This window comes from Neofelis nebulosa, chromosome 14 (assembly GCF_028018385.1).
Source record: "Neofelis nebulosa isolate mNeoNeb1 chromosome 14, mNeoNeb1.pri, whole genome shotgun sequence".
Lineage (NCBI taxonomy): Eukaryota > Metazoa > Chordata > Mammalia > Carnivora > Felidae > Neofelis > Neofelis nebulosa.
The window spans coordinates 63,185,596-63,257,684 of NC_080795.1; the positions used below are offsets into that span (position 1 = coordinate 63,185,596).

A 72,089-nucleotide genomic window follows, 5' to 3' on the forward strand; every position below is an offset into this window, starting at 1 on the left:
GTATACCTTAATATTCCTGAGGATTGCGCTGAGATTCAGCTGAGTTATCTAGAAACAATTTGAGCATTTTGAGGCTTTTTAAAAAGCTTTGTAAGGCAGGACCAGAGCAGCCATTCACCTAAGGCTGACTTTGTCCCAGTACCAAGACAATACTTTTCTGAGTACTCTATCCAGTGCTCCATTAATTAATCAATTTTTTGCTCTAGTTCCTGGAAACAAAAATTGTTCCTGGCCATGTATGAACTCCTGGAATTATTCCTCTGCTCCCTTGGCATGCTTCTTCCTTGGCCTCAGATAAGTTACTTACCTTCATGTGTTGATCAGCATTTATCTGAAGATTTAAGGAGAACGCTTTGCTGACCTCCCAAGCTTTCTCTGAATGCAGCTCTTTCCTCTAGTATTCTGTGAACTCTAACTCCTTTGGATCCCTCAAACCCAGCTTCACCATCTCAACTCATGAAGACAGCTAGCCTCCACAAGGGTCTTTCTCCCCCATATTCTGGAAACTTGTCCTCAGTGAGAAAGTAATAGGGTTCACATGACTTTTTTCTTATTCCTAAGCGATCACTACCCTGCACTGTCTGATGTGCAATGTCCGAAAACCAGTGTTTCACATATTTTTTCTGGAATTTGTTTCAGCCACAAAGATGAATCCAGTCTTGGATATCATATTTTGGGCAGAAGTCACGTGTTGCTGTTTTTGGTAATAAAGGAACTTTGTAAGTGCTCATAGAGGGGAAAAGATTGTAAAGTAGAATTTGAAATTGAAGAGAGAAGGAAAAATTAATGAATGAATTTCCTAAAGGAAGTACAAAGCAGATATAATGAAAAGCTGGGATGGGACTTAAGTTTGGATAAGGAAAAAAAACCCCACTTCTTCTGAGACAGGAAGAAAGTAGGAGAGTAATAGTGATAAGGCATAGAAATTTAGACGCAGGCTTCATGTGGTCAACTGATACTATGTGCGCTCCTATTATGTAATGTGAACAAATCTCAGCTCTTTTCTGCAGGGTGGGTCAGGGGATGGAGGAGGAGAGCAAAGCATGATACCCAGTACATGTCTCCCCCAAATCACCCTCATTCCAAATCCTCCCTCCTGAGCTTTCCATATTCTTGATAAAAGTGAGTGTTTTGTAGATTACCTGATGGGCTCTTAACCAACTTCCTTTAAAACTTCTGGTGGTCTGATTCACAGCTCACATTGGTATCTGGTATTTATCATCTTTTGGTGCCTCCACTGATCTTTTCAACTTAAAATCCTGTGATATAACATTACCTAAGGGGTATGAGACAAGTGAAAAAACAATTTCGATTTAGCAAAGCAAGTGTTCTGTTCTGTAAGCGTTCTGCATATCAGGTTATGGAAATACAGTGGATGGGCCGGGGCCCTACATAATATTCAAAGGCCAGATAGATAAGGGGAGTAGGAGTGGTAAGAAGGAAGGATGCTCCATTAGAGGAAGGAGAATGTGTGAAGGTCTGGAGGCAGGAGAATTTTTGGAACTGCAGGTGGATTAATAGGACAGGTGAGGTCAGAGAGCTCATCAGAAGCTACACCCCCACAAATACCCTGAATGCTTTCTGGGGTGTTTGGAATTGATCCTGAGAACAGTAGGGAATCCTAGAGGAGTTTTAAGTAGAGGAGTGGCTGCAATCAATTTTGTGGTCAGAAATCATTCTGATATCAGTGTAGAGAATATAAGGGAAGGCACAAGACTGTTAGAGTGGTTACTGTGACAAGGGATACTATCATATCCTGAGATAGAAGGAGAATAGTAGGGATGGACAGAAGTGATACATCCTCGAGAATAAGATGGTGGAACTGCCAGATCTTATAAGTGATTAAATATGTGGCATAAGAGGAGCTACCAGGGGAAACACCCAGATGTTTGTCTTGGGTAACCGGATTGACGGCCCTGTTTTCAATGAAACAAGTATTACTGGTTAGATGTCCTAAAACTCCTTGTAAAGTAAGAGATAGTAGGGACGGTTGGAATGGTTTAGATTTGCTTTCGTTCACTGGACATATTTGTCTACTGTGCCAGGCTTAAAGATGGGGAAAGTGAAAGAAGCTATGGGATAATAAACAAGACAAGTAGTGGGGAGGGGTGGTGGCAGAAAGTGACAACCTCAGGAATCCTTAAGTCCCAGTCAAGGTTAGATAACATGAATTAGTGGAAGCAAGAGTCTTGGTTATGATCTTCTTTCAGTAACCCTGGACACTATGAAAGTAGCATCAGAGAAAGCAGATATTGATGGCGGGTGGAAGCCAAGCTGCAGAATATGGGGGCAGTGTGGGTAAATTTACAGTAAAGTACAAGATGGAAGGCACTATCTGGGACTAACATGAGCATCTCTAAAATGCCTTCCCATGAGCATAGAAAGGACAGGGAAGCCAGAATGGGGCCAATGGGAGAATAAAGGCAAAGTGAAAGTCTGGAGGCCAATGCACTGAGAATGAAGGAGAGTGTGATGAATAGGAGACAGCCATCAGAGAGAATGTGAGCGTTGAAAGGAATGGCAGTAGTGAAATTCCAAAAGGTGTGTGCAGATGTGATTTCACTTCACAGAAGGCAGCAAGTGGTTGTGAGGCAAGATTGTTAGAAGTGTCATGAATATGAATGATGACATTCCAAAATAGGGGTTCCACAGGAAGTCTATGAACAAGGTAAAAGTCAGGCTGGAAGTCAGTTATGGAAACAGGACAGGGAAAGAGCAGAAAGTAAAACTGTGAAGAGCGCAGAGTCAATTGTGTGGAGGAAGAGACGCCGTGGTGAGGTGGAGGTGGGGGTGAATGCTTTCCTTCCTGAGTCCAGAGGTATTACTTTCATTAGAAGGAAACTGGTATTATCACGAGAAAAGAGGTATGGGTGGCGACCATGAGCAGGGAAAACCATTCTAGGAAGGGATTAATTTTCAAGCAAATAGTATGTTACAATAATAGAAGAAACCTCGAGGATAATTCTTTTCATTCCACCGGTCATTGTGGAAGCAGGTAGGAGAGGGAAAACAGGGATGGTCAGGGGTACATGGGATAGCAAGGAACGTGCTGGAAGGGACACAGTGAAAAGTTTTCCCCTCAGTGGCAATTTTTTAAAAAAATTTTTTAACGTTTTTATTCATTTTTGAGACAGAGAGAGACAGAGCATGAATGGGGGAGGGTCAGAGAGAGGGAGACACAGAATCTGAAACAGGCTCCGGGCTCTGAGCTGTCAGCACAGGGGCCCGATGCGGGGCTCGAACTCACAGACCGCCAGATCGTGACCTGAGCCGAAGTCGGCGCTCAACCGACTGAGCCACCCAGGCGCCCCCCCCCCCCCCCCACTCAGTGGCAACTTTTAAAATAAGTGAAATTGAGGCTCTCTGAGTCATTTGTATTTCTGGAAACTCCAAAGTCATTTTAAGTTTATTTGCTAAAATTTGGGGGGCCCATCATAGTTGCTGAGCATCTCCCTAATGAAATTCTTTGAAGAGGTCTTCCCTTTGAATTTTCCTTTCATTTTTTTTAATGTTTATTTATTTTAGAGAGAGAGAGAGGAGATTGTAAGTGGGGCAGAGAAAGATGGGGACAGGATCCAAAGCAGGCTCTGCACTGAGAGCAGAGAGCCTGATGCCAGGCTGGAGATCATGACCTGAACCGAAGTCTGACGCTTAACCAACTGAGCCACCCAAGTGCTCCCTTTTGAATGTTCTTCAAGTGCTTATGGAGAAACGTTAGGCAGAAAATACAATGTGATATGATACACAGGAAGATTATTCCCTACTGTCAGGGTCTGAACACAGAGAGAGTTCACTAATGAAACAAGTCAGAGGAGAAAACTTTCTATTTCCTATGAAATAACTAGCTCACATTAAATATCAGAAAGTAATGACGAAGAGGTGGAGAAGATGGGAGGAATATACAGAAGGTTTCACCCACACCCTGTTTTGTGGTGTTTGCCCTCATCCTGCCACCACACCTATGAGTTTCGCTTATTAAAATAATAAAGAGGTAGAATGACTAAAAGCTGCTGACAATGCATAGAGCTATACACAGTCCCATAAAGGCTAGTACCAACAGACAAGATCAGTATTCAATTTGGGGAATGCCTGATGATGTTAGCTAATATTTTTTCCAGCTTGGTCTATCTGTGCATACTGGTGTGTGTACTTTTGTTTATCTTCAGCGGATCATTGAGAAGATTAATCTCCTATCCTTCATTTCACTTACGAAATGTTGACATTAAAATCAAAGATAAAACGGGGATGAATTGGGGTAGGGAATCTAAACTATACATAGCAACCTTTTAAAAAAATCCACATAAGTGTTTAAAAGGCAACAGCAATTCAAAGTTTGGAACAGGTAAAATCAATTAAAGTTTTATGCGGAAAATACAGCCTGGGCAACATCATATGTACACAAGAGCACGATATGAACATGTGTAAAAATTCAAAAAAATAGCAGTCGTCATAAAGCTACCATTAAAAGAGCACTTCCCATGGTCTAAGCTCTTTCCATGTTAATGTAATTTCGGTAATGACAGGAGGTAGCTATCCTTAACCCCATTTCACAGATGAACACACCACAGGCCCGCCAAGAAGCCTTTGCAGCATCCACCACCAACAGGTGTTGGAGCTGAGCCATCTGACTGCCCTAGCGGTGTTTTAAAAATCCCACTAGAGTCTCACTTAAGGCAGATCTACTCCACTTTTTAGGTGTGCCTAGTGACCTTCATTTTACCTGCCGAGTCACAATTTCAAGACTTGTCTTACAGTTACATTGAAGAAAGTAGGGTAGAGAAGTCGTGAGAGTAGAAGGAGGGGTGGGGCAGGTGGAAGAGAACAGGTGGAAACGAAGGGAGCTAGAAGAAACAAATAAAGAGCAGGGCGCTGGCCCGCGGAGGGGCGAGGAGGGCGCGGGAAGGACCGCGCCGGGTGGCCGCCGCACCTGTGCACGTGACCGGCGCGGGCGCCAAGGCGGCCTTGGCGCGCTCACCTGGACCCACGTGACGGGGCGGGGCCCCGCGCGGCCCTAGACAGCGCGGCCACGCCCCCTCCCGCGCGGCGCGCCGGGACCCCGCGGACCCGAGCGGCGGCGGCGGCGGCGGCGGCGGCGGCGGCGGCGGCGGCGGCGGCGGCGGGAGCCCGGGCGGCGGAGGCGGGCGGAGGGAGGCGGCGGCGGCGCGCAGAGACGCAGAGCGGCAGCGGCAGCATGTCGGCCGGCGGAGCGCCAGTCCCGCCGCCCCCAAACCCCGCCGTGTCCTTCCCGGCGCCCCGGATCACCCTGCCCGCCGGCCCGGACATCCTGCGGACCTACTCGGGTGCCTTCGTCTGCCTGGAGATTGTAAGTGGGGCAACCTCAGCGCGTCGCCCGGGAGCGAGGACCGGCAGCGGCATCCTTGCTTCCCGGGGCTGGCTCCCTCTGCCCGCGCCCCAGCTCCCTTACATTCGACGTGGCCTTTACCTGCGCCCCTCCCGGGGTCCTGCCCTCTCCATGCCCAGAGCAGCCCGAACCTGGGCCCTCTCGCCTGGCACCTGTTACGCTGGCACCTGCTCTCCCGCTGGCGACAGAAATGGCCCCGAGGGAGCGAGCAGACGTCCCAGCGCCGGGGCCAAGGATTGGGGTCTTTGAGAGGGGAAGGGTGCTTGGGCTTGGGGCGCCGCGGAAGACCCCCGGTGGCTTGGCCAGGGGCCGCGCTTGGCTAGGGCAAGAGTAGGCTCTCTGGGCCTCGCCTGTTGCTAACCTGCCATTTTGTTGGGTGGTGCAAAGGTGTAGCCGATGACTGAGTGACCTGAAGGCTGCCACGACGTGAAAAGCCGGAGGCGGGAGGTGCCAGGAAGAGAAGGCGGGCTTAAGACCTGAGCCTACCCACCCCCTTCCCTTTCCATTGTTAGTGCCCTTTGGATTGGGGAGAGGAGCAGAGCTCTGGAGGCAGGGCAGGGAAAAAGGTCAAGTGAACCGTGCCCTTGGCAGTTTCTAATAAAGTGGGCCTGAGAGTGGCGGGGGCGTTGGTGGGGGAGGTACAGAGGTGGCTGTCAAGTTCCTCGCTGCCTGCCTTTGTGCCTACTGGCTTCCTAGCCGACCTGTGCAAGTCGACACTTCTCAGCCCACTTTGTTGGGCCTAGGTGAAGGTGAGGTCACCTGCCCTGCCGTGCACCTTATTGGGCTAGAGATTTTTTTAAACCTTTTTAAAGCTATTTTGTGGAGTTGGAAGATTTTGGAGCTCTTTGTGGACCAGGGGGAATGTGCAAACATAAATTGGGCAACTCCAGGTTGCATCATGCCCTGAGAACGGCAGATCCAGAATGCAGTGCTAGCCAGTCCCTGCCCTTCCTGTAGGCTGATGTTGTTTGTTCCCTATGGAGTTTTCATCTCTCTTTTCTCACCTCCTCTGAGTTTGCATAACCTGGATTTGGTCTCTTCGGTTTCGCTTTTGTGCTTGTGGGGCCGGAACGCCTTGTGAGCATTGGTTTTCTGCCCTATTGTGTGAAGGTGGCTAAGGCGTGCTAAGTTAAGTTTAGCTCAGATTTGAATCTGCAAAAGGAGACAAGTGAGTTACAGGCTACGACATCAGTAATCGGATCGTGACTGCGAGGCTGGAAGAGGCTGGTTTTGAGTCTGAGCCCAGTTCAGAAGCATCTGAATGCTTGGGATGAGGCGCGGGCATCCATGTGAGGAGAGTAGAGAGGGGATGGCACTGGGCCCGGGCACCGTTGTGTGTGTGTGTGTGTGTGTGTGTGTAGGAGGGGGAGACACTCTTAGAACGGTAGAAAGCTTGTATAAGTTCTGGGCTGCTTTAGTCCCATGTTCCTCAAACTCTACTCATTTGCATATCGCTTTTAGGAGTTTTTGCCGTATCTGCATTCCACCTGTTCTAGGATTTACAGAATGTTCACTTCGATTCACTTTCTAAACTTCAGTACCTACTTTAGCCTCATCCTAAGCAACAATATACATGAATTCTCGAATTTGATATACTGGGTATATTTTTTTAATATTTACTCAAATATATACTTTTGCGTTTACATACATGTATGCATACATGTAAAGATATGTAAGGATACATGTATGTATATAGGGACCTGTATACATATATACGCAAAGAAGGCTCAAACACGTGCCATCACATCAAATACTGTGCCAAGGGCCATCTATGGTCTTGTCATACTTTTGGAAACACTGCCTAATTCTGTGGGAAAAAAGTGGAAGTGATTTATTTTCTCTCCCCTGCCCCCATATCTCTTTATCTAGCCCAGGAGTTAGTTCTCAACTCTGCTGTACTTAATTACTTGGGCAGCTTTTAAAAATACAGTGGCTGGCCCAGACTAATTAAATAAGAATCTCTGGGGAAGCACCCTGAGTCGGCTAGGTTCTTCTAAAAGCTCCCCAGAGGGTCTAGTGAACACATGGCTGGGAACCCCCGAGGGTGGCCTTTACCAGGGCTCTGTGGACAAGACAGCCCTCATGCAAAGCCAGAGCTTCTACCCCTCCCCATTCTAATAGGGACCCAGGCCCAAAGAAGTATCCAGACTGTTCCCCTTATCTCTTCAAGTTTTCTTGTTGCTTTAAAGTGTTCAGTCTCCCACGGCTCCTCCTCAGAAATTCCTCTGCCTGTGAATGAAACGTGACAGTTTGCTAGGAGCAGTTCTCAACTCCAGGTGATCTCCTTTCTGGGGGCCTCTTCCAGTGTTTCTGGATATCCCCAAACTCCTTCTCAATTTTGGCCTTCTGTTCAAATGCATTTGTCTTGGTGAGTTCTCTTTTTGCGTCTTGTTGCCATCTAAAGCTTGATGTGGGAAAACAGCAATTGACAAGTGGGCTGGGCTATCAGCAGCTGACTAAGCTAATGAAACCGTGATCTTGGAGTTCACTTCTCACACTAACTGGAAACTTTGCTCAGAAAATTCAGTGTCACAGATGGTGCCTATACTTACTGTGGTGAGTACTCAGTAATGTATAGAATTGTCAAGTCACTGTGTTATACACTGAAACTAATAGAACGTTGTAGGTCAACTATACTTCAATAATAAATTTTCTCAAATTTTACATTAAGAATTCATTTTCAGTCCCTCTTATTATATCCATGCATAATCTCTCAAGTGCAAGCCGTTTATTGAGAGATAATTCAAAAGATGCAAACAGTGCCTGCCTAATGGCACCAGGTAAGGCAATTTATAGCACTGGCTTCATAGGTGGAGAATATTGCAACCACATAGACATGGCATGGTTTTTTGAGACAAATGTGGTCCACTCCCAGAGATTTAGGTTGTCAGCTCCTATGTTTTTGCCCTGAGCTATACTTACCAATGCATGCTTGCCTTGAAGAGTGTAATACTAAGTTATTTTTGCAATGCTAAGTCTTTTAGTTTAGGATGGAAAACATCACCTTCAAAGTTACATTTTCAAATTCTCTGCGTTTCCTGGTTTAGTGTTTTCTAAGTCTTTTGCCAGGTACTGATTGAATACCTACTGAGTGCAAGACACTCGTCTGGGGGGAAAAAAAGGTGGTAGACCCTTCCTCACCTGAAAAAAACATCTAACCTAGTTGAGATGATCTGCATACAAATAACTGCCATTCAGGGACGATGTAAATATGGAGAGTGGGCTACAGCTAAAGTGTTTTCCAGGCAGGTCTGTTTATAAGAAAATGAACATCAGAGCATCTGTCCTATGGGGCCGAACAAGATACTTGAGGTCCCTGTCCTCAGTGAGCTTACCTTGTATAATCCGCAAGATAGATCAGATGTTACAGTTAAACATGGAAAAGAAGAAAGGTCAATATGTTGAATTCAGTGTGTTGCATGGTTTCGGTGTTTGGGAAACTATCCACATTCCCCAAGATATTCACTAGCGTTTTTCTTTATGGGAGATATTCTAGGACTCCTATTCACATGCTCTGACCTGCAGTGGTGTGGATGTCCCAATAACTTTCACTCATCCAACAAATAATTAAGAATCTGCTATGCATCAGGCCTTATTTTATGCCCTGGGAATAGGATAATTAACATAGCTCCTGCCCTTAAATTCGTGTATAGTGAAGTATACAGTCAAGAAAGAATTCCAGTGTCTGAAGTGATAAAATTGGTCATGAAAAGTACTATTGAAAAATGGGTAAAGCACATCCGGCCACTGGGGAGTCCGAGCCAGGCAGCTCGCATGAGATGGTGACACAGGAGTTTAGTCTTAAGTGATGAGTAGACATTCAGTAGACAAGAAAAGTGGGAAAGAGAATTCCAGGTAGAAACAAGGGCATGTGTAAACCCTAGAGACAAGACAGACCATGGTACGAAGTTTCCAGCAACTGTTTGTTTTTGTTTTTGTTTTTTATTTTTTCTAATTTTTTTTTTTAATGTTTATTTTTGAGAGAGAGACAGTAAGGGAGCATCAGAGAGAAAGAGAAGGAGACACAGAATCTGAGGCAGCCTCCAGGCTCTGAGCTGTCAGCACAGAGCCCAATGTGGGGTTCGAACCCATGAATCACGAGATCATGACCTGAGCCAAAGTCAGAGTCGGATGCCCAACCGACTGAGCCACCCAGGTGCCTCTGGTTTTTTATTTTTTTCACATGACTCATGGGAAGGTGGCAGAAGAAGGAGAAAGAGCAGAAAAGGCCCGAGTTGTGATCTGCTGAGAACTGACTGGACCAGGCATCACATGGGGAGCTGCTGAAGTCCAGGGCAAATGTGATCGTACTTGTGTTTTAGAAATCTTTGAGTACGAGCACCTGCGTGGCTTGGTCCGGTCAAACGTCCGACTTCAGCTCAGATCATGATCTCGTGGTCCATGAGTTTGAGCCCTGCATGGGGCTCTCTGTCATCAGCACAAAGCCAGCTTCAGATCCTCTGTTCCCCTTTCTCTCTGCCCCTCCCCCACTCATTCCCCACCCCGTCTCAAAAATAAACAAACATTCAAAAAAAATCTTTAAGTGGTGAAGTTTGCTGATAAAACAGAGGCTGAAGGCAGATCAGTTAAGGGACTTATGTCAGTGGTTTGAATGAGGGATAATGACAATGACAAATGACAGAAGTACAGAAGAAGAGAGATCTGACCTTTAGAAGGTCAACCAAGTATGTAAAGTTTGACATGTTCTGAAGTGAAACTACGGTAAACTTAAATATAAGATGTAACTCAGAGGAATTACGGCAGGAGCACAAAAGCTAGAGGATGGTGGGGAGGGAGGGGCTCTGGAGCGGGCGTGCACAGAGAAACCTGTGGAAGAGATTTCAGATTATTGTCAACCCGAAGTTTTGACATTATACTAACATATAAACAGTCAGATGTGTGGGGTTTTCTTTTCTTGCCCAGAAAATAGATTTGAGTTGCACAGGGACATTGTGTGTTTGCAGCGGTGAAGAGGGGCTCTCTGTGGGTATGTTTCCTTCTCTGTGGGGGTTTGAATTCTCTAAGTAGGATTTTCCTTTTTCCTCTGGGTTAGAAATCTCCAGCCGTGTGAAAAGAGTCCTTAAAACTGCATAAGAGAAAAGGAACTGATGCCCTTGCCAAAGATTATTTTCGGCACTTGCTTCGCCCTGACTAGCAGCCCCTTACAAAATAGGAAGAACTACAGCTCAGAAAAAGTTACATCAGTTTCCTGAAACTCTTCACCTGGAGCTCCAGAGGAAAAGGTCAAGGACAGGAGATTGGTTTTGCAGAGCCCTACAGAAATGTTGGACGTGGTGGTAGGAGCCGTGGCCGTGGCATGTCTGCGTGGATGTGTCCGCATAGAAAAGACTGCGTAATGACAAGGACAGGGACCGGGCTGTCATACACAGTATTGTGCATGCGCAGCACCTGACCCATGCTATCTGATCTGGAGGACGGTCTGGACGGTGTGTGAAGATATTCTAGAGAAACTGGCTGGAGTGGACAAGGGCAGCTTTGAGGTAGATGTCCTGAGCAGCTCTTAAAACATCATGGTTCTTCTCCAGCAATCTGCAGTCTGACCTGAATTTCCTGTGTCCTCTCTAACATGAAAGGGGCCATGTCCTTTCATATGTGACGTTCTTAACTTTTGTATAATGGCTTTCAGAAGGAGGGAGGTAAAAAGCAAGAAAAGAGGCATGACTGATCTGTGTGGTTCTTGCTGACATCAAGGCGTTGACCTGCATGAACGTTTTTAACCTAGGTGATAACTAGTTACCTGCAAACAGGAAAAGAGGATTAAAAAAAAAAAAAAAAAAAGAAATCAAGGGCAGTTATAAGTAAGAATAAAAAGAGGCCAGAATTTATTTCTCCCCTATAAAGATGCGCTTTCCATTTTAGGACCTTAAGTAGCCTCAGCTACTTAAGAAATTGAAATGGAAATTTGGGGCAGATGGGGAGGAAAGGCCTGTAGTAACAAATGCTTCCCAGCATCCTCAAACATACTTTTGAAATTTTCAAATGTGAATCTAAAAAGTAAAACTTCCTTTGCATTAGTGTGTTTTGTACCTAGGCCCCTTCCGTATATGCTATTTCCCATTGCTTCCCAGAACTTGTCTTGTTCTCCTTTCTCTGATTTAAAACAAAAACGCCTTGCCAGCTTGTAGCTCTAAATCAGAACTGCACCAGGGCTAGTCCGGGGCCAGGACCAGTTTGGATGGATGTCCGCATGGTGAGAGAACAGATGGGGATTGATGGAGGGCTCAGGAGGGGGTCGGGTAAGGCACAAGATAAACACCACCCTGGTCAAGAGTTCCAGTCGCAATTGCAGGAGAATAGGTGAATTGAACACATTTGAGGCTCGAAGAAGAGTAAAAATGGAGTGTCATGAGCTAGACTGGCAAAAGCTGCCACCTTCCCCATAACTTTCCATCCCCGCCTCCTGAGATCTTGCTAGTACAAGATCTGGGTGGGTGTTGCCAATAATAACTTAAAAATTGAGAAGTACATGTTCCTGCTTCACTAGATTTCATGCCGATTTTTGAACACCCACCATGTACCAGCGAATGAGCTAGGCTCCAGACAGCAGTGTGTTCTTAGCATCTCAAGCTGCACTTCTGGATCATTTTCTTCTAGAACCATTCATTACACATACCGGTCGGTTTCCGTTTCTTTCAGGGAGAATGCAGTTGAACGTCTCCTGTAGAAAGCACTGTCCTGGGTTCTGAGCGTACAGAGATATTTAAGGCAATGCTGCCGACTCTGACCTCACAATCCGGTGGGCAAACAGCCATATGAACCCATGATTTCAAACCAGTAGATGTCAGTGCTACAGAGGATACACCTATCAGTAACCATGGAAGGACCAGGTGGTGGCATCCAGCCAGGGAAGTGTATGTGGAAGACGGGCTGCCAGAGTTTAGTTATCCAGAGAAAACTTTGATGGCAGCATGCTAGGCAGAAGCATGAACCAGTGTGATGGACTCGCGTGCAGGGGGTAAGAGACCAGAGCCCGGAGTGCCAGGCGAGGGTGGCTGGGGAAGCAGCAGTGCCGGGAAGAAGGTGAGCTTGGAGTTGACTACAGTCCCACGGTGAACGAATTTATATACTTATGGGCTGCCTCGCAAGCACATCTATCTGCTGACCAAAGTATGTTCCCAGTTAAAAAAAAAATCTTGGAATACAGGTTATGTATAAAGAGCTAACTGTAGGTCATCTATTCATTAGACTATAAATAGTCCCAATATACTAAACACTCTTTAACCATGTTTAAACCAAGTTTATTTACTTATTTTGAGAGAGACAGTGAGGGAGCATGAGTGGGGTAGGGCCAAGAGAGAGGGAGAGAGAGAGAAATTCAAGCTCATGGCGTGGAGCTTGACGCAGGGCTTGAATCCACGACACTGTGAGATCATGACCTGAGCTGAAGTCAAGAGTCGGACCCTTAACTGACTGAGCCAGCCAAGTGCCGCGATATTCTGAACTTTTGGAGGGCACAAACTCCTTTGTGATCCTGATGAAAGTTGTGTCCTCAGAAAACTGCACATGCACTTTACCCAGCTGGATATGACTTTAGGGAGTCAGCGCTCCCACATCCACCAAGCGACTCCACAGCAAAAGGATAGAAACCCTTTGGGGGAGACACAATAGCATAGTATCGAGAGCATAGGCTCTGGAAGCCAGGTTTCAGTTCGAGTCTCATTCTAACATTTATTAACTGTGTAACTTAGGGCAAGTTATTAATGGCTATCTGCTTCAACTTATCTGTGAAATGGGAGTAATAATAGTAATTATCTCTCAGTGTTTGTGAGGATTAAATTGGTACAAATAAAACCCTTAGAGCAGTTCTTGGAACATATGCATTCAATAAATGCTGGCTAGTATTTCTTTTATCCTCATTAGCTTCAACCTCTTAGTCAAACTGACTCTATAAACCAGACTAAGAGACCATTTTTTTTCCTCTAGGCCTGCTGGTGGGTTCATTCTCACTGCTACAGTGATGAAATTCTCAATATATAAATTTTTTTAATGTTTATTTTTGAGAGACAGAGCACGAGTGGGGAAGGAGCAGAGAGAGAGAGGGAGACACAGAATCCGAAGGAGGCTCCAGGCTCTGAGCTGTCAGCATAGAGCCCGATGCAGGGATTGAACTCACAAACCACGAGATCATGACCTGAGCCGAAGTCGGCGCTTAACCGACTGAGCCACCCAGGCACCCCTGAAATGCTCAATATATAAATTGCAGGAAAATTGGAAACTTTCTGTTATATACAGAAAGTTCTAAACAATTAAATATTTCTCCTTAGGGGTAGTCTAACCAGTCCTTCCTACCTTCAGATTCACTTACCTTTCCCTGTTCTCATTCCAAACATTGACTAAAAATAGGTCAGAGTAGGGACTGGCCTGTTTACTTACTGCAATAATAAGAGTGCAGTGCACTAAGGTGAAGGTGTCAGATTGGTTTGAAAACTGTCAGCTAAGATGTTGGAGGGCATGTTTAAAAGCATGCTATTAGGAAATAAGTGACATTTGAAAAGACATAGGCTATTTGCAAAATGAATCCTTTCGAGACACGAAACCATCCAAATAGGAGACAAGTCGCGAAGTGTGTCATCGCACAGCCAGGATGTGGCCAGAGTTGTTTCTGGCACAACACCCTGTTTTCCTGCAGGGTTATGGGTTTTCACCCGTCCACGGTTTCTAGTGAAAACACGTTTTAAGTCCAACTCGGAGGGCTCAGTTCAGTGTGATGGGCGGATGAAAACGTCCTCGACTTTCTTATGGGAAGGCTTCAATCGACTCACACCCTCGTGGGCTGCAGGAGCCAAGCTGAAGTGGTCAACACATGGGAAGCCACAAAGGAGATCTGTGGTTTCAGGGATGTGTAGCAGTTTAACAACTGCAACTCGACACAGACATGAACACTCCAGGTGGCTGCCAGGGACCCCTGAATTTGAGCGCAGAAGGGAAGGGGAAACTGAGACACAGGGGAAGGCTGACACCTACTTCTAGGAAATGTTTGCCTTTGCAACATACCTGGAAGTCTGGTTGTCTTTTTGTTAGAGCTTGAGGTACAGAGTCATGCGCCCCAGCTTTGTTCCTGAAAGAAATGTCAAAATGTGGTGCATTGGGGAGTTTTGTGTGCAATTATCAGACTTTTCAGGACACTAGAGTGATGGAAGGCAGTGGTAGACAAGAGGTCGGAATGTGGATTCAGATCCAAGAAGAGAAAACGTGGGCGGACACAGCACCCCATCCTTCTTCACAGTGTGTGTACTGTGCAGTTGCTACGATACTTTATCAACTGTTCTCCCTCAGATTTTAACCATTTTTGACTCTGCTTTTCACCTCTACAATCAAGGCTCCCTCCAGAGTCACCTCTACTAAACAGGGATGCTAATATTTACAGTATGGCTGGTAAATGCTCTCAGCTTAGTAACACCCGGGATTAGAAGAGGTGAGTGTAGTGAGCATTGGTAATATTATTAAAAGATCAGTCGTTACAGTTGCAGCCAGGTTGGGAAGCTCAGGAGAAGGGGAAGCTTTTGGCAGAAGGAAGTCATGAAGTGAGGAAGAAAAAACTGTGTCAGAGCCCTAGTGACCTATATGCCAACGTGAGTCTGTGCAGTGAGGAAGGTGGAGCTCTGTAGTGAGCTTAATTACGTTCTCTGACCTGTCCCTCCAGTATCTCCCAAAGCTACCGTGGTGAGCAGGACTTAAATCCGGATTTCACAGACTTTTCAAACCCGGGATGTGGAGTATGTTTACGTGGGGGAGGGGCATTCGCACACCTTCCTCCCTCTCCTGCCCCCTTCCCACACAACACACACTGCGAATGAGGAGGTGAATCTGTTCTCTTTCCATGTAAGTGCTTGGTTTCCTTCCCAAGCCTTTGAGGTGTTGGAAGGGCTCTGATTTTGAGTAAGAACGGTTTATCTGTACTGTTTCACATCAGCATCTGCTGTCAGAGCCCTGGTCTGCTCTGTAAACCTGCTTCAAAACCCGCCTCCCTGCCTCTCTTTCTCCATGCCTCCCATTAGATTTCTTCTCTCCTCTCCCAGCCTCTCAGAGCACACTGCATGGAGCTCTTTCTATAGCACTCGCCACAATCTGCTCCGGAATCAGCTTTGATGGTGTCTGTTTCTCCCTAATCTAGAGCTCCAGGATACAGAACCTCGCCTTTTTGTCTTTTTTCCCCGAGTATTCTTCTGCAGTACCTGGCAGTAGATTTGAGGTCAACTAGTTTGAGATCCAGTCTGGGTTTATTAAGTGTTATGCCTAATTCTGGGGGATCATGTGGCCCTTCTTCAGAGTGTCAAATTTATCATAACCCCTGTAGCATATATTTATGCTTTAATATCTGAGTCTGCCTGCCCCTAATAAACAGGTTCTTTATTACCCTGGTTGAATGAATAGATATTTATTAGTGATGTATATTTCTTAAATAGTATTTAAAGTAACATAAGTTATTTGTGGTGGGAGAGTAAGAAAAGGTTACCAGAAAGAGGATGCTGAGAATAAAGGAAACAATTTGAAGATCTTATCACCTTCGGGTATTTAGTAGACAGTATGAAAGAGTAGAGAATCTTTTTACGAGGAACATTATTTCTTTCGTAACTAATCAGTTTGTGGTTAAATTTTTTAATGTACATTAATATTCATGACTTAGATTTATTTCATAAAACTTTGTGGGTTGATTGTTAATTTGTTTATTGTTTTTTTTTTTTAATTTGAAATCAGGACTTCAGGTATACCAGAAACCACAACTGTAAATGTAATGATTGGTGCTTTAGTTATCATACTCAAGTGATAATTCATTATGCTTTCAAAAATATTTTTCAAAGTGGTAGTGAATTGTATGACTTGGCCTTTGTGGAGAAACTTGAATTAAACTTGTGGTTTTGACTTTTAGCGACTTGTGCAATTTGGATATTACCTACACACTTAAGTGAGATACATGGGATTACTGTTTGTTAATATGTGGAGCTCTATCTATTCTTGGAAACTTGGAGCTTTTTTACTAAACAAATATGGGAGAGCCTTCTGCCTGCCAGACAGACATGTTTCTATGATATCACTTCCATGTATATGGGGGGGGGGCGGGGGAGGGAGGGGGTGCTGATTCCTACTTGCCTATAGGTTTCTTCAGAACAGGTTTCTTCAGCCTCAGCTTTTGGGTCACCAAGTCCAGCACACTGCCTGACTGACAGTTAGGAAGGGATCATTATGTTGATGGATGAATGGCTTAGGATGCAGAGGCCTATAAGGCGGCTGGCTGCCAAGAAGGTCTCATCGTGCAGTTGGCGTGGAAGCCAGGACATTTACAATTACAATTACATCAGTATAACATATCCATACAGGGAGCTTGCCCAGGGGACAGGGTACCTGAGCATGGGGTGGGACTCAGGAAAGACTTTGAGGTGTTGTCCTCTTCAAGATGAGCTGTGAGTGGAAGTTTCTCAAATACTCATGGGGAGGGAATGACATTCTCAGCCAGCATATGTGAGGCCACTCAAATGTGAAAGTGCTTTGTCTTTGGACTATGGATTTTTTTTCTTTAATATAAAATGTGAGGGGCTTAGTGGCAGGAGACAAAGATGGGAAAGACAGGTTAGAGCATAAAGGGCCTGGAATGCCATGCAAAGGACGGGTAGCCTCTATTAGCACTAGCATAGAGGAGAATTGCTGTGGTTAGGTTCGTGAAACTGGCCGTCTTCACCCCAACACCATTCCTCCTCCTATGATGTCTCACTCACCCCTAGTTGCCCAAACCAGAAGTCTGGGTTTCTTCGTTATCTGTTCTTTTGCTGACATGTTCCCTACCTGCCACCATGCCTACTTCTAGGCATGAAACTAGAAACTGGAAACATTCTAGTATCTGTCTAATCCACTCACTTTCCTCTGTCCTCCGTGCCCGAGTCTGGACTGTGCTCTGTGGCTGTCACAGTCTCCTCTGTGGTCCCCCAGCCCTGCATCCATTCCTCTCCAGCCCTGTCCAGCTCTCTGGCCAGAGAGAAGCATCTAAATACACGTTAGATGGTGCTCACTCCTGCTCAGGCATTCTGTGGCCTCCCATTGCCTTTGGGAGAACGCAGGACCCTTCAGCTCAGCATCCAGCCCTCGCCTGTGGCCACCCTCTATGTGGTCCCTGCTGCCCCTGTAGTGCTGGGCTCTGCCCCTCAGCCCCCCCCCCCCCCCCCCCCCCGAGTCAGGGCTCATCTCCTGCAGGAAACAGCCTTCTCCTCCCACCTCTACACTCCCTAGCTTTGTCTTTTGGGTTGCTGCTACTGGGGCGTATTTCCTGTCTTTTCAGCTCTGGATTTTTAGAGCCCTCACTCGGTGAACCTGCAGTGCCCAGTATTTGCCCAATTGTGACAGGTGTGAAGCAGCATTTTACACACTTACTTGTCTCTTTCCTGTAAGAGGCCAGGAATTCTGCGATGGCGGAGACCAGGTGTAGCTTGTTGACCATCTTATTCCCAGCATCTGGAACAGTCCCTGACAGGCAGCAGCTACTTACTGAATATTAGGTCTGTGCCCAGCACATAGAAGAGTATCAAAAATCAGGTAGACCTTGTTCATTACCACGTACAGCCGCTGCGGCTTTTACTCGACAGATGGGCAATAATCTCACATGTTCAAATAGGCCATGATAAGGACGGACACGTGGCCATTAGCGCTGACAGGTTAGGAAGTCATGGCTGATCTGTGCTAGTAAACTCTCTGAGAAGTGGTCAGAGCGGAAGCCAGAGGTGTGAAGGATCACAGCTAGGCTAGGAGGTGAGGACCAGGCACAGATGAGTTTGCAAAAATGGTTGACTGAAGAGGAAATAGTTAGAAAGGCCACGGGGTCAAAGGAAGATATTTTTAGGTGATGCAAGAGTTCTGTGTCTGTTCATGGACTGAGGATGAGCATCCACCACGGAGGCAGGTGCAGAAACAGGCGTGGCTCCAGGTCAGACCTGTGCATGGAAGCTCTGGCCTTGCCCTTGAGGAAAGCAGGTGTCTGTGTAGGGGGCTTGCAGCATGTGTACAGGGGTCTGGGGGGAAGCAAAGGTAGAGGTAGAGGTGTAAGCATGGACGTTCAGTTCTGTTGCCCACTCCTGTGACCTCTTTCTTTCTTCCTTCAGCTGTTCGGGGGACTCGTCTGGATTCTGGTTGCCTCCTCCAACGTTCCTCTACCTCTGCTACAAGGATGGGTCATGTTCGTGTCCGTGACGGCTTTTATCTTTTCCCTCCTCTTCCTGGGCGTGTTCCTCTCTGGCATGGTGACTCAGATTGATGCCAACTGGAACTTCCTGGTAAGGGATTTTTAAGTCTATTTCAGGAAAATGAGAGAGACGTATAAATATCTTATTCTGTCGTGAAATGCCTGATCTCCTCTTCGATCCCCAGTGAGAGAGAGAGGTCTGACCACCGGGTCTGCTGTGCTAGTGCCTTGCTGGACAGCAGGGTCCCTCTTTGTGAAATTTCTGTCAATAGAGCCGAGAAATCTGTTACTCCTTTATGAGTTGGGTGACCTTTACTCAAAGACTCTTTTATTTCGTACAGTAAATGAATTGCATTACAGTTATTGAACTATCAAAGAGATGCTTTTGGGGGATGGATGCTATGACATACATCTTGAAATTTTCCATTGATTTCTGCTTCAGATATTAAATATATATATCCTTTTCAGAAAACAAGGAGCGGTATATTCTCTTCTCTAAATACTTACAAAAGGGGATAGTTTGTATTTATTTTTAATTCCTGTCTAAAATTATTAAGAATTGGTCAATTTTAAGAGATGAATTTACAATCAACATAACTTTAAAAATTATGACACCATTAGATTGGATCCACTTACTTTCCCTTTTCCCATATAACATAGGGGTCCTTTTTCATGCTTATGCTTATTCATTCTCTGGGACTATTTCATAATGGCCAGTGGAGGTTGAATTCCAATCAGTCAGTAGTTAGAAATTTAAATCAAGCCTTAAATCAGGCTTATATTGTTCCTTTCAAGTATGGTAACATTGTATTCACCAGCTTTAGGACAGAGGCTAGGCATATTAAAAAATGTTCTTTGTTACAGAGTCTTAGAAGAACCATCATCCCAAATGTTACTAACAGTGAAGTCTAGTGAATGTGGCTGCCCATTAACCCAGCCCAGGGGCAAATGGTTAGTGTAAAAAGTTAAGGAGGAAGTGTGGTACAGTGGTTATAATCCTGCACAGGCTTTGAACTTAAGTCTGGTTTGCTTAATAACTATGTAGCCTTGGGCAAAATATCGAACCTCTTTGGCTTTCAATTTCTTCCTCTGTAAAATGGTAATAATGATACCTACCTCCCTTAGATGCCATTAAGGAATAATGGCATGAATGCATTCTAAAGCGCTCATCAGCTTTGTGATTTATAGTAAGTGATCAGCAATTGTCATAATTCCATAAATACACAAGGCTTGCAGTTTGAAACTTTAAAAGCCCTTCTGTTGAGGGATGCCTTGGTGGTTTAGTCGGTTAAGCATCCGAATTCGGCTCAGGTCATGATCTCATGGTTTGTGTGTTCGAGCCCCACGTCAGGCTCTGTGCTGACACCTCAGAGCCTGGAGCCTACTTCACGTTCTGTGTCTCCCTCTATCTCTGCCCCTTCCACTCATGCTGTGTCTCTCAAAAATAAATAAATGGTAAAAAGAAGAAGAAGAAGAAGAAGAAGAAGAAGAAGAAGAAGAAGAAGAAGAAGAAGAAGAAGAAATAAAAATAAATAAAAGCCCTTCTGTTGAATTACTAAATTGTACACCTGAAACTAATGTTATACCGTATGTTAACTAACTGGAATTTAAATAAAGACTTAAGAAAAAAAACATATTCTCATTCTCTCTCTGTCTCTCTCTGTCTCTCTCTGTCTCTGTCTCTCTCTCTCTCTCACCCACACACACACACACACACACACACACACAGGAAGTCCTGTTTCTGAGGTTGCTGCTGCAGTGTGTTCCTACATTTTTGCCTTGATTTCTCATTAATGATGAGAAAATATTTCTAATAAATGGTCAAGTGATGAAGATCAGAAATCTCAGTCTAAGTTATAGATAGACACTTAATCTCCTCTCCCTAATTGCCTGGCTTTCCTGTAATAATGTATGAATGAACCATCGATACCTAACGTTGGTACAGCAGCAGCCTCTTCTAGTATTAGGTTCAAAGATGGTGTTTGGCCACCATGTACCAGTATAGCCTTCAGTCCTAGCTAATACACAGTCACTGCCCCCACCCTGCTACCTCTTCCCCAGTGCTGTGCTCCCCATCATCCTGGCCCTTCCTCTGGGACTTTCCTGGACTGCCGAATAGCTCAGCAACTAAAAGGTTAATGCCTGGAAAGGTAGTGAGTCTCCAGGAGCCTGCACTGCCCAGCGTTCCTTCTAACTGGTTGATGCACATGCTGTACCAATGTTTAAATGTTTTGCCAACATCACTCCTGGTTTTATTAGACATACAATCTTTTTTTCATTTATTTAATTTATTTTCAAATTTTATTCAGATTCTAGTTAACATATAGTACAATATTGGTTTCAGGAGTAGAATTCAATGATTCATCACTTGCATACAACACCCCGGCTTACCATAACTAGTGCCCTCCTAATACCCATCACCCATCTAGTCCAAAAAAACAAATAATCCAGATATGAAAAGGACAGAAGACATGAATAGAAAGTTTTCCAAAGAAGACCTCAGGATGGCTGACAGACACATGAAAAGATGCTCAACATCACTCATCATCAGGGAGATACAAACCAAAACCACGATGAGGTACCACCTCCCACCTGTCAGAATGGCTAACATTCACAATACAGAAAACAACAGGTGTTGGCAAGGATGTGGAGAAAGGGGAGCTCTCTTGCACTGTTGTTGGGAATGCAAACTGATACAGCCACTCTGGGGAATAGTATGGAAGTTCCTCAAAAAGTTAAAAATAGACTACCCTATGATCCAGAATTGCACTACTAGGTATTTAACCCAAAGGATACAAAAATGCAGATTCAAAGGGGTATGCACTCTGATGTTTAGAGCAGCATTGTCAACAATAGCCAAACTATATAAACAGCCCAAATGTCCATCAGCTGATGAAAGGGTAAAGAAAAGGTGGTATATATACACAATGGAATATCACTCAGCCTTCAGAAAGAATGAAATCTTGCCATTTGCAACAGCATGGATGGAGCTAGTGTGTATTATGGTAAGTGAGAGAAGTCAGAGAATGACAAATCCCGTATGATTTCACTCATATGTGGAATTTAAGAAACAAAATAGATGAACATATGGGATGGGGGTGGGGAGGGGAGAAAGAGGGAAACAAACCATGAAAGACTTGTAAACATCTGTTTTCCTTTTGTTTATATTGAGTCTAATTTTTGATATTGAGTACGTTGTTAATATTCTTATAAATGTATTAGGTTTCCTAAACTTGTGTTCCTCCCCCCAGTCTGTAATGTTATATCTGTTGTTCGGGCAATAAAATGTAAGAGTGGGTTTTGGTTTTTTGGTTTTTTGTTTTTCCTAATTAAACCACTTTATGGAAGAGGCCGTTGAAATTGGAAGACCTCCCAGTCTGTTGCATGGTCCCCTGCAGAGTGTATCCTGTGGTTTTCTTAGCTGCGGCCGTCCACCCTGAGGGAGCGAACGGTGGTGGCCACACACAGCACACGGTGCAGCGGGGTCACTGCGCAGCCTGGTGACGGCAGCCACGTTTTACAAGACCTGGCTCACGCCTTCAAGGAGCAGACTTAAACACTTGCCATGTTTCCAGAGGGCTCCTTTTGTTTCTCCTCTTGTGTGATTTTCTACATAATCAGTCATTTTTTGACCGCATGGCTGCTTTTGGTGGGTTTCGTAACCTATGTTGTGTACTCCTAGCCAGAAAGAGTTTTGAGCCAAACGTACTGTGGGAGTTGCCACCAGATGGTAACAACTTTCAATTGCTGTGTTCTGGAACTGTTAGACATTAACTGCTCAAAAGATAATCATTTTCCCTAGTGGTGACAGTTTAATGCTACCTGCATACAATGCACAAAGGAAGCAGAAATACATTTTGATGAAGAATTTATTTTCTAAAAGTATTTGTTGTGGGATATTGACTAAAATATTCATAGCTTCTAACTGTTGTTGATCATGAGATTGAGTTAACATCCGTGGTGGTAGATGTCCTCAGTATTTTTCCCCAAGCTTTCTAGCTTTGGTATAAATGATGAAATAAAAATATAATATGTAATATATGTAATAAGCTATATTAAATGCGAAAAACTTGCCCTATTCTGAGAAAAGAAGCAGGTTTTCATTTTGAAATGGTTTTCCTGTACTCTGTGTGTGTGCGTGTGCGTGTGTGTGTGTGTAGAGGAAATAACACCATTCTGCCTAACTTTAAACAAGGGATACCATACTTATTTTCCACTTTTGGAGAGGAGGGGTGTGAAGGAAAGATATATTTTAGGAAAATAAAAGCTACAAAAAGAAGTCCTGTACAATTAAACAAATTCATTTTATTCCCCCAACACAGTTGACCCACATTTGCCCATTATGGACATCACTTAATACTGTGAATGTCTTGATCTGTATTTTCTGTCCTGACACTTCATTTACTTATTTGATCTTTAGGTCGATTCCTATGGGACACCATTTTCTCATTTTTTCAGATGAGAAGGCTGAGGCTCTGTGTGGCCATCACCCCTTTTCATGCTGCCGTTGCAGAAACCAGGATTCCCCTATTTATGATGTAGCTTTTCTTTTAACTAGTAAAAATTTCACCTTGAAGTGTGGAGCAAAACATGGCCTTAAGATAAGAATATGGGGGGGGGGGGGGTCATTTGTTGCTGAAAAAAATCAAGCTATGCTTGAGGCCATTTACCTGAGCAAAAGGTGAAGACAAGTGGGCGGCACTCTGGGGTGTATGAATATTGGAAAGTTTGGCAGAAGAGCAAGGGTATGCAAAGGAGACTCAAAAAGGACGGGGCCATCTGCTGATGGGGATGTGCCAAGGACTCAGGACAGGTGGTTCCCAAAGGGTGGTCCCTGACCAGCCGCAGCAGCGTCAACCTGGGAACTTGGTAGAATGTAAACTCTCCCATCCTACCCAGACCTACTGAGTCAGGAACTCAGAAGGTGGGGCCCCATAGTTTGTGTTTTAACAAGCTTTTCAGATGATTTTGAGGCATGCTTACCTTTGAGAACCACTGGTTTTGCATAAACAATCTGCGTTGTCCAGAACGAGCAAAACGTGTGGAAGACCTTCTTGCACACATTCCACACAGAACAGCAGTTGGAATAAGATGACAAGGATGGCCAAATATAAACATGGGCGTGGCTCTCCAGTGGCGGGGGATCTTTACTGAGCACCTAATATGTATCTGGCCCTATCCTAGACCCTAGCAATAGAGTGGTGAACAAGACAGGCCTGCAGTGGCTCTCAGAGTTTGTTGTAGCAGGCAGTGGCATTAAAGAAATGATTACACGATTGATGCATTAATCAAAATGATGTTATTGGCCAAGCAGGGAATGCTCAGGGTACTAGAAGAACATATCTGTCATCTCAGGTCCACTGGGAAGCGGACTGTAAGATGGATTTAAAAGTGCAAGATTTTTTTTTTTTTTTTTTTTTAGAAGGAGGGGAAGAGATAACACCTGTCAAAGGTAATGGACAAGGAAGTAGGATAAAGCAGGAAAGTCTTAGAGTGGGATGTAGATTGGCAGTCTTGTTCAAATTAATGAGAAGCTGAAGAGCACAGTCCTTCCTTCAAAAGTCTTGTATTGGGCAAAAGTGGCCAGGCATCCAGCATCCCCACTGGAGCATCATTAGCTGGGGGCTGCCGGGAGGAATGTGGCATTGGCTGAAACACAGCAGTAGGTCCCCAACCCACTGAAGCTGAAGCTGTCAGCTAATGCCAGGTTCTTTCTTAATGGGGAATGCGTGCAGTGCGTGATTACAGAGGCTACTGTCCACTTCTTGCACCGGTGGATCCACTTCTCTGTGTCCGAGGAACTGCTCCTCCAAGGTTCTCTTCCTGAGTGAGCACTTAGGCCAGATGGACAAAGCACAGCCCCTCTAACTGGTATTGGTCTCAGGGCCACAACCGGTGCTCATCATCTCCCTCCTCCACGAGCCGTCTTACTGCCCTTGCTCGACACTCAGGTCTGCTGGTCTCGGTGGTTTACCTGGCGGTGTCATCCAAACCCTCCTTCCTGAGGGTGGCTGAGCCCCTGGTAACCATATCCTTGTTTTGCTGCAGCTGTCCATTTTTAGTCCCAACCGGGCATGAGAGTTCCAAGAGCAAGATCACCTGAGTTCCACATGCACTGCCCTCCTATGTATCTGCAGCCTTCCCTTCCCTTGATGATACGGGCAAGCTACCCTTGTCAGGATGGTGATTCCTTCTCTTGCCTTTTGTTCCCCAAATTCACAGGCAGGCAGCATAGCTTATAGTTCAGTGGGACCCTTGCTGTATCCTCCAGCAGGAGTATACCCTTTGGGGGACCAGGGCCTCTGGACATGCAGAGCTCAGAGTCGCAGGGGCAGCAATCACAAAGTCATCAGGTTATTGGGAGTAATAGTAAGTGGAGAAATTCCTGCTTCTACCCCTCGTTTCCCGTTCTTTCAGTGGGGATATAACACCATGTAGAAAACTCATGTGCCCTATACCTACCGCATCCCAAAAGATGGCCACACATTCTCCAAACTGTGCCTTTAGCCAGTCATTCCGTCATGCTCTCAGGCCAGCAGCTTCTAAATGGTGCACTATGACACAACTCATGGTCATTGGCCCATTCCCACTCTTCCTCTGCTGAGAAGTTGGTCCTTTGGTCACATGCTCTGTTGAGTAGATGCCTGTGAATCAGGCATTCTGTAAGTCCCTGTATGGTGGTGGTGGCTGAGGCTTTCAGGAAAGGAATAGCTCATACAAACTGAAAATGAGTGTTTGATTTATGAGAATAAACCATATGCCTTCCAGGAAGCTAGGAGCCCAGTTTCATCAATTTGCTACCAGGTAAGGATTGTGCTATATCAAAGTCTCAGTTAGTCTCTGCTGTTGGCAGGTTCAACATTCAGAAGAGGCAGTAACTAAATCAGCTTTGGCGATTGGAAGTCAATGCTACTGGGCGTTACATAGCCTCCTTCTCCCAACTATGGTTATTCTGCTCTTGGGCCCATAATGCCAGTAATCAGGTGGCTGGTGACAAAGCCTGGCTTGCATCAACTGGCTGGGCCATTTTTTCTGTGTGTCATTCCATGCCTGGATGCTGCTGGTGGGCATCACCATGTGACAGACAGATCACACTTCACACCAAATCCCATATGTCCATCTCCCTGCTCCGTACTTCCTTGTCTCAGAACTTTCAGTCTTTTATTCTCCCAGGGCCCTGACCATTACCACTGACCATGAGTCTCTGTATATCCTCACTCTGGGCCACTTTGTTTTCCAAACAAAGTACATGGCATAATGCACCATTCACAGTTCAACCCATTAGGAAAATATTCCCTAACCACTGTCTTTCAAAGCCAACCCTGACTGTGGCTACAGTGCACATATGATACAGCCACTGTCCCTTGTCACCTTGCAGCCACGAATCATGCCACCATAAAGAAGCGCAGGTGTTTTCTTTCTCCTTCAGCTAGACATAAGGGAACCCCTCCTTCGTGTGGCCACAAGTGAGTGAGGAAGGGGGACAGTTCCATTGTGGTAGGTGATTGGGGGTTCAGGCTAGCACCTGATGTGCCCTCTAGCCCGGCTCAGATTGATCTCTGATGTGCCACCCCATCTTAAGGATTGCTGTTGACCTGTTTGACTTACTGGGTGGTAGTTTTGACAGAATTCCGTTCATGGTGGGACATTCTGAATACTTAGTCCTTGGTGTCTCAAGTCAAAATGCTCCTTCTCCACGTGGGCCCCGTAGAACATCAGGAGCAACTTGCTTTACAAGGACATGTAACCCCTTACTGCAGGTTACCTGCCTGACTCTAGAACTCCAAGCGCCTGCGTGGTGATTTTCTCTCCAGTGTTGCCATGAATTCAATTCTTTTCCTCCAACACCTTAGGGTACATGTGGCCCTAGAATAATATGGGTAGCTGGACAACATGGCCTAAGCCAAACAGAGTTAGGAGTGCACGAAGTTTACTGGATGGTTAACACCATGAAAGATGAAGAGGGAAGGAAAAGGGTTGGACAGGGAAGCCTTTACCACAGGTCAATTCTGATACTCCTGAAAAGGAGGGAGAAGGTAAAATTAGACAAGAATAGAAAGTTGGTGGGAGGTGGGGAAGGGTGCAAGTGGTAATTGGTTGTGGGAAGAGTCTCTCCAGCCACACAATACTGTGTGTAAGGAGCATCAGCCTTGAGGCATAGAGTGCTTCCTAGCACCAAAGGCCACCACCTTGAGGCCGAAGTGGCCGATATTCAGAGATGTGAGGGTGGCAGGAGATGAGGTTGGTGAAGATGATAAAGGCCTCATCGGACCAAGAGTGGCAGGCCATGTCACCAAACTCCTCGCCTCTTCAAGGTGACATGAGTTGCTCCTGAGGATCCACCGCAGTAAATTAGTTGAGTGCCTAATGATCTCAAACATATCCTCTCAATCTTTGTTACTAATTGAGATCCAGCTCTATTATTTTTAATCCCTAAAAGTAGTCACACGTGGACTTTGACTTTCATCAATTAACATTGTTGAATAACTACATATATCTGAGCATTTCTCCTCTGGACTAAACACATGGTCAGTATGTAACACTGTTCTTAAAACTTTTGAAGGCACTGGTGAGTTAGCTTATGAATTAGGTGTTCAGTAGAAAGCATTTTTAGCGTGTACCTTTAATTCTCACTCCTGATGAGTTAACTTTTCCTTATTATTCTAGGCAGGGTAAGAACAATTCCTGTGGATAATTTTGTTTGCTGAATGGGCATTTACCAAGGCAGAGCTGTGTTCTTTCTCTGTAACGTTGCTGTATCAGTAATAGACCATGTGATAGAGGAAAGAAAGTGGACTTTGGAACCAGACAGACTTATGTGGCTTTGAGTTCTCCTTTCAGAAGTTCATCTTTGTATGATTTTAGGACAGTTATTTAATTAGGGGTGCCTGGATGGCTCAAATGGTTGAACATCAGACTTGGGCTTGGGTCATGATCTCACAGTTCGAGGGTTTGAGTGCCGTGTCAGTCTCTGTGCTGACAACTCAGAGCCCGGAGCCTGTTTCGGATTCTGTGTCTCCCTCTCTCTCTGCCCCGCCCCTGCTTATGCGCTGTCTGTCTGTCTCTCTGTCTCTGTCTCTCTCTCTCTCAAAAATAAATAAACATTAAAAAAAATTGTTTTTAAAGAACATTTAGTTAATTAAAAAAACAAAAAATTACTTGTTTGTAAAATGGGAATAATAAATGGTAGTTGTAAGGATGGATGATAATGAGTGTAAAGTACCTGGTACCTGGGAGCTGCTGACAGACACACACAGCAATGTGTTGATGGATGTCATCCGTTCACGTAAGACGATGTGAGTTCCAGTAGAGTGGCGCCTCACAGTGCCAGCAATGTACGAAATCACCTGATGACAATTAACTTTTGTGTGAGAAGTTCCTGTACTTTTTGTAGAAGCCTATGATATAATATTTGCTTTGTTAGAATATCAGGACATACGTTATTGACTTCTGTGATGTCATAGGTCGTCTGCATTTTTCAGTGTATGAGGTGACAGTCTCGTGGATGAAAATCATAATTGCTCAGAAATAAAAGACTTAATTATAAATGTGTGTATATTATTACATAACTGTATAATGTACTACGGTAATATAATTATTATCTAGTAACTATAAGAACAAGGTGTAATTTTTTTAAGTTTATTATTTATTTTGAGAGAGAGTGTGTGTGCGTGAGTGGGGGAGGGACAGAGAGAGAGGGAGAGAGAATTCCAAGCAGGCTCTGCACTGTCAGCACAGAGCCCGGTCGGGGGCTCAGACTCACACACCGTGAGATCATGACCTGAGCCAAAACCAAGAGTCGGATGCTTAACGGACTGAGCCACCCAGATGCTTCAAACAAGGTGTAATTTAAATGTTGTTTTACTTGAATTTTAAGAACAGCATACGTTATTCCTTTTTTATGTTAATATTGATCTCTGTGGCACCTTACTCTATGCTGAAATTACATATTTTACTGTAAAATTAAGTGTAGCAGAAGGTTTGCCACTACCGATTACGGTGAGTCGGTTGATTTTCCTTTGGATTTTGATAGCTTGACGTTGCTCAAGCAGCCAAAGCAAATGGTGAGTATGGTGAAGGATTGACTACATGTTCTAACCTTCCGGAACCTAAACCTCATCAACTGAAATAAAGAACAGGGGGGAAAAAGTACTACTTTAAATTGTAGCTGTCTTTTTTTTTTCCTCTTTCAGGATTTTGCGTATCATTTTACCGTGTTCGTCTTCTACTTTGGAGCCTTTTTACTGGAGGCAGCAGCCACATCCCTGCATGACCTGCATTGCAATGTGACCACGGCTGTGCAGCCACTCTTGAGTGATAACCAGTATAACATAAATGTAGCAGCCACAGTGAGTGTCGAGGAGTCCCGGTTACCAGCACCCACCCCTGCCCTGCGTTCGCTGTCATGGTCTCCCAGAAGCTCCTCAGGCAGCAGTAGTTTTCTCTAATAATAGCCGTTGGCATTAAACATATACTAGCTAAGTATCTATGTAATAACCTGCTGGGCAAAGTACTGCCGTTACCCCTCGTGTTGTAGACAATGACGTTGAAGCACAGAGGCTGACGTCTGTGTAAGATGACAGCCAGTCCGTGGTTGTGGCTGGCATGGTACAACCAAGTCTACTTTGTGAAAAGAGTTCCTTGTGCTTTTTACTTCCTGTAACTCCAGACGTGGTAATTCATCTTAATTATAATTGTAATTCCTTTCAATTCAGTGAATATTTATGGAGAGCCTAGCACGAGGTAGGTAATTTGCTGGGTTTTGGGGACAGGGATGAACAAGGTCCAGTTCCTGCCACTGGGGAAAGTCCCCGTGAGTGAGGGGGTGAATACGCCAGCCAGTACAATAGATGACAGATGAAATACATGCCGTGGAGAAATATTTTGATTTTTTTTATCTTCCTTAATTCATAATACTTAAGTGAGTTTGTTGTTTTGTGTTGATATGGGGAATTTGAAGACATATTATTTCTGTTTTTATAATCTTGAAAATGCCAGAAATCCAACTTACTCCCTAAAATGTGCCGATATTTAATATGACTATATAGCAAGTTAGTGACCCTCAAGTTTTACTGTTCTATGCAGACAGCACATGCAGACATCCCAGGACTCCCCATGTGGCCATTAAAATCTCTCTGGAGCAGCGCTGTCCAGCAGCACTTACTAAAATGGTAGAAATGTTCTGTGTGTGCACTATTTGATATAGTGGCCACTAATTAATCCAATTAATCCATTCATTTTAATTAATTTACACTTCAATTTGAACAGCCACATGTGGCTGTGGCCATCCTATTGGACAGCACAGGTCTAGAGTCTGGGTTTCAAAGGGGAGAGCTGTGATGATTCTAAGACCTCCTATCATCCCCCGGGTTCTCAAGCCTCTGTGACAATTTGTCAGAATTCATTGAGCAATCTCCAATGATTAGACTGATGATAGATTGCAACAGAAAGGAGCATGGCTCCAGCTTTGACAGGCTTATAGTTTAGATCAGTGTTTTTATACTTTCTTTTATAGGAAGTGAAACTGTCTCACGTAATGAAACCTTACTGAAAACCCAATGAATATAGAAGGCAAGAGCACAGATGCTCTAGTTGGATTGGGAGAAGACGTTCTTCCTTCTCTTGCCACCTCTGTCGGCTTCATCATCTCTGAGGCACTTTCGTGAGATCCTTATTACCAAAGACCACAGCTAGAAAGCCACTGGACTTTTAACAATTTTATGAAGTGAAGAAAAGTTCAGGGCCTTGGAGTTGACTTTTTTCCTACCAGGTGTCCTTCCTATTAGTCCTCAATTCTCACAGAATTTTCCTTTTCTACTTCCGTCCCCTCCTTTTTAGTGCTGCAGGCTGTCTTGGCACTACCTGCCAGATCCTTGTACTAGCACCAAATTGGTCTATTTATAGTTGCCTTAAGATCCTACTTTCATAAGAGTAGCAGGTGCTCAAGGACGTGATCCATGTCATTAATTTCTCACTAACGTTCCTTTGTCCCAGGAGCCCGGTTTTCAGTGTTGCCATGTTGTGATTCCATTGTGGCTGACGCTCTTCTGTGACTTTGTCCCTGTTATCCTTCCCTCTCTCTGTGCCTAAGTGAAACTGCCTTAGTAAACCTCTACATGCTTTCCTTCTGCATTACATAGCAGCTCATCCATATGTTCTCATAGAAGTAAACCTTTAGTTTCTGAGTTTTAATCATACCTAAATGTATGATTTGTTCTTTTGTAACACTATATTGAGTCCCTCACTTTATTTTTTATTTCAATATACCTGAGAGAGGAAAATTCATTTTTGTTAACAATAGATATCAACAGTGGTCATTCTCATTCAGTAGACCATGTCTAGATTAGAGATGCATCAGAGAGAGACAACCAGCAGAAGGCGGCTGGGGAGTTCTGCTGGGGAGAATAGCAGAATGGCAGTTAGAGAATGGTCACGTTCTGTAGGTGAATCCGATATCCCCTCTCAGAGCTGGAGTTTTCTGGTAAAGGATTGCTGCACTAAGTCATAATGTTTTATCACATTTAATTGCTTTGTCTTATACTTTTCTATGGATCGTGAATTCAAAAAGGATGAGGAGAATAGCTACTGTTTGTTTATATGCACCAAATGCACTGATGTACACGTAGCTGTTGCTAAAGAAATCCTTGTCAAATAGTAAGGACAGTAATTCAGAGTTCAGTGCGGATTTCAGAAGTATCTCCCATGCCCAATGAATCTGTTGATTCGTTTCTATGGGTTTTCTTTGTTTACTTCTAAAATCCCTTTCCACTGTCACCGGTAGGATTTTATACATCCTCCAGTTCTCATACTTGCACTTTTCTTGGCCATGAGATCACTGTATGAATAGACACCTCGCAGCGAATTTTTGAATACGGTGTTGAGAGTTTCATAAATACTTAACAAGTGAGTCCAGCATGTGAACAAACGTTAAAGCTAGGCCTGTCCATAAACCAAAACATTATTAGGGGCTAGAATGTTGAAAGGAAGGGTTAATGGTGTGAGGGGATTAGATGGTAGTACAATCATCAAAAAGATGAATGAATACAAACCATTTTCGTCAGTGTTGAAGTATCTTTAGGTACTTCAGTCTTCAGATAGTTGTTCCTTGGGATGAGTGGGTTTTTCTAAAATTAAAGTCAGTGTTATAAATCTGATGTGAGCTTTTGTTTCCTTTTTCTTAGATTTTTGCCTTTGTGACGACAGCCTGTTATGGTTGCAGTTTGGGTCTGGCGTTGCGAAGATGGCGACCGTGACACTCCTGAGAAACTAACAGTCTATGTGTTGGTTTCATTTGTCTACTTTACGTGTCTGATCAATTTGGATACCATTTTGTCCAAATGTAATAACATTCCAAAAGCAACTTGTTTATATAGAGAGAGCACCTAAGGACAAGTTTTGGTTCATTGCATGGATGGAATTTTAATTTTATTATGATGATAAACAGAGAAGTGGCCTTTAATTTTACAGCTGCCTCTTTCCTTTTTTAAGAAAATTTTCCCTTATATCCATAAAATATACTGATATTGTTCATGAAAAAGAGGTATATCTTTTGTTTGGTTATTGAGTCACCTAAACCTTAATTTTACTAGGTAACTAAAATTTCATAAAAAGAAAAAAGACACATTTTAAATAGTCTTCCCACTGAATTCTGTCTTTTTAGCGTAAAACAGAGATTGGCACCATTTTTCTGTAAAAGTCCAGATGGTAAATATTTTAGGCTTTGTGGGCCATACAGTCTGTGTTGCAGCGACTCAGCCTTGCTATTACTTCGTGAAAGCAGCCATAGACCACACATCAGTGAATGAGCACGCCTGGGTTCCAACAAAACTTTATTCGCAAAGACCGGCAGCAAGCTGGATTTGGCCTGTGGGCTTTGAGTTACGCTTTGCCGACCTCTGGTGTAAAACCTTAGTTCTATGTTATGTATTTTATTGAACTGATCCTGAAAGCTATAAAACTAGATAAGCCACATAATATTTAGCCTCATTATGCAATAATCATATCACCTTTGTGTTGATGGTCAAGTGCTTACCCTTGAGGTGGTGGATGGTTGCTCAAGCTAATTCAAGCAGAGTCTTGGATACAAGAAAAAGTAATTTATGAACTAAATCCTAGTGGCCTAATCTGACCAAGGGTCTCTTTAACAACTGAGCAAACCTGTCATCCGGCATCCTTCCAATGAGATCCCCAGAGACCCTTCACCACTCCTGGAACTGGTCTCTTCTACTTCTGTCTTACTTTGGATTTATTTATGCTTCAGAATACAGCTGTTTGTCCCTGTGCATGAACATGGGAATATTCATGTGTGGATATATGAGGCTCTACCAAATAGAACTCCCTGAAGAGTTAACTTTTTACTTCTCATTCTTTTACATTACTTTGGGTTAAATTTCAGTAGAATACTAAATATAACTTAAAGTTGTAACTTCTTATGTGTTTTAATAGTAGCCCCGACATTTATGTTGGTTTGCATTGGTGACAGATGTACAGAATCCATTTTAAAACAATAGCCATCATAAAAACTTGTCTCTGACTGAATTGCACAGAAAAGATTTGAATGCATCTGTTAGAGGTATCCTGGTTGTGGCCAGTGCCAAAATGGCTTGAATGGGAAAACAGGCAAGAGTTAGATTCCCACTCCCATGACACATCCAAGTGGGGTACTTTTGTCCTGCCCCAGGAGGGCTGCCTCCAGGAAAAGAAGCCTTTTGATAGTGCTAAATCTTCAGCCCTTTGCTTTTGTGGCTGAATCATTCCCTAAGAGTGCCATGTATAAGTTATGCTGGTAGATTTCATGGACGTAGAACAGTCTTGAATGAGTAACATGGTCAATGCTCAGTGATCAGATGCTGTTTATATAATCATCTCCAAAAAGAAGAATCTTCTTAGAGTTTGGTTTGTGATATAAAGACACGTTTCAATATGTGGCAAGAAGAAATCAGTCTTATGACCTGACTTCCATGTTTTTTCTAGCACCATACCACACACTTAAACCTGTATTATGAATTGTATATTACAAAGTCATAAATGTGCCATAAGGATATATAGTCCATGAAAGTTGGAATCGTTTAAAGTTAGTCTGCTAGATTTAGTTGTGAGATTTTATTTTTGTTTCCAAAGTATAACAGGTTCATGCTTGGTGGCATTAAATTAAATGATTTCATGAAATGGCTTTGGTGGCATTTTTGTAAATGGATTGCTTCTAGATCATTAAGAACCAAGCCTAAAACTCATCTGACTGTGAATAGTTATATTTGTAGATTAATCGTGTTCTGGGTTTGTGAATTGAGTGACAAAGCACTTGAACAAAAATTATGGTATTTGAGAATTCTTTATATATGCTGTAGAAATGAGAAAGTATTGGTTGGTTTTAAAATCTGGTAACTCCACGATGAAAAGAAATTTATTTTATAAGTGTTATGACTCTAATAAAGTATTCATTTGCTAATCTTTTTTGGTCATCTATTTTTTATACAATTCACTTTGAAACTCAGTTAAAGGTTTGATATAAACTTGACAGATTTGGAATTTCTAGACTCATACCATATAAAAATTCTGCTTTAAACCTTTCTATGTAAAAAATGGTCTCTCAGGGGGCGCCTGGGTGGCGCAGTCGGTTAAGCGTCCGACTTCAGCCAGGTCACGATCTCGCGGTCCGTGAGTTCGAGCCCCGCGTCAGGCTCTGGGCTGATGGCTCGGAGCCTGGAGCCTGTTTCCGATTCTGTGTCTCCCTCTCTCTCTGCCCCTCCCCCGTTCATGCTCTGTCTCTCTCTGTCCCAAAAATAAATAAAAAAAAAAAAAAACAAAACAAAAAAAAAAAAAAAAAAAAAAAAAATGGTCTCTCAGGAAATGTCAGTGAGCCTTTTTTCTTTGATGAAGGTCAAAGAGGTAAGTCTTTGGAAGTCATATTTTAAAGGAAGTTAAAATTATGCTCTATTTTATTTTAAAAGCATTTATATAGTGCTTAATATATGCCAGGCAGCGCTCTAAGCATTTTTTCAAATATCGCTCATCATCTTCATCATGACCACTCTGTGAAGTAGATAACATCTCCTCTTAAAGATGAGGGAACTGGGGCACCTGGGTGCCTCAGCTGGTTAAGTGTCCGACTCCTAATTCTGGCTCAGGCCGTGATCTCACGGTTTGTGAGGTCTAGCCCCACATCGGGCTCTGCGCTGACAACGTGGAGCCTGCTTGGGATTCTCTGTCTCCATCTCTCCGCCCCTCCTCTGCTCGTGCTCTCTTTCTCTCAAAATAAATACATTAACCTAAAAAAATTAAAAAAAGAAAAAAGATGAGGGAACTAAAACAGACCTAAGGAGCACCCAGGGTCATGTGCCTACCAAGAGGGAAAGCTGGCCTTTGGACCCTAGTAGTCTGGCTCCAAAGTTCAGGCACTCAATGGCTGTGCATCCCTCAGTTCAAGATTTTACGTATGAATATATATATATATATATATATATATATATATGATGTATAAAATATATAATACGTATCATATATATATATGACCCTTTTTTCCCCTAAAGAAGTTTTTAGCAGAATGTTTAATTGTGTTAGATGCCATCTTTTAGAACTTTTTTTGTCATAACCAAGGACTCATGAGTTTAGCTGTAAGAATTTAGGCCAAACCTGCCATATAAGGGAAAAGTTAGGCAGCTTTGGTCTGCAAAGGTCCCCAGAGTGCTTGACTGCCTGTTTCTATAGTCCGTTAATTCTGGCATGGACTGCGGGGCTTCGGTCTCCTCCGCTGCCTTACATCAACGTTGTCAGCTCCTCATTGACTCTTAAATCAAGAGTCAGCTCTTTCCTGAATTGGCCTGGCTTCCTGATCGGCCCTGGAGCTGACATCAGGAGGGTCTCTAGTCTGAGACCCCCCCATTTGATCTTCATACGTAAACTCTGAATTTGCACCTCTGCATTTGCCAGAATCTGGAATCCTGAGCCATCATCACGAAGGTTCTGTCTAACATCATGATGCTTCAGGTTTGTCATTGAGTGAGCCAGTGTCAGGTGGCAATGGAATAGATTCATGGGGGATGGGTCCAGAGTTAAGGGGAGGTGATCATCTTTAGAACATGTATGCATTTTGTTTAATGCTCTGAAAGTTTGGCTTTTTGAGAGTACTAACTGTGCCCTGGGCAGTAGGTCAAGACTAGTTGCTTTCTCTGGAGCATTCTTCTCTCAATTACTTGCACGACTTGTTCCCTCACCCTCTTTGGGTTTTTGCTCAATCATCACCCTGAGTCTCATACCGGCACACTCCTCCTCCGTACCTGCTTTTCTCCTAGGCACTTACGACATACCTTTAAATATGGCATCAATAGAAATAGCATATATTTTACGTACTTACTGTATTTGTCCTCTTCTCCACTAGGATGTAAGGCTTATGGAGAGGAGCCATCTGTTCACAGCTCTCTCTCCAGTGCCTAGAAAAGAGCATAGCAAAAAGCATGTACTCAGTAACTATATATTGAATTGGCAAATGGATGAATGTTGTAGCATTACTTACTTTTGTGTTCTAATCAATATACTCTATAAAAATTGATCTTGTTAGCACTTGCAAATTTCTGGTGTAAAATGACTAGGCATTTTTCACCTAGCTCTGGATGTATTTAGGGCAAATTCTACCTTACAGGTTCCCTAGTAATTAAATATATGTGTATTGTAAAACTGCCTTATAATCAGTCTTCTATAGCAGAGGAGCTGTGCATATAAAAATGAGGCATCCCATGTAAACTCATTAGGTCATTATTCCAGCCTTTTTCATGACAAAAGATGTCACTGTAGACTCAACTGACCTAGTCCTCAAGGCATCATCAGAACTAAGAATTAATGGTCAAAGGCTGTCATTTTTCTATAATTACGATGGGAGTGGAGGGCTGTGGCTAGTGGTGTTTGCTAAAAATTACAATAGTCACTGTTCTAAGACTAACAAGAGGTGGGGATATCTGTATATATCATGTGGCATTTTGATTTTTTATGTCTCCCAACTCCAAGTTTTATCCTCAGATATGCGTGAGAGGTATTCCAGATGAAGGATATTGTTGAATTTTCTATCTACAGTTTCCTGTATCATTCTAAGTACGTCTTCTGAGGCAATGTATAGTTTTGCCAAAGCATCCGTGTACTGGGCCACATTGCCTTTTCATGAAATTGCGCATGTTATTGCTTATTAAATATGCCATCTTGCTGAATACCCTAAAACTTTTGTGTGGAAAATTTTTGGAATGTGAATAAACTCATTTGTTTATATACATAAGTATATAGAATATTTAACAGTGGTTAACTAAAGATTTGTTACTTTCGAACAATTTAACAGTTGTCTCAATTTTTGACCATGCATACCCTATTTATGTATATGAAATATGTGAATTAGTGTCAACTTATTTTAACTATTAGTAAAGCATTTTAATTTTAAATCATAAAATACAGTTAAAGTATTTTCTTGTATCATGCTGTGTAATAAATTTATTCTGAATATTTCTTAAGGCACATATACTCATTTTGGAGGCCATAGGAATGAATGGATCATTGATCCAGAGGTCAGATTTATCTGGATTTATCTCTTCTACTGGTGTGATGAAAGTTTTGAATAAAATCAGAGAGGAAAATGTCTAATATAGGGTCTGGCAACCATAGACATTGTCTTTTATCAATATCTTTGGTTTCCTAGCGAGATGATAGGTACTGCTCCATTTCTTTTGAGTGGAAAATTGCCTGTCTTTCAAAAAATACTCTGGTCATATAAATTTTTATGAAACGAATATATTCTCAGCAAATGCATAGGATACTATGCTCTTTCCCAATGTGAGATGAGTAAGGGTTGCCTCAGATAGTTTTTTTAAATAGTCATACTTCCAGTGTGCACTAGGAAAGTATAAGTTGCACACCAAAGGCATGATTTCATGGATATTATTCAGCATGAAACTAAACATTTAAGTAGGAAAAAATATTCCATTAAGAGCTGTGTGACTTGAACCACTTTATTTAAGTTTATATATTTGTCTACAGTGGTGATCATATATACAAGCCTGTGGCAATAATTCCTTTGGGAAGAAGAACCCAAGATTTAAAAATACAAGAAATTGATTGGAGGTAATGCCTATGAAAGATAAAGAGAAGGACAAATAAGATTAGGCAGTAAGAGTTTCAGACCATGTTCTAGTTATGAGAAAAGTCTCAACCAACTTAGGAGGGAGCTCCCACACCAAGATCGCCCATAGAGCACTCCCACACTAGCTAGGAAGAGGGAATCCTGTACCAACACGATGCTCAGTCATTGGCCTTGGATTGCCCAGAAAGAATGTGATCTCACCTCCTCGGCTTAAAACCTGAAGGAATATCCTAAGGCACCTGCAAGTGGAGGCTGTCCAATAACTGCCCTCCCTGTGGATGGTAACCTGTTGGAGAGCTGAATGGCACACTTGGTGACTGCCACTTTCTGCCCCTTTGCCGTATAAGTCCACTTCTCCATACCTGTCCTGGGCGCCCCTCCTCTGAGGTTCCAGTGGGCCTCTTGTCCTAAGGGAAGGATTAGAACAAGGAGGTTAGACAAACTACTAGCTCCATCACAGCAGTTAACCTTGGGGTCATCACTGGTACCCATACTCTCTCTGTGATTATCCATTCTGACTTCCTAGCAGCTACCACCAGCCTCTCCAGGTCTGGGTCACTGATTTGGTGTTGTGACTCAAATCCCTAAGAGGTCTAAACTCCTGGCAGCGATACTTTCTACAGGTATGGGTCACTGTCCTTGTCCACTCACCATCACTGTTGGGCGAGGAAATACCAAGAAGGTACCTATGTGTATCACCTGAGTTCCATACACATTCCTCCCTGTCTCCATTGTGTGATAGCCCTACTCCTTCCTGACCAGGATCAGTTACCCCTGTCAAGATGGTGAATCCTTTCTGCCTGTTGGTTTCTAAAATCCTAAATGCCTCAACAGAAGCCACAGCTTATGAGACCTTTGCTTTGTCCCTGGCAAGAATGAATTTCTCTTGAGGATCTGAGCAGTAACCATGCAGAACCCAAAGTTGCAAAGGCAGGCAGTATCAAGTCCATAGTGAGTTATGGGGAGTGATGATAAATGGGGCTACTCCTGTTCCACCTTCTTTTGCCCCAGCCCCATGAGTCCTTTTGAGGACATAGTGTCTTATAGAAGTTTCAGATTCAAGGCATATCTAGCATCTAGGAAGATGACTCCCCACCCTCACAGCGTATTATTGCCTCTGTGCTGGTGCTTCACCTCTGCTTTCCACAGGCCATTTCAGGCCAGCTGCTTATGGATGCTGCATGGTCTCTCATGATCAATGACCGCCGTCACAGAGCTTTCTCCCTGGTTAGATGCTATGTTGACTGGGATTCCACGCTTATGGACCAGCACTCCATAATGTTGTGGTGCATGAGTTTGTAAACATTCTCACCTCAAGATATTTTTCCTCTCACAAGAGGAGCATGAGCTAAAACTGGAGAAAACATAAGGTTAAATCCTCATGACCTTGGTTTAAACAGTGGCTTTGTGGATATGACAAAATAGATAAATTTAACATCAAAATTCAAAATTCTTGTGCATCAAGAGACACTGTCCAGAAAGACACTGTCCACAACTTACAGAATAGGGGGAAAAATTGCAAATCATATATATGGTAAGGGTCTAGTATCTAGAATATATAAATAACTCATAACTCAACAACAAAAAGCAACCCAGTTTAGAAACAAAGGACTTGAATGGACAGTTCTATAAAGAAGATACACAAATAGCCAACAAATACGCAAAAAGATGCTAAATATCATTAGCCACCAAGGAATGAAAATCAAAACCACTTCACATTCACTAGGGTGGCTGTAATGTTTTTTAGAAGAAAAATAACTAAATTGGAACCCTCATTAATCACTTATAAGAATGTAAAATGAGGGGTGCCTGGCTCAGTTTGTTAAGCATCCAACTCTTGATTTCGGTTCAGATCATGATCTAATGGTCATGAGATTGAGCCCTGTGTCCATCGGGCTCCACGCCCAATGTGGAACCTGCTTGAGATTCTCTATCTCCGTCTGACTCTCCCCTGCTCATGCATGCTCTCTCTCTCTCAAAATAAATAAAACAAAATAACTTACTTCTAAAAAAAAATGTAAAATGATACCATCACTGTGGAATGACACTTTGGCAGTTCCTCAAAATATTTTAGCAGATATTCAGAGAGTTATCACATGACCTGGCAAGCAATTCCATTCCTAAATATATACCCAAAAGAGTTGAAACAGATATTCAAACAAGTACTTGTACACGAATGGCCATTGTAGCACATTGGGAAACAAACCCAAATGTCCATCAATGTATGAATGGATACACAAATGTGGTCTATCCATATAATGGAATATTAATAAGTCATAAAAAAGAATACCTGCTAAATGTGGATGAACCTAGAAAACATTATGCTAAGTGAAACAAGACAGACACAAAAGGTCACATATTGTATGACTCCATTTATATGAAATATACAGAATAAATCTAGAGACAGAGAACAAATTAGTGGTTGCCAAAGGCTAGAGGGAGGCGACATTGGGGAGATTCTTCTCCCTCCCCACTGTGAGGACACAGCGAGACGATGGGCTTTCTGCAAACCAGGGAGAGGGTCCTCACCAGAAACTGTCTCTGCTGGACTGGGATCTGGGACTTAGAGCCTCCAGAACCATAAGGAAATACATTTCAGTTATTTAAGCCACTCAGTCTGGTGTTTTGTTCTGGCAGTCTGAGATGACTAAGACAGGGTGCTGTGCCAGAACTTGGGTCTGGACCTCAAAGAAGTATCCTTTTTATGTCAACCAGAATACGGACCAGAACAATATTCCTACACATGGAATGTATTGGCTTGAGAAAACCATGGTGCTTCCATCTTTGTGGTTAAGAAAGCAAGACGCAGTAATTTGACTTCTTTAGAAAGGGTGCTCCAACATGCTGCTGACTACAAGTTTTGTAAGAAAAGGAGGGTCCCTGAATCTTTGCAGGGTTTCTCTCATGCCCTCTGGAGCGCACATCATACCAAGGTCTTAAGCTGGCTCTTGTGCTCATCCTAGTAGTATTAATGTCATGTTCAGTAAAATGTGCTGTGGTTATGTCAAGATCGTCCAGATCTCTGCAGACTATATCATGGCACATAACAGAAAATTTATTCTAGTTATGGACACATCTGTGATGTGTATTACTATCTGATCCATATGAAAGCCAACTGTTTCTGATCCCCTTTTTTGATTAAGATGGAACTCCTTCACCTTACCAAGTGCCTGACATCTTGTCTGGCATGCCAGCCACAATCAGGACCATTCTATGGTCATTCACGAAGATGTTTCTGATTCCTTGAGAGGCCAAACTGTTGAATTAGAGATATGTTAGGGACCTTCTCCCCTGCATCCTTAAAATCCTAATGATGGCACTATTCTAGGTCATATCCCTTCCCCCAGAATGTAATATATATATATATATATATATATTACATTGTATATTGTTATATATATATATATATATATATTACATTGTATATTGTAATATATATATATATATTTTTTTTTTCATTTCGTATATTGGCTGAGGGGCTGTGCAGTTTCAGAAGCTTCCACTTGGCCTCTCCTTCTATGATAGCTCTTAATCTACAGACCAAGGATCCAATATGAAGTTTACTCTAATTGCCAAGTATGGTAAATCCAGTTATACATTTAGGAACCAGGAAGATGATAACCAAGTTGGTTCACACACATAGTAGGTTCTTTGTAAGCTGGATTTTGGCCAGGAATCTATTGTCCCCCTATGTCCCTACTCAAACAAGGATGATAATCATGCTTGAATCTCCAAACATCCATGCCAACTCAGCCCTTCTGTCCAAAGTCCCTCAAAATATCTTGCCACTCTCCTTTAATCAATATTAATCACATGGAGAAGGATCAAGGGTATTATTATAGTGTACATCTGAGGTCCTTCCTCGTGGGGAATTAGCCACTTCTTCAGTTAATAAGTTTCCAGGTCTGAAAATAGGTTCAGGTTGTGGGCTGAGCAAGAAAAGTGAATAATTGCCAATAGTTTCATGCTCATCCATTTTCTCCTGTTTTTGGCTGGATGTAATATGCAGTACTCTCATTGGTTGCTCATCTGTTTTTGCCCCTACAGGAGCCACGTTCTACTAACCAACTGCATAAACTCCAGTGGGTCAAGGCTCTGTGATGACCTCTCCCAAAATTTATAGCCCCCCCCCCCGCCCTGGATTTGGGTGGTTAAGTATCACCTGGATTCTACTGCATCATGGCTCCATCATCCTTATTTCTTTTGATGAGTCAAGCTCTGTAAATGTCTTGCCTACCCACAGTTCTATTTTTTAAAGGACCTCCTTAATGACATAGAATAACACTAGCAGGTAACATTTACTGAACATTTATTAGGTGCTAGTTACTAATCTAAGAATATTAGATGTTTCCCATTTACTCTCTCCAATAACCCAAGACACTCTTATCACCATTTTCCAGGTACAGAAATTGAGGACCCTGAAATTTTGAGACTTGCGTAAGATCATGCAGCAAGGAGCACAGTCACATTTCAAACCTAAGCAGTGTGGTCCAAGAACCCAGTAAGTACTGGGATCCAAAACATTTTTAAAGATTACAATTCTGAACGAAGTGCAAGGAGTTGAGTAGATACACACTTTTAGGTGTTATCATAGCCACGAATTTGGTCGATAAACACTGGAGAAATGCTGGAGGATTTTACAGTGAAACACAAACTATTTCCATCACCAGCTACCTCTTTGTTTGCATTTCAGTCTGGTATCAGCCTTTAGAGCTGCCAGTAGGGTACTACAGAGGGCACCAGGCAATGAGTGTGTCAGTGAATGGAAATCAATGCAATTTCAGTGTCCCCGGCTCCACTGAGTCCTGCCTTATAGTTTATGGGATCTGAGACAAACCTGTCCAGAACTTGGATGAATTCTGGTCACGCACTAGATAGCTCTGGGACAGCCCTATTGATCAAATGACTCTAAAGCATGACTTAATTCCAACATGGGGATACTTTTTTGTGGAATTTGTTTAGTCTCGGTTTATATTTGCACTACAAAGTCACAAGTTAAGAATTCTCTTTCTGTCCTGTTGTTTTTCGCTTTTGATCCCTTGGCAATTTCCATTTCTATGAAATTCAGGTTAGTCTAAGAGCATGCAGTGCTAAAAACCCATGTTCACTTTTCTTCTAGCTGTTTTTCCATCCAACCAGGAGAGGGCAGTCAGAGTACATGTTAGAGACTTCAGAGGCAGCTGCTTAAGGGTGGGGGACTGCAGAAAGGTTTTCCACTTTAAGACGATGTCCTCTCAAGTCCCTTTCCTCAGGGTAACGCGCAAACCCAAAGTGTAAGGCTCTATGCAGCATGCTGGTCTAAGTTAAGAGCTGAGAGCTAAGGCCTCTCTTGAGTCGCTAGTTAAAACTTAATCATTAAAAAGCATAGATAGCAATAATTGTCATCAGAATGCCTGTTTCCACAGTGGAGAGGGACTAAAAACATCAGCGTCTTTCATGTCCTTGAGATACTCACTATATTACAATTAAATGTCCCCTTTTCAACACCTTTCAATCTCTTTCGCTGTTCATCAAAACGCAATTGTGAAACATACTCACTGGGCTCCACTTGCAAAAGTTGGCCATGACTTCTGAGTTTGGGCATTGCTCTTCTAGCCTTCACCTTATACCCCTGTGGTGATTGAATTGTTTATAACAACACACACTGAAGGCCGTCCTGTGCTTCATGCAATAATCAAAACTATTTACAATGCTGCATCTTGTAGTAAACTTTCTCATTCCACCTTCGCCTTCTTGATTGAAGTCACTGTGATTCCCACAACAAGCTTGGTCGGGTGGTGCCATGATAGAAACGGAGTTCGGAGCCAGGTGGGACTTGTTTCATATTTTGGCTCAGTTGTGCGATTTAGAGCCAGTGTCTTAATTTCTGGATCAGTTTTTTCTCCAGTCTGGCAGATGAGCAATGCTCTGATTTTATTGCACGGTAGGACTTGAAGCAGAAATTGCTATTGCTGTTGTTTTTGCCACTGATATTTTGACCAAAGTAGCAAGGTACTAACCAGTGACATCCTCCCAAAGGGTAGCAGAGACTTTGATTCATTCTGGAAATACAGACAGTAGCCCAAAGAAATCTGGTTTTTATCTAACAACCCTAGTTTCAATGTCAAGGAGATAAATTAATTTTTGTTTTCATTCACCAAATAAGGTGGTATTTCTCAAATTTCCTTTTTTATATAAAACCTTTTCCTTCTTTATGTCTTCCTTCTCTTCAGGAATACCAGCACCAAAAATAAGAAATAATAGTAAAAAGCATTTTTAGTACTTGTAGTTGACTCTGAATTCCTCTTAGAAGGAATTCTAATTCCTCTTAGAAAGGAATCTAGTTTGGTCTTAAAGAAAGAATGTTTCAACAAATACCACATATGTAATGAAAATCTTTCTTACATGCTTTGCATATTACGTTACGTTTTACATATGTAAATTGCATGCAGAAATCAATCTACCAATTTGAACAAAACACTTTGACAGGTATAGTTTGTTATTTACAACAATCTCCTAAGAAAGCAGATATGGTTCACATCCTACTGAGAAAATGATGTTAATGGTTCATTAGCTCTAAATAGATCTCAGAAGACAGATTTTTTCAGACTCCTAGTCTAGTGCTCTTGCTTCAGTACAGCATCATCTTCACAGCCCTACCTCAGGCAATCTAAATATGGGTGCACTTATAAGGGACCCACAGGTGTACCATCCCTATTCTCAGCGAGTGCACAAGTAGCTGATGTAACATCTTTTGACCACCTTTACTACTACAAAGCATAGCAGATTTATAACACAGCCTGGCAACAAAAAAAAAGCAAATTCTTCCATCTTCAAAATAATAACACTTTGAGTGCTGTTTAATTTTTGGAAGGCACAGTGAAACTCAGCAAAACTGAGGACTATGTAAGTGCATGCCATCATTTGGGTGATACAAACCAGGATTATTTTTTGCAAAAAACCTGAATTATAACTATCTAGTTTTTTCAGTATGAATGACAAGAATTTGTGTGTTTGTTAGTATACTCTTTATTCTCAGGGAATCCTAAAGAATGACAGGGACACTGGCATCCTACCTAGTGCTGATACTTAATAAGAGATTGCTAATAAGAGTGTTATAAAGGTGTAATACATATTTTTAACCATGTGCCACAATATCATGGGCCGAGTGTATGGCAGGACAGTATGCTAGAAGCCCTCCTCATATTGTTTCATTCAATCTTCATGACAATCCTATGAGATAAGGGCTGTCATTATTAAACCAGTCCAGATAAGAAGGAGAAGGCTCAAGGAGGGCCCCTTTGCATAAGCCAAAGGCTTTTGCAGGAAGATAATGAGAAAATGAGGTCACAGTGGAGGTCAGGAACAAATTATAACAGGCCTTGGGTGATAAGCTATAGGTTTAATATTTTATTCTGTAAGCTCTGAAGAAACACAAAGCAGTGCTTTAGTAGGATCATTCTAGCTGCAATGTGTAAGGGCAGATTGAAGGAGGAGAGACTGGAGATCTCCTGCAAGCTAGTGCTATAATTCAGACATGGAGAGATAATGGTCAGGGTAGGAGGAATAGGGAGAGGAAGGAAGGAAGGAAGGAAAGGAGGGAGGGATTCCGTTGGTGATGGGGTGTGTAGTGCTCAGAGGAAGTTATCAGGATTTAGAGGCAGAGAGAATCAGGACTTCGGGTGCTGACGCTGAAGAAGATGGATGAATCAAATTCCTAGTGGTGTAGGAGTTGCTTTTTAAAAATCAAACTGATGTCAAACTGCATGTTTTTATTCATAAATGTGACATTCTAAATGAAAAAACAAACGAAAAGTCTTTATATTTAAAACTCTGCATGCCTTGGGTAAATTCCTAGCAGTGCTATTGATGGAATACAGGAGTGCTGATGCATAGGGGCACTTGTACCCCAATGTTTATAGCAGCACTTTCAACAATAGCCAAATGATGGAAAGAGCCTAAATGTCCACCAACTGATGAATGGATAAAGAAGTTGTGGTTTATATATACAATGGAATACTACGTGTCAATGAGAAAGAATGAAATATGGCCTTTTGTAGCAGCGTGGATGGAACTGAAGAGTGTTATGCTAAGTGAAATAAGTCATACAGAGAAGGACAGATACCATATGTTTTCACTTTTATGTGGATCCTGAGAAACTTAACAGAAGACCATGGGGGAGGGGAAAGGGAAAAAAAAGTTACAGAGACTGAAGGAGGCAAATCATAAGAGACTCTTAAAAACTGAGAATAAACTGAGGGTTGATGGGGGGGTGGGAGAGAGAGGAAGGTGGGTGATGGGCACTGAGGAGGGCACCTGTTGGGATGAGCACTGGGCGTTGTATGGAAACCAATTTGACAATAAATTTCATATTTTAAAAAAATTTTAATAAATAAATAAATAAACATTAACATAAATAAATAAATAAATAAATAAATAAATTTCTGCTGGTCCTCAAATTTTCCAGATGTTCCATGATTCTGAGTACATAGTAGGCTTGCACTACTTGGGGCCCAAGCAATGAATTGAGGTCATATGACCTCTGAGATTAAAGATTGTTACTGCGGGGGCGCCTGTGTGGCTCAGTCGGTTAAGCGGCCAACTTTGGCTCGGGTCATGATCTCATAGTTCGTGGGCTTGAGCCCCATGTTGGGCTCTGTACTGACAGCTCAGAGCCTGCTTCAGATTCTGTGTCTACCTCTCTGCCCCTCCCCTGCTTGCGCTCTGTCTCTCTGTCTCTCAAAGAATGAATAAAAACGTTAAAAAAAAAAAAAAGATTGTTACTGCAGAAGAACCTCACTTATCCTGAATGATATACTAGTTGTTTGAATCATGAAAAAATTAAAAAGGAATTTCCTAGAGTGAATTAGCCAACATTTAACATTTCAGGAAAGTAAAAAAAAAAAAAAAAAAAATGAATGCTTTATAGGAGCCTGTGTGTGTGTGTGTGTGTGTGTGTGTGTGTGTGTGTGTATTCATTCATTCATTCATTCATTCCTCCATTTGACAAAAATCTACTGAGGGATATTATGGGTCAAGCATTTTTTTAGGCAATGAAGATATGAGTTTCTTGGCCTCTGCTCACAAAGAGCTAACGATCTTATGAAAGAGAATAGACATCAGAAAGCATGTTATACTACATAATAGAAGCAGAGTGCCGTAGGTGTGCAGAGAGGACACTAATCCCAGGTGGGTATGACTACAACAACTTGCGAAAGGAGCAGGTTTCTAAGTTGAGTCTGAATTACAAACGTAAGTTAATTAGGCATTTGAGGGGATGAGCAGTTTTAGAAAGGAAGGACACCATGTGCAGAGGAGCAAAAGGCAAAATGGCTTGAGTGTGTTGGGAGAGCCACAAATAGTTCCTGTGATTGGGGCATAGAGTGAGAGCCAAAAATGAGTCTAGAAATTAGAGGTTTGGCCACTTGGAGTTTAGCATCTATGTAAAGAAGTTTGGACTTGATCTTGAGGGTGAGGAAAGCCACAAGATTTGATGCAGAGTCATAACTTGATCAGATTTTTCACTCGAGAAAGATTTCGCGAATACTGACAGAATAGGTGGATTGTAGGAAGTGGTAACTGAAAACAGAGAATTGAGTTAGGAGGCCACGGAACAAATCCAGGCAAGAGATGATGGAGTTTAGAATATGATAGTGGCAGAGTAAAAATGGAGAAAAAAAATGCATAGGGAAGATATAAACTAGGTGTAATTGATCGAGCTGGATTCTATCTCGAGCACCTGAATAAAAGGTGATACCTTTCACTAAAGTAATCTATGGGAGTGGAGTTGGGGGAAAGGGAAAGTAATAAATTCTATTTGAAACTCATTCGCACGTTTGAATTTGGAAATGCCTTGCCAACGACAAGTCCTGATCTCAGAAGAACCATATAAGCTAGAGAGAGGTGCAGCTTTGGATATGTGAGCGTACAAGTGGTCAGTGATGCCATGGTGATCTCTAGCTCACCATGGAGAAATGTACAGAGGGAAAAGGGATGAGAACACTGGCACATCAAAGTAGGTGGAGGAAAAACAGCCCAAGAAAGAAACCAAAGGGCACTCTCCAGAGGTTTAGATACAACGTGGCTTGACATAAGTCAGTGAAAGAGAGACCTAGGAATAGTGACCAACCCATCAAATGCTGTAGAGGCATGAACTTGTTGTTGGCTGTTCAGTGGAGACTCCAAAGCAATGATGAGAACACAGCCAAGCAGCCAAACTAGGTAGAAAGTATTTATGTCATAGTCACTGAACACCTACTAGAGACTGGGTGCCGAGGAAAAAAACAGGAGAGTAAATTCTAGGTCCCTTGACATGAAGAAAAACAATTCAATTCATTCTTTGACATTCCAAAATCCCAGGTCTTTCCTTTGTCTTATCCAAAATGATCTCAATCTGCTCTATAGGTACCTATGTACCTATAGGTCCATAGTACTTTATCCACAACTTTAAGCTCCAAACAGCTCTGGAAACTGTGTTTTGTTTTCGTTTCAAGAATCTGACCTGGACAAATAAGAGGTTATTTTTAGTCTTTATTTATCTCTTAATGTGAACATTCATATGTTTGACTGCAGAAATATTGATACAGATGATTATAACGTACTGTACTGTACCCCACTTATGGTCATAAAATACATGGCACATGTTCTTTATTTGCTTCTTAAAATCTCTCCCCCTTCAATAATTAAATTCCAAAACACATACGATGCGAGATTATGGACATCTAGAATTAAAGCACTTTATTAAAACACCTCAGAAAATAGACATTTTTCTTCTTTCTAGATTAGATACTTCTGATGGGAGCCATATATAATATTTATTTTGAGTGTGAAACTTTCTGGCAGAAATCAAGTCCTTGCACTAAACAATAGTCTATTTGTCCCTCTCTATGGCAACTATCACCACTGTGCCACTGCATTCACTCCGAGTACAGCAGCAGAGACTGGAGGGTGCTCCTCAGCTTGCAAGGAAATGTCCTGTCCCGGAGCTGACCTCACTCCCCTGAGCGTTCTCTCTGCTTCCTTAGCTCTATGGCCCAGGGTCTGCTGGCTCCCTTTTCTGCCCTGCACCTGGGCCTGCTTCCGTTTTCTTTTCCATGAAATCTTAGGCCAGGAGACTCTTCCCATTCTTATTTGGCAAGCTTGGGATCATTACCATTTCAGAGCTGGAAGAAAATTGAGAGACAGCATTGTGTTTAGTCCCCCTCCTTGTAGAAACAAGGACACTGAGGGGCAGAGAAATGAGGGGACTTGGCCACATTGCCTAGGTAATTTATGACCAAGTGAGGACTTCAATCCAGCCTGCTATTTCACCTTCCCAGCTCAAGGGAGCCAAACATCAGATGCATGGGTGCAGTAGGTTCTGTAGTGGACACTTTTGTTTGCTTTGTTTGTTGGATTATTTATTTTACTCTCCAGTTTTCCTCTGGGATATCACTTCCACATCTTTATCCCTGTGGTTCAAGCAAATGTACTCAACTCCCTAATTCCATGGGTAGCAAATAACTGGAGCCAGGCCAGTCACAGAAATAAACTCCCAAACCAGTCGGACAGAGATCTGGGAAGCTTTGGAACAATTACCAAGAGGAGGGCATATGTGCACTCTTTAATCCCCATTGGACTTCAGTGGCATCTGGGACCACATGGCCCAGAGTTATTTAGAGCCATCTGACTATCACATGAAGCCAAGAAGGGAAGCCAGAGCCTAGAGGTGGAAAGACAGGGTGTTCTGATGACACTGAGTTTCCAAATTCTCCCATGCCTGAACCCCTTCTACCTCTGATTTTTTCAGTCACATAAACCAATTAATTTCTTCTTCTGTTTAAGCTCACTCTGAGTGGATTATCTGTCACTTGCAAACAAAAATTCCTTACCACATAAAATGACCTTTTATAAAGCCTCTTCAAATACTGTCTGTTTGTGGTTTGATGATTTTTTTCTAAAGGTCTGGTATTTCTGGAATCTCTGAAATTCAATAACTTGCGGAATTGAGGTGAAGTGAGGAAATACACAGAGGGACACTTGTGTCTCGATAATACGCTATAGTTTCTACTCTACATAAATGATAGCATTGCACATTTTACCGAAGTCCGATGTTCTCATTTTATGCTGGGTGTGTGACTCCATTTGCTTAATTTGAAACGTATGCAAGCATCCTAACTTTTAATGTTGCAAACTGAGCTCTGGCATTGGGCTTTTCTGTTTATCTGTGTTTATAAAATCATCGTCTCTTGTTCTTAAGAACAAGAAGAGTTACAAGGGTGTTTTTTTTTTTATGTTACATAGTTTTTTTTTAAATAAATAAGTCTTAAGAGGTTTCGTAAACTTCAAACCACTGTAAAAGAATGACATGATATGAGCTAAATGTAAATGAATCAGAAACTTTCAGATTAAATTTACCTTCAAATCCACATGAGTTTATAGACCAAAGGGAAGCTTTGATATCTTAAAAAGCCCATGGGAGAGTGGGTAATATTTAACATGTTGGTCTATGCCAAATTAGGCCCTTTTTATTGAATAGTTATCTCCTTTGCATATGGAAAGGCCTCCCAAACAGGGTGTTTTCTTGAGTAAAATCAATGAAGAAGACAGCTCACGTGCCACTACTCAGATGAGATGAGCCAGTCGCAAGGCAATTTCAGGTTTAGGAGAAAAGGACATGGTTGCTTAAAGACACCAACAGCAACTGATTATGCACATCTTCTTTTGAAAGGAGACTTCAGTCCCCTTGTTCAGCTTCCAAACCACCTGCCTACTCATTTCTATTCTCATTCTTGGCTTTGGTTGCCTGCTTCTCCAACCTTATGCCACTCTCCTCTTTCTTAACGCCTATTTAGCTATATATCATGCTCCTTTCTCTATCTTGAACTTGTCAAACTCTTTCATGCCTTGGGACCTTTGCATTGCCATTCCCTCTATCTAGAAGACTCTTTTGATGACTCCTTGCAAATTGGTCCATATGATATTCTCAGAAGAACCTTCACTGCTCATCCTATCTCCATGCCCCATTATTCTCTCTCATATCATCCTATCAACTTCCTTCATAGCTATTATAACAATTGTATGCATCCTACTTATTAACTCTTTTGTCTGTCTCTCCCTTTTAAAGTATAAGCACCTAAAGTGAAGAGATCATTTTTTTGTTTGTTTACTGCTATATCTCCAGAGCTGTGAACAGTGACCACCACATAGTGTACAAACAATAAATATTTGTGGAATGAATGAGAGGATGAAGGAATGAAGGATGAAACTGTGCAAATATGCTCCTTCACCTAAAGGATTATTTATAGAAGGGGAAGGTTATTGTGCTCAAATGTTAGCTATTCTAGATAAGGTTGAATAAGCAGGCTTCTCTCTACTTGTTTAGTTTCCATTAAGTTCCATTAAGAAAAGCAACATGAACCATGACTTCATGATCCAAAAAACATTAATCTAAAAAACATTAATACTTCATCAGGAACTGCTTCACCAATGACCATACACTGTTAAACTGTCTCTACAAATTAGGAAAAACCAAACATCCAGAATTCTAGGGTACTAGAATGAGTTCTATGATTTTTTTTACCTTGGACCTTTCTTAGAGATGAACCAGGAGTACAGTTTGCCCTAAGTTTAAGGACAAACACTAACTGCCCACAGGAGAAGTGACTCAGTCTTAATGGAAAACAGGAAAGATATCAGGCTGGATATTGTCCATGGTAAGATCAATTATTTAAAACAATATGTCAATTTCCCATCTATCTATGTGTACTCACAAAATAAGTTGAACAGAAACCATAAATACATTGCTTCATTTAATTTTATGACAACTCAGGGGTGCCTGGGTGGCTTAGTTGGTGAAGTGTCCGACTTTGGCTCAGGCCATGATCTCAGGGTTTGTGAATTTGAGCCCCACATCAGGCTCTGCACTGATAGCTTCAGATCCTCTGTTTCCCTCTCTCTCTGCCGCTTCCCCTCTCATAAGGGCGCATTCAGGCACATGCAGTCTCTCTCTTTCTCTCTTAAAAATAAACATTAAAAAAAATTAACTTTATGAAAACTCAGAATACAGGAATAATAGGCATTTCATATCCGTATTTTCGATGTGAGACCCTAAGCTTTCCCAACTTCCCAAACCAGAAATTCTGAAGACAAGACCACTGGTTGCTACTGAGAGATGAGAACACTCATGGTGTCTGTAAGCCTAGTGAAAAGAAAAGCCTAGTTTTAAGAAAGCGAATAATAAGGAGCTTTTCTCTATACTTCTCATATAATTAAAAATCAATAACTTATTGTGTGTAAAGTTCATGCTGGGTTTGGTGGGTGACATAAGAGTTTGTACGACAAAAATCTCCTGACCAGGAGCTATCGACATAGTGTAAGATCAGACATGCACACATAAAAGGTTTTGTAAGAGTTGCAGATTCAGATCGTTGGTGCTAAAGGAATTAGGCAGAGGTGAAAAGGGGGGCATCAACCCACGACTGGAGTAGACAACGAAAGTGCTTCTTGAAGAAGATGGAAATTCAGCTCAGCAGAGCCAACTCAGACACAAGGGCTTGGTGGATAAAGTCTTCACATAAACACTGACAAGGGGGAAAGTATGCCATACTTTGGGAAAGAAACTGACTTGGACAAAGGGTCTACCTTGATGGAGAGAAGCTGGGTTATAAAGAACCTTAAAGCCAAAGGGGCACCTGGGTGGCTCAGTCAGTTGAGCACCTGACTCTTGATTTTGGCTCGGGTCATGATCTTGTGGTCATGAGACCAAGCCCCGCATCAGGCTCTGTGCTGAGTGTGGAGTCTGCTTAAGATTCTCTTCTCTCTTTCTCTCTCTCTTTCTCTCTCTCTCACACACACATATACACACACACGCACACACACACACAAATCTTGAAGCCAAACTACAGAGGTCAAGGTGCCTGGTGGTGTCATTAGAGGCAAACGTATATACAGCAGAGGAAGAGGAAAGTGAGTAAAAAGGAAAGATGTAGACAAGAAATGAAAGGGAAGAAGGAGTGGAGAAAAGGAGAGAAAGAAAAGGAAGAAGTGTTTTATAGTAGAGGGTGAAGCTGATCCCCCAAAAAATTGTCATTTTTCTTCAAAGACAACTTATTTTCTAATTTTTTTAATGTTCATTTATTTTTGAGAGAGAGGCAGAGCACAAGCACAGTGGGGTGGGGGTGGGGGTGGCAATGGACAGAGAGAAGGAGACACAGAATCTGAAGCAGGATCCAGACTCTGAGCTGTCAGCACAGAGGCTGATACAGGGCCAAACTCATGGACCAAAGTTATGACCTGCGCTCAAGTCGAACGCTTAACCAACGGAGCCACCCAGGTGTCCCTAAAGACACCTTATTTCCTAAACCGAAAACACTAGGACAGATGACTGGCTGCTATAGAAAATTCTGGGTGCATAGCTACCATGTCCATAGGTCAGACTGCTTACCTGTACTGCCTTTGAGGCATGTTTTTAAGTTAAAGCCTGATAGGGTTTTTGTTGCTGTCATTGTTTTAATGGATACGTGCATCCTTCAAGCAACTATAAATCATAAGCACATCTTCCAACAAAATTAAGCTATTCTTGGAGACATCCACCTGGTATCTGGGCATTGAGGGAATGAGAGGCAGGGATAGAAGCACCAGGAAATTGAGAATAGAATTAACGTCACCTAATTTGGGAGATGCAGAAGAGACCACCAGAGGTGGAGCTGGGAAGTGCCCTATGGAGATGAGGGCCTTGGCTGGCAGGAAAAGGGAAAACAACTAATGAGGGCCTCACAGGATGTGTGCTAAAAAATTTGTTCTTTTATGTCTTAGGAGAATCCCAAGAGGAATTGTTATAGCCCCTCATTCAAATGGAGGGAAAAAAAATTAAGTAACTTATCCACAATCACATGTTAAGTGGTAAGTCCAGTCTGATTCTTAACATTGCTGAAATCCATTCCTTCCGTTCACCCCCACAGCCATCCTTTCTTTTCAACCCATTACAGCTCTTGCCGGGATTCCTATAGTCACTCACCAAACAATATCCCTGACTCCAATCCTGTCCGGCTACAGTCTATTCTCTGTGCTGCAGCTAGGTGAGCTTATCAAACCAGAAATCAGATCAACTCACTCTCCTGCTTGATCCTTCCAAAGACAATATGTTTTCCTCTGACCAAAAGGCCAGACTCCTTAGCCATGGCTATAAGTGGGCCAACCATACAATGTATCTTCTTTTCGGGTGCCTGGATGGCTCAGCCCATTAAGCGTCTGCTTTTAAATTCTGCTCAAGTCATGACCCCACAGTTTGTGAGTTCAAACTCCCTGTTGGGCTCTGTGCTGATAGCATGCAGCCTGCTTGGGATTCTCTCTCTGTGTCTCTCTCTCCCTCTCCCCTGCTCCTAAATAAATAAATAAATAAACAAATAAGATACACTTTTTAATTCTTTTGAAAGAGAAGGGGAGGCTACTAAAATTAACCTGGGACAAGAGGCATGAATGAGGACTGTCCCACGTAAATAAGGACATGTGATCTCTTACTAGAGAGCCTTTCATGACCTGCTCATTACTTTCCGACTCACCCTTCACCAATTCCCCATGGCCTTCTTGTACTCTTGCTGTACTAAACTACTGGAAATCCCTACATCATAGTAGTTTCACTTCTGGGGTCTTAATACACACTTTCTCATTATCTCATCTCTCTTCACCAATTGTTCTTCACCCAGCTACCCTTTAGAACCCAGATCAGAGTTTACTTCCTCTATGAAATTTCCCCCACCCCAACTCCTTGAGGCCGGATTCAGTGATGGTTTTTTTGGTTCCATTTCACCATGTGCATGCCCTAGGGTTACATTTAATAGATCACACACACATCTGCTTCCTTGTACATCTTCCCCTCTGATTGGATACTTCTTTACTGTAATTAAACACCTAGTACATAGTTCCATTCCTACTATAAAGGAGGCATTTATATAGAGGTTTAATAAATACATGTTGAGAGGATAAATGGGTACATGGGTAATTGAAAGGATAAAAAAATAAGTTGTTTTCCAAACTTGTAACCCACTGATATGATTCAGTTTTCATTTCCTTCAAGGTGAATGATTTCCTAGCCTGGCTATGCATCTGAATCACTGAACTGGGTTACCAGATATTGGGGCTAAAGAATCTGTATTTTTAGCAAAATTTCTGGGTGATTCTTATTCAACCCACGTCCAGTTGGTCTGGATTTAAGAAACTACATCTCTGCAACGATCACCTGATAGATTTACTTTATTCTCATACGGTTTGTTCTGGTGGAGAGAAATATTAACCCTCTATTTTAAAGTGAGAAGTTATTTGCCTTGGAGTTATTAGGTTACAGTATCTGCAGTCTCAGGATCCTCGGTGCACTAATGTTTTCTTAAAAGAGTTCAGTATACCGAATTGATATGAAATGAACAAAGATACATCTATTCAGATATGAATCCCAGGGTTCCCACTCCAGATATCCATATCTCCAATCTGGGAGCTGTCTCCTATTGGCTCGCTCCTATGGTCAACATTTTTAAGATAAGAAAGTTTCCTTAGAACAAGCCAGCAGCCAGGAGTGGGGAGAAGGCAAGAGTTCTCCATGGGGAATACATTTGCTGAATTTTTTCAAATTGCCACATTTCCTATCTTTAGCATTTGAAAAATATTGACTGTACTGAAAAGTTTTAAATTTATGGCAGGTTACTGGGGATTTTTCAGTGTAGCCTGATCCAAGCATTCCCTTTGAAGTAGTGCCTATAATATAGTGCACTTCACCAAAGAAGAGAAAAGAAAAATAGTCCGTCTCCTTGAGAACAAGAACAAACGACTTGCAAACATGAATTGAAAGCCTACTTTCTGAGTAGAGGACCTGAGCTGTTCAGCACGAGTGACCAACAAAGCCATGACCTACCTCCCCACCTCATGCAACCACAGCTGGGAGACTCGACAGAGCAATGACCTCTCTGCTGACTTCTCAGTTAGCCTCCGGCCTGTCAACTGGCAAATAAGAAATCTCAAAAAAGGAAGAGCCGTTGGAGTTCTAAATGAAGGCAGGAAAATGAAGGACAGAAGACAGACTCCACTGCCTCTCCTGCTGCCAGTTTGTTGTAAGTGTTGGATGAAGCACTCAAGTTCTGGGCTGAGTATTTTATCCCTTCATAAAAATAAGCCTCACAGCTCTTGCCCAACTTGCCAGGCCTAATGACCACAATTCAATGCCATAAAATGCTTTGCATTCCTTGGTGAAAGCTGCCATATAAAAGGTCAGGATACCAGCCTGGGCTTGTTTTGTTCCCGGGATTAAAATTTTGAGACTACAAATTTGACATTATTATTTTTGAAAACCACTCAAACAAGGCTGAAGATAGATTAAATACCATCTAAGGCTTTGGTGACTTCACCCATAGGCACTTGGGTATACTATGAATGCAGGATAATGGAGAGGCTTTGGATCTCCATGTAGCAGGAAATTGGTGATATATAAATCAGGAGGGCTTCCCTGTAGAGTATAAATGAGAGGACAATTGAAAAACGAGTAGCTGTACATCAGAGCAGGAAGAAGCATAGGTGGCATTTAGAAAAGGAAAATGAGTGTATTTAAATAGAAAATCTAAACTAGGAAGAGAAAACTTCTGATGTAGAGAATTTGAAAGACATATAGGTATTTGAAAATGTCAAAAAAAAAAAAAAATGTCAAGCAAAAAGATCTTGCTCATCAGTCCAGTTAAGAAGATTGAGCACGTGTGTTTTTTTTTAAACTTTTTGTTTTGAAATAAGTTTAGATTTACTGAGTAGTTGCAAAAAATAGTAAAGCAAGTTCACATATACTGTTCACCAAACTTCCCCTAATGTTAACATCTTACATAACAATAGTACAATTATTAAAATCAGGAAATTAACATTGATTCAATACTGTTTTTTTTTTAAGTTTATTTATTTATTTTGAGAGAGAGAGAGAGAGCACGAGCAGGGAAGGGACAGAGAGAGAGGGAGAGAGAGAGAATCCCAAGCAGGCTCCACACTGTCAGCGCAGAGCCCGATGTGGGGCTCAAACTCATGAACTGCAAGTTAATGACCTGAGCAACATTGATACAATACTCTTAACTAACCTACAAACTTCATTCAAATTTCCCTGGTTTTCCCACTATGTCCTTTTTCTGCAGGAGGATCCAATTTAGGATCCTACATTGAACTTCATTGCCACATCTCCTCTGTCTCCTCCAATTAGTGACAGTTTATGAGTCATTTCTTTTACTCTTTACCTTGTCATTTTCAAAGAATACTGGTCATTTATTCTGTGGAATATTCTTCCGTTTGGGTTTGTCTGAGACTTCCTCATGTTAGATAGGAGAAATTGGGCCAGGATGTCACAGAAATGATGCCGTGCCTTTCTCAGTACATCAGATCAGGTGGACACTATGTTGATATGCCTGATTACTGGTGACGTCAACTTTGATCACTGGTTAACACGGTGCCTGTCGGAGTTCTTTGCTATAAAACGCTTTCCCCCATTGTAATTTATGATTAGATTATGAAGAAATATTCTGAGATCATGCAAATATAATTTTCTTAAAAAAAACACAACTTTATGTGTATAGTGCAGTTTTAGGGTCACAGCAAAATTAAGGAGAAGATAGAACTTTCCCGTATACCCCTTACTCTACACATTCATAACCTCCCCCCATTTTCAGTATCCCGCACCAGAGTGATACAGAGTGGTATTTGGTACAGAGGGGTATTTGTTACAATCAGTGAACATACATTGACACCTACTAACCACACAAAGTCCATACTTTGCCTTAGGGTTCACTCTTGGTGGGGTACATTCTATGGGTTTGGACAAAAGTATAATGGCATGTATCTATCATTATAGTATCATGCAGACTCTTTGCACTGCCTTAGAAGTCCGCTGTGCCTCACCTATTCATCCCTCTATAACCCAACCATGGCTCTTTTTACTGTCTCTACAGGTTTGTCTTTTTCCAAAATACATACAGCTGGCATCATAAAATATGTAGCTTTTTCTGATTGGCTTCCTTCACTTACTAATATGCATTTAATGCTACTTCCATGTTTTTTCATGGCTTGATAGCTCATTTCTTTGTAACACTAATAATATTCCATTTTCTAGATGTACCACAGTCTATCCATTTGCCTACTGAAGGACATCTTGGTTGCTTCCAAATTTTAGCACTTATGAACCAAGTTGGTATAAACATTCATGTGAAGGTTTTCACGTGGACGTAAGTTTTCAAGTCCTTTGTGTAAGTATTAAGAAAAAAGATTACTGGATCATATAGTATATTTAGTCCTGTAGGAAATAGTCAGAATGTCTTCTAAAATGTGCCATTTTACATTCCTACCTAGCAATGAATGAGAGTTCCTGTCTTTCCACACCCTCCTCAGTACTTGGCATTGTCGGGGTTCCAGATTTGGGGCATTCCAAAAGGTATATAGTAGTATCTCATGGTTGTTTTAATTTGCATCTTTCTGATGACATATAATGTATAGCATCTTTTCATACAAATATGCTTTTAGTCACACACTTTTGCTCACTAATTTTAACATTTATCAAGGGTTCTTATGTGCAAAATTATTGCTGTTAGTTTTGCCGAATGATAATTTTTCTATTGCCCTTGTCATTTCTACATTTAATAAGAGGACAATATTGTTTCAGTGAGGCCTAATGAAAAGATTTTCTGAGACAAAGAGCTTGTACTTTATGGCAAAAGCCTTATTCTAGCCCTAGAATAAGGGGAAGAAGCTTCACATTCTTATTTGTATTCCTTTTACCAAAGATGGTATTTGCAAACTCTCCTAATACTTGGTATAAATAGAATTCATCGTGCCCAGTTAGGATATAAGTGGAATTTTCATTTAAATGGGCACAGTCTGAAATAGCAACTTAATGATAAAACTTAAATTCTCATATTTATAGGTCCTTTTTTATTTAAAAATTCAGCAATTAATCTTGAATTCCATATTCAATGCTACGTACTATAGTTAGCACTAGAGATATAGTACAGACTAATACAGACATGTTCCCAGCCCTCATGGAATTTTTGGTAGAACAGAGGAGGCAAGTGATAATATAATGCATTGAAATTACAGTGAATTCATAAATGGAAAAGAACAGTTCACTCTATAGAAGAATAAATGTACCTAACCTAGTCTGGATTGGGCAACTGATCTGATCTACAAGAGTGTCTCGGGCAAAAAAAAAAAAAAAAGCTAAAACCCTTGATAGGATGATAGTGTATAAAGATAAATGAGGGGTGTGAGGAACCGAGAAATCATGAGGCTGAGGAAACCATAAAGGGAAAATCTTTGCAGGCCACTTGGAACATCTGAGAACCATTAATATTGACCAGGGAAGCAACGGAAAGTCACTTCAGAGCTTCTAACAGAGGTGCAACAGATTTGCATTGGCAACATCTGAAGACTACACTGGCAGGCTGGGGGCGGACTGGTTACAACCGGGTTAATACAGGCTATGAAAAGACCATTTGGAAGTTTAGTGAGGCAACACAGGCAAGAGACAAAACTATTTCAGACTTAGGTAATGATCATAGAAGTGGAGAAAAGAAGAAAGATTCAGGAGATGCTGAAAGGTAGGATAAATCTGGGGCACCTTAGTGGCTCAGTCAGTTAAGCATCCAAATCTTGGTTTCGGCTCAGATCATGATCTCATGGTTCGTGGGTTTGAGCCCCACATGGGTCTCTACGCTGACAGTGTAGACGCTGACAGTGTAGGCGCTGACAGTGACAGACTGCCTGGGATTCTCTGTCTCCCTCTCTCTCTGCCCCTCCCCTTCACTTTCTCTCTCTCTCAAAATAAACAAGTAAACATTAAAAAAATAAAAATAAATAAAAGGTAGAATAAATCTGGACTTAGAACTGTATGCGAAAGATGGGAGAGACAGACATATCCATGGTCACCCCCAGGACTCTGGCTTGGACAACTGAGTACGCAATGGAGCACTCACTGAGATAGGGCAAGCAGAGGAGGAAGTTGGTTAGGGAAGCTCATGACTTCAATTTTGGACATAAACAGTTTGGGAAGAAGCAAGTGTAAATGTTAAATGGGGAGTTGAATGTGTATGTCCAAGCCCCAGGAAAAAATTGATGCTGCACGTGTGGCTTTTGAGGTTATTTTTTTTTAATGTTTATATATTTATTTTGAGAGAGAGTACACATTCGCAAGTGGGGGAGGAGCATAGAGAGAGAGAGAGAGAGGGTGAGAGAGAATCTCAAGAAGGCTTCGTGCTGTCAGTGCAGAGCCAACTGTGACCTGAGTCAAAATCAAGAGTCTGATGCTTAACTGACTGAACCACCCAGACACCCCTGCATGGACACTTCTGGTCTGTCTTCGTATCAAACGGTCTTTCAGCCACCTTCTGTACAGTTAGCGCCTCCCTCTGTTCCAGTTAATGTATTGCTATATAACAAACTACCCCGAGACTTACTGACTGAAAACAACGTATCATCTTTCATAGTTCTGGATTGACTGGACTTAGCTAGATGTTTCTTGCTCGCAGTCTCTTATGCAGACGCAGTCAGATATCTGCTAGGCCTACCATCATCTGAATGCTTAACTGGGGTGAGCCAACAGGATGGATCGTTCACATGGTTGGTGGTTCAGGCTGTCTGTCAGCCAGGGGGGCGTGGGGCTCATGCCAATGTTAAGTGTGTTGTCTCTCAGCTCCAAATCTACCTTTCCCTGCCCTTTGGCGGGATACCGCAACTGGACCCTGCAATCAATTCTTCATTGCCAGCTAGTGAAACATCAGGCTTTTCACAGGGGGCTTTGGAGTGACCCTGGTATCCCTGGGTGACAGTGGCAAGAAGACATTTCTCTTCAGGGTTGTGATCTCCATTGTTATCATGCAGCCTGAGAGTCTGATGGTCCTTGTGGACAAGCTCCAGATGCACCCTCAGACCACGCTCTGCCCCTGGCGACCGTTGGCGTACTTGCAGCCGGCAGCTTCAGCTGTAGCTCTGTTGTGCACTCGGGCCACGTGCTACCACCAGGGCCTCCTCTGGGCAGCCCCAGCTTGCTCCTCAACCCTCCTCTCTCACCTTCTTGCCACTTACAAGCTGTGTCTCTGGGGTAGTCACAACCGCTTCTAAAGAGTTCAAATCTCAGCACTGGGGAACAGGACTCTCTCCTAGTCCGAAATTCCTTCTCTCATCCTAGAGATGATGGTTTGCACCTGTTATTTCTGGGCCTCTGAAAATCCACTCTTTCTTCGTTTAGTAGTTGACCACCTCTACTAGATGACAATTACCTACATTACATTTTCCCTGTTCTGATAACAGGTGTGGTTTCTGTCTCATGACTAGACCCTTATTGATTTACCGTTCCATGTGGTGTGGCCAGGACCTCTCATAAGGTGGGTTCCTAGAGAGAGTGACTCCGGGCTCATCCCTAGCTTATCTTTTCTTCCCTATATATATTTATCTTCCAGTTATCTCATCTAGTACCTCGTTTAAAATAGCATCCAGATGCTGATGGCTCCCAAAATTACACCTCCAACCTATACCCCACGGAGCTCCAGCTCGTATCTTCAGCTATGCACTTAACCCCTCTAATAGATAGTTCAAACAAAGCTCGTAATTGCTCACATCCCCAAACAAACAAATTATTTCAAGAAGCCACCACTATTTGTTCAAGCTAAAGGAAGAAAAGTTACTCATCATTCTCTGTCCTTCTCCCTGCCCTCCCCTGACTCCAATACATAAGTAAATTGGTTCCATTTTCTCTCCAAAGTGTATTGCAAAGCCACCCACCCTAATCTAAGTGACAATCATCCCTCTCTGACCTCCCAATACCTCTAACCACCTCTAATGTTATCTTCACACACCAACCAGAATAAACTTAAAAACCTAAGTCTGATCATGAGTTTTCTTCAGTGATATCTTACTGCACTGAGTAGACGGGCCAGCATTTGGAGAACACTGTGACTCTGTAGAGAAGTGGAGACTATTGGCCTCCTGCCTCCTCCTTTAAACTTAACTGATTCTTCCTCTCACTCATTCTGCTCCAACCACACCACCCTCTTGAATTCCTAGAGCAGCTAAAGCCTTTTCTTTCTCTGGACTTCCAGAGTTCGTTCTCTGCCTGTGATGTTCTTTTTCTGCCTTTGCACGTGGTTTAGGTCTCCTCCAGAGGCCACTCCTCCCACACCCTAACTACACGTTCACTCTTTGTGTTTCTTTCTTGGTGTGATTAGTCAGTTTTCAGTCAGTTCCTTTTTGATAATCTATGTCCTTATTTATGGAATATAAGCACGATTTATCAATTCTACAAGTATTTTACAAGTTCTTGCTATGTTTCTGATGTTTTTCTGGGCACTAGAATACAGCGGTGACCAATATCCTGCCGTCTCAGAGATTACATTTGATTTAGGTAATCAGTAAACCAATATAAGAGTGTAAGAAAGAAAGTCCAATTTTATTTAATTCCAAATAAAAACAAAGAGCAGGGCCTACATCTGAAGGGAAATTTTCCATCTTGCTTATATTGCTAAGATTCTTTGATAAATTTCTATAATGTAAACGTTAGGCAATAATCAAGGCAGCTCTGGTGGGCACAGAATATCAATGTGGGGAGATGCCACTTACATGGCCTGTTTACATCTCCCATTCTGCTTTTAACATAGAAGGCGGTGGTGACATTTACTTGTTTTCCTTAGTCGTTCTTGTAGATTCATGTAGGTGTCTCCATCTGGAGCTGTAATTCAAATCTGCATTGAATGCCAGCCAGAATTTGTAGAACACTGTGAATTTCTTTATAACAAGCTCATAGAGGATGGTAGCTGGGGTGGGGAGGAATAGCTACCCAGGCTTCCATGCATGTGGATCCCAAACCCACTGAAGACTCCAGAGAACAAACAAGAAATGCAGTAAGAATGAACATACCATGGACAGAACACAACCTTGGGCCACATGAGATAGAAACTCACATCTCATTTAAGTAGACGAAAGGACAGAACTTTCTAATTTTTTGAAGCCACTCACCATAGATTATCTGTGTATGGAGTTGAACTGTATAAAAAAATTCTAACTAAAAAGAGAGATATATTGATCACAGTGAACCTCAGAATCTTAAAATCATTGCTCCGTAGAGCAACATGGATGATAGATACCAAAAATCAAAAGCATGAATTCCCTACACAATGTCCCTGCCAAGCTTTCTTTTGGATCATGTTTATACACTTATGATGCCAAAACACTCAGTTCTTTTTCATCTAAAGACACTTCAGGCTGTTAAAAAAAAAAAAAAAAAACTTTTACTTATGCAATTCAAGGGTCTCTAAGCTGCTAATATGAAACTTTCTGGACATCAGTTTTCATTAATGCAAAAGCAAAAGGACTCAAGCCTCCATCCTACACACTTGAAAATTTTAGTTTTCTTACAATAGTCTGGGGGATGATCTGTGGGTTCAGTGGGCTTCCTGGACCTTCTGATTTTAGATTCCTGCTCACATTGAATGCACCACCCAGGTTCATTATCTTACTTTTCATTTCATACCTATTTCATTTCTCAAAGCACCCACTACTAAAAGCCATTTATGAAACCTGTTATTGTAAATTGGTGGGGTCACAGAAGGAGAGCAATTATGAGATATGACAGTTATGAAGTCACTTGTTCAACACACAGGTTCAGTTTCTCACTGGCTGTTCTCCTCAGTCTCTGGTCTTTCACTACCTCTCTCACCCTCTCTATGAGTCCTCTCTTTCTCTCTCTCTCTCTCTCTCTCTCTCTCTCTCTCTCTATCCCTCCCTCCCGTCTTCCCTCCCTCCTTCTCTCTGTCTTCCAACCTTGAATGTCCAGAACTGACATCTAAAAATAGTCAATTCTGTCTTACCTTATTATGGAAAGTAACTCTTTCTAGTTTCTCCCACTCAGACTAGTTTTGGTGTAGGAGATTATATTTGTACAGTAAAATTGTATTATAGGGTGTTTTTTGTGTGCAAAAGAACAATTTTCTCACGTTGATTAACCCTATTCCCTTGATTCCTAACGTAACCAGCTCAAACTGTAACTAGCTTTAAAATATCCCAGACGTCTTCCCTAAACCCTTATGTTGGCCCAAAATGTGTCTTCTTGATGTTTCTGTCTATTGATTTTTATTCCATGATGGTTACTGATTTTTTACTAATGTGCTAGGCACCAGGCTAGGTATTGAGGAATGTAAAGACCCAATTCCTGCCCTCAGTGATCTAGAGACAATGCAAAAGCAATTAAAACATATTATAAAAATTGTTCCTCTGGAGCTAAGCACAATGCTTATGGGTGACATATGGGAGTGCACTTACCTAGACATGGAGGGGTGGACTGGGTTGAATTGTGTCTCCTTCAAAAGGTGTATCCAAGCCCTAACTCCTGGTTCCTATGAATATAGCATTTGGAAATAGGGCATTTGCAAACATAATTAAGGATCACAAGATGAGATCATCATCCTGGATTTAGAGTGGTCCCTAAATCCAATGATTAGTGTACTTATAAGAGAAGAAACAGGGAGATGACACGGAGATAAGGAAAGGGAACCACATGAAGATCTGAAGGCAGAAAATTAAGAGCTGCCACAAACCCAGAAATGCCAGGACCCCCCGGAAGCTGAAAAAAGCAAGGAAGCATTCTCTTCTAGAAGTTTTGGTGGGACTGTGACTCTTCTAACACCTTGATTGCAAATTTCCAGCCTCCAGACTGTGAAAAAATAAATTGTTGTTTTAAGCCACCACATCTATGGTAATTAGTTGTAGCATACCTAGGAAATAAATACAGAGGGTCATCTAAACTTCTCTCAGGAATATGTTTAAACTAAGAAATCAATGTGAGCAGGTTAGTGAAGGGTTAAGAGGGATTGAAGAGTGTCCTGACTCAGAGAACAGCACACGCATAATATGAATCCGTCAGGTGATGATTGCTACTGTTTTCTATTTCTTATGAGAGCAGGAATGGCCATGGAGGTGATGCACAGCTAACAAAAGAAACTATATTCCAATATGGCAATATAATATAATATAATATAATATAATTAATTATATTAATTATATTAATTATATTAATATAATTAATTATATTAATTATATTAATTATATTAATTATATTAATTATATTATATATATAATTATATATTAAATTATATATAAATTTATATATATAAATTATAATTGATTATATTATATATTATATATAATTAATATATAATATTAATTACATTAATGATATTAATTATTAATGATATTAATTAATTAATATTAATGATATTAATATAATTAATTATATTAATATAATATATGTAATATGCCCATATGCACATATCATATGAGCAATATTAGTTATGAATTACCAGGTTAAATATTAATATCTAAATATTCACTTCCAAATATAGATAGACTTTCAAAATTGACCTAGGGTAAAAAGTAATCCCCTTATGTGCTTTGTGTGTTACACTTCTGTCCAAAAGGAAATCTCAGTGCCCCGGGGGTCACTTTACCACTGCAGCACTTAGCAGAGAATAGCTTCACCCCTCTTGACCTGAAGTGAAGGTTAGAATCTATTTAGCATAGCAAAGGTTGAGTATCTTGACCTCAACTAAGAGGTCTAAGAAATTATAGTCTTGTACAATAATGTCAAACTTTAAAAATTTGACTACTGGCATTTCAAATGATAAAATTAAAATTGGAAAATTTAATATGTATTCTTATGTCCCAGAAATTCACTCCATGAGGTGACATTAGTCTTCAGCTTCAGTTTTGGCTGAATACTCATTTTAACCCTTGGTCATTAACATTCAGCCAAAATGTGTATTTGGTGTCCCTAGCCCACGGGTTTCATGGACTTATCCAGGGGGGTCTGCCATGTCACATGGCTGGTGCTGTGACAAATAAGCCGGGAAAAGCAAGATTCTTGACAAAAACATAATGTGTTTAACATAATAAGCACTCTATTGTTCCTGAAATGTGTTTAAGAAAATCACCTGGGGAAGAAAAAAAGGAAGCCCAGAAAAGGCCCTGTGTCCAGCTGAAGTGCCCATCCTTTCTACTCAGAGAAGCATTTTGATGAAGTGCAATCACAAGAAACAATTCATGGCACAGTTCATGCCAAAGGAGCAAAAAATATTGGTTGATGAAAAAGCAATATGGTGTGCCTATTGGTATAGGAAAGAGAGTGATGGTAATTAATGGAGATAGATGGAGGATAACTAACAGAGAGCCCTGGAGGGGTTGACCTTGGGTACGAGAGGTCACTTCCTTCCCAATACTGATAGGACATAGGATGGACAGAGGGGACAACTGTCTTGCATCTTGTTTTGTTTCCATTTTGAGAGCGAATACATCTGAAGCTGGGTTTCTGTCTTTTGAGGACTGGTGGGTTTCCAGTTCACCCTCACAGGTAGGGCAAAACCTTGAAGGGCTCCACATTTCAACTATTATCCTTCTCGCCCTATGGTTAGCCAAAATCTCTGCCTAGCTCCTCAACTTCTCTGTCACTTTCAAATATGCAAACACCTTGAAAGAAAAGTGATGCCAAATGCTATGCTTTCGGCCCTTTGTTTTTCTCTTGGATCTTGGGTGCACAAATCCTGGCTGTGTCAGCAGCTCTCAGATATTTTCAGATGTTTTGGTTCTTGAGTGCTTTTCCTTGATTCAGGCAATCTGGTTGTTCTCAGAAAGAGATTCAGTTGGATTTGGCTAGTCAGCTAATTCATGGGAGTCTAGCCATATTTTCCCCCAATGTTATATATAATTCACTCTAGGTACACATATCCAGAGGTCTTAATCTGGGATCATATACAGTTAAAAGACAAAAACAAAACCCATAGGAGATAGCACCCTCACCTTCACCCTCCTCCATTGATGGTCACGGCTTCAGAGACTCTTCGAGAAGCAGTCTGAGACTCACCCTTTGGTGGAGGTTTAAGGAATAGCTTTCCTAGAAGCTAAACTTCCTGACTTCAGAGCTCACTTGACTGAAAATCACACTTGCCACTTGAGTAATTATTTCCAGGTACAACCAAGCTTTAAAAGAGTCTCTAAAATACAAGACAATTTTTTTAATTAAGTAGTATATTTTTTTTCTATCTGTATCCCAAAAATCTCCAAGAGAAGTTTCACATTTTCCTGTCATTTTATACATCGACTTATTTGTCTCAGGGTTTTTTTGTTTTTGTTTTCATTTTTGGGTTTTTTTTGTTGTTGTTGTTTTGTTTGTTTGGGTTTTTTTGCTAGTGGGTAAAATAGATATTCCTGGTTTTACATACACACAACAGGCATCACCAAATCTGAAAATCCCAAGTTCTCCCATGGCACCTGATAGGTGACTCGAAATGCCTTATCAGTTGTTCAGAAAGTGAGGGCACAGCCTGAGGAAGAGACCAAGTAGCCAGTTCCGGAAAATAAGCCTTTCATTTGAAAGATAAAAATTATAATTTCTAGCTTTCCAAACTTTCTCTGAGCAACTACAAAAAAAAAATGATTGAAAAATATGTTTTTTCTGTCTCCTCTCAAAATAAATTTAAAAATCTTTGTTTTTTTTTTAATTAAAAAAAAAACGGGGACACCCAGATGGCTCATTTAGATAAGCGTCCAATTTTGGCTTGGTCATGATCTCCTGGTTCATGAGTTCAAGCCCCCCATCGGGCTCTGTGCTGACAGCTTGGAGCCTGGAGCCTGCTTCAGATTCTGTGTCTCCCTCTCTCTCTGCCCCTCCGCCACTCATGCTCTGTCTCCCTCTCTCTCAGAAATAAATTTTTAAAAAAAATTAAAAATTTTTTCAAAAAAAGAAAAATATGTTTTTTAACACACTTTTGAGAAAAATCCCCCAGGCCTTATCAAAAACAAATGCTTGTACTATCCCGATCTCTGCACTTGGAGAATTCCTGCCTGAATGCAAGAAGCTAAAGGCAAGCAATCATTCCTCCAAAGAACCATACTGTATGGGGGCTCGGTTCAGCTATACGTTAAGATTAGTGTGTGAAACACCATCTCCCAGAATGAAACCTCAGATGAAAGGTGACCACTTTCATAGGCCCTCTCTTTGATGTTTAAATTAGCCAACTGCTGCACCCAAGGAGGTGAGCTTGCTTTTCTAAGGGGGAAAGAATTATGTCATGTTGACTTAAATTTCATAGCATGACACAGAAAGAAGTCTTTTCAACAGAATGGTGGAAATACACAGCAGCCATGAAAAATATCTGTGACATTGTCTTTTAAAATAATCCCTTTTTTTTTCCCATGAAAATGCATATTTCAGAGAAAATGTAGAGGAGGACGTGATTATAACTAGGACTGTTACTGGAAAATGTCCCTACTTTCACAGTATACATAGAAATTCTCTATTTTCCCATTTAGCACAATAAATAGTATTTTACATTTATAATTAGTAGTTATGCTCAAAAGCCTTTAGGGGTGCCTGTGTGCCTCATTGGGTTAGGCGTCAGGCTCCTGATTTCTGCTCAGGTTGTGATCTCACAGTTTGTGGGGTTGAGTCCCCCATCAGGCTCTGCGCTGACAGCACAGAGCCTGCTTGATTCTCTCCCTCTCTGTCTCTGCCCCTCCCCCATTCATTCTTGTGCATTCTCTCTCTCTCTCTCTCTCTCTCTCTCTCAAAATAAATAAATAAAGTTAAAAAATAATAAAAGCCTTTAAAAACTTTGAGCTGGTCTCCTCGGCTCTTCGCTAACAATTCTCATTGGGTCTGACTGAGCTTGGCAAGTTGACTGAGAGAAGCATCTACCGCTGACTTCTCATTTGAAGCTGCTCCACCGTGGCCTGCTCAGCACGGACAGGACATCCACTGTGAGTTCATTGCTTGTCCAAAACTTAAAAATATGTGATAACCTCACCCGTCAACAGGGTTACTCTTTCTCATCACTCAGAGGAGAAATGAACTTGGATCCTAGCCTCCTGGACTCCGAACAAGAAAAGGAAGTCCGAGAAGTCATTTCTCTGCTTTGTCACCATTGTGGAGAAGAGCTCTTTCTAAAATGATCCACATGCATATGATCCATGGATCCATGGATTAACCTAGAGCCAGTCTATGTATAGGAGCCAACTAGATAGTTTAATCCCAAAGGTACCATGCAAAAATATCTTCCCAAAGCCTATCATTCATATTAGTCATACCTCTGTATTATCCTAAAGCATCTCCTAGCTAGCATGCAACGATACAAGGTCTTGTCCACGTAAGAAGGGCTTTATATGGATCATCTCATTTCTCTTTACAAAAACCCTGTGAAATCAGGGACTTGGTATTATTGCCATTTTTAGTGAGGAAATTGAGAAGTAGATTAAGGGACTGCCCGAAGCCATAGGGATAGTGAACAAAAAACTCAGACTCAAACTCAGGTCTGGCCTGACTCCCACACCCCATACTCATAACCATCCTGCTATATTGCCTTTTCCCCAGACCCCTGGGGAATTTCAGGCAAGGCAGTAAGTAAGTGTGTGAGCTACTGAATGACCTTGGCAAGTTACTTAACCCATCTGAGTTGGAGCTCCCGTAGTTGTGAAACTAAGTAACAATTCTTATTTGAAAGGGTGTTGTAATTATTAAAAGGCAATAATGCACACAAAGTGTTTATGAGACAGCCTAGCACTCAGAATGCTAAATGAATGTTAGTCTATTATTTGCTCTGAAGATTAGCTCATTACCTGTTCTTACTCCTTCCAATATAACAACTCCAACAAAATGCATTTTAAGTATTAGAGATATCTTTTTTTTAATGTTTTATTTATTTCTGAGAGACAGAAAGAGACAGAGCGTGAGTGGCGGGGAGAGAGGGAGACACAGAACCCGAAGCAGGCTCCAGGCTCCGAGCTGTCAGCACAGAGCCCAACGCAGGGCTCGAACTCACGGACTGTGAGATCATGACTTGAACCAAAGTCGGACGCTTAAGCGACTGAGCCACCCAGGTGCCCCTAGAATTCACATTCTTAAACCTACAAATTGGGACAAAATAAATAGGACAAAGGGGCAGATCCTCAGCAGAAAGGGATTGTTGGGGACATCATCTTTTCAGCGACACCTGCTACTGCTGCCCCTTAGCAGCCCCTGCTACTGCTGCCCCTTCATCGCAGGCTGCTCAACTAGCCCATGTACTTCAGCTTCATCAGTATGTGAGGAGAGTGTCTGCAGCAGACATAATTCACTCACATCAGTTTGACCATGAGGTGTTTTATCATCCATGTTTTTAAAAATGAACTTTGAAATTTTTTTTAATGTTTACTTACTATTTTTGAGAGAGAAACAGCATGAGCAGGGGAGGGGCAGAGAGAGAGAGGGAGACACAGAATCTGGAACAGGCTCTGGGCTCTGAGCTGTCAGCACAGAGCCTGACATGGGGCTCGAACTCACGGACTGTGAGATCATGACCTGAGCCGAAGCTGAAGACATCTTCACTGTTTGATACTAATCTATTCAGGGTCAAACTATAATCCTATGCAAAACCTTGAGCACACATAACTGGCCTTCCATTTCATCCATGTTTCTCCGTCAGGCCTTCAGAAAACATAGAAAATGTTATTACATTCTTATAAAAATCTAGACATACTAAGGTGAGGCCATTCATTCTCATGACATGCCTAACTAGTCTAGAAAATCAATTAAAAAAGAAAAAGAAAAGAAAGGCATGAAGGTGTTTGCTCTGTGCAAGGTGGAAATACACTAGTTTCTCTGAACTAATATAGGCAAAGCTTCAGCCCTTATTCCCTCGCTGGGAAATTGGTTGTTCTTTTCCTCTAGGTCACATTGAAGGATACCACCATCATTCAGGCACTCAGACTAGACACAGAACTTATGAAGTCTACTATTTTATTTTATTTATGTTTTTAATGTTTATTTATTTTTGAGAGAGAGAGACAGAGCACAAGCAGGGAATGGCAGAGAGAGAGAGGGAGAAACAGAATCCAGAACAGGCTCCAGGCTCTGAGCTGTCAGCACAGAGCCCAATATGGGGCTCGAACCCATGAACCATGAGATCATGACCTAAGCCGAAGTCAGATGCTTAACTGACTGAGCCACCCAGGTGCCCCAATTTTATTTATTTGTTTTAAAAATCAGGAAAAACCTCAAGCATAATCATGAGAGAATAATCAAGCAACTGTGTACCAACCACCTCTTAAGTTGCCAAATATTAACATTTTGCAATATTTGCTTCAGATATTTTTTCTAATTGTTTTTAGAGAAGTACATTATAAATACTATAAAGTTTTTTGTATAAAACTCCCTGATCTCATTATCTTCTCTTCTCTCTGAGATAATTACTATCCTGAAATGTTGTTTATCACTTTGTATATATTTTAAAGTTTGCTGCATATGCTTGTATCTATAAATAATATACACTATTCTTTTGCATGTTACACAAAAAGCATCATACCATACATACCTTTTGACTATTTTTTTTTTTTTGTATTTCATGTTACAACTTTGCTATTATTTCATTTTGGAAAATTTTATTTATTATCATTTTCCTTTATTCACCAGGTTTCAGAATAAGTTGTTTCCCTTGCAACCTCCAAAGGTGACCAATGGTATTTTTAAAAATTACCTTTATAATCTCATGGATTATAACAGATTTGGTGCTTCTATCAATGGCAGAAATTATTCATTTTGATACTCAGATGGTTTCATACCATCAAACCTTTGTTTGAAGAGAAAACTAAATGATGGGCTCAGGTCAGCCGCTTGACAACTTAAAGCATGGCATAAAATCAGAAAGCCTCTTTAACAGCATTTAACCGAAGTAAAACTTCAAAAAAGTCAGAATTAACAGCCTCAACAAGCTCCTAACCAAAGTCAGAGGCCAGATCAGAAGAGTTGGGCCCTAAGACTTAGGATAGGGGCCACAGGCTATATGTGACTGAAAATCTTGAATCTCTACATGCCCTGGAGCCTTCTGGGTCTGCACAAGTGGACTATTTTCTCCTTGCTAGAAGATAACACCAGCTCTCCAACCCCTGCAACCTTCCTGCCTGAAGGATGTACATGGACCTCAACTAATATACATGCCCTTCAAGATCTGCCTCTACCTCCATTGCTGGCCACTAGACGATAACCAAGTTTAATTATCAGCATTGCATTACTGGAGGTAGTCTGTCCTGCTAAGAGAGGGAAGAGATTATTCACCAGAAGACCTACAGAACTTGGCTACTGTGTGCCAGCAGGAAATGAGAAAGCACACGTGAGAGAGAAGCTTGAGGATTCTGACAGCAGTGACAAGGAATAGGGTGTGTAGAATACTATGACAGAGGCTAAGGTATCAGCAACACTGGAGTCCAAATCCAGAGTAAGGGACTTTTCCAGTAAGAACAAAGAGCTGCCTCTCCCATGTCCAGAGTGCCACCAGCTGGTTGGAGGATCACTCCAGAGTCACCCCCAGTCACTCTCTCCTGCTTAATTTGGGTTTCTCCTCAATGCAGGTCTTAGCCCTGGAAGAGGGTGCATCCTGAGTAATTTC

The 72,089-nt window shown here is 41.9% G+C and overlaps 1 protein-coding gene and 1 long non-coding RNA gene across 2 annotated transcripts; one reads left to right on the forward strand and one right to left on the reverse strand.

Annotated features, from left to right (window-relative positions):
- Positions 1-5,081: 5,081 nt before the first annotated feature.
- MAL2 (mal, T cell differentiation protein 2) lies at positions 5,082-33,999 on the forward strand. Its single transcript, XM_058698905.1, has 4 exons — positions 5,082-5,323; positions 18,472-18,642; positions 28,745-28,900; positions 31,733-33,999. The coding sequence occupies exons 1-4, from the start codon at positions 5,192-5,194 to the stop codon at positions 31,802-31,804; spliced, it is 531 nt and encodes a 176-aa protein (XP_058554888.1). The 5' UTR covers positions 5,082-5,191; the 3' UTR covers positions 31,805-33,999.
- Positions 34,000-48,358: 14,359 nt separating this feature from the next.
- Positions 48,359-55,739, reverse strand: LOC131495013 (uncharacterized). The gene is made up of 2 exons (XR_009253718.1): positions 55,532-55,739; positions 48,359-48,809 (listed from the first exon to the last, which is right to left on the reverse strand). It is a non-coding gene; the product is annotated as an uncharacterized LOC131495013 (long non-coding RNA).
- Positions 55,740-72,089: the final 16,350 nt, after the last annotated feature.

Excerpts from the sequence above, each read along its gene's own strand:
- MAL2 (XM_058698905.1), top strand. The coding sequence starts at position 5,192 with ATGTCGGCCGGCGGAGCGCCAGTCCCGCCGCCCCCAAACCCCGCCGTG. Across the intron at positions 18,643-28,744 it reads ATGCCAACTGGAACTTCCTG|GATTTTGCGTATCATTTTAC; the intron begins GTAAGGGATTTT and ends TTCCTCTTTCAG. Across the intron at positions 28,901-31,732 it reads ACATAAATGTAGCAGCCACA|ATTTTTGCCTTTGTGACGAC; the intron begins GTGAGTGTCGAG and ends CCTTTTTCTTAG.